Source organism: Rissa tridactyla, chromosome 8, assembly GCF_028500815.1.
Source record: "Rissa tridactyla isolate bRisTri1 chromosome 8, bRisTri1.patW.cur.20221130, whole genome shotgun sequence".
NCBI classification, from domain to species: Eukaryota; Metazoa; Chordata; class Aves; order Charadriiformes; family Laridae; genus Rissa; species Rissa tridactyla.
The window spans coordinates 32,901,528-32,973,616 of NC_071473.1; the positions used below are offsets into that span (position 1 = coordinate 32,901,528).

The 72,089-nt window shown below is 37.2% G+C and overlaps 1 long non-coding RNA gene across 1 annotated transcript; it reads left to right on the top strand.

The window, feature by feature from the left end:
- Positions 1 to 19,909: 19,909 nt before the first annotated feature.
- On the top strand, positions 19,910 to 47,116 carry LOC128914228 (uncharacterized). Its single transcript, XR_008468221.1, has 4 exons — positions 19,910 to 20,104; positions 20,765 to 20,909; positions 38,899 to 39,007; positions 46,025 to 47,116. It is a non-coding gene; the product is annotated as an uncharacterized LOC128914228 (long non-coding RNA).
- Positions 47,117 to 72,089: the final 24,973 nt, after the last annotated feature.

Below are 72,089 nucleotides of genomic sequence, written 5' to 3' on the forward strand. Positions count from 1 at the left end.
AATGCACCTTGAGATTTATTTCTCATCTCTAATGCAGTTTTGACAGAATAACAGTACAGAATGTACCTGCTCTTTTGCTTTTATCAGTTTCTTTGGAGCATAGCATGAGCACAGACTGAAACAAATACAAGTGGCAGAGCAGCCCTCAGAATTTTAATTCATTTTTCTTCCTGTATAAAGCAGGCCTTACCAGCCACACGTACTTTAGGAGAAGTATTTAGTGTAGAGAGGGATTCTTCAAAGGATCTCAGAAGAGTTGGAAGGCAAAGATCTGTGGTACCGCTTCAGAATAGGTGGCCTGGGTAAATGAAGGAGCTTTGTGATTTGATCCAGAACAGAGTGGGAGGGGTGAAACCCCTGCCTTTTTTCAGTCTTTTACTTCCTGGCCATGATTCAAAGAAGGCCATCGAAATACTAAGTGTGGGCTTTCTCAAACTCTCTCTCTTCCCATCCTGTCTCATTCAGTACACGGGATGAATGGCTGCGCCAATCATTAAGGGGTTGCTGATGGTCTCCACCTCTGTGTTTGTAAAGAAAAATTGTCATAGGCACACGCATCACAACGTTTGTGTGTTCCTAATGTCTGTTAGTCAGCCAAAAGGCTAAATGTCTGCTGAGAGAGAATCTTTGCACCAGCCTCAAGACGAATTGGGGAGAGAGTATCAATTTACTGTTGATTTTACAATCACGAGACACTCTTCCTTCTCTCTCTGCTCACTAAATATGAATAAAATATATTCTTTTTCAGATAGGCCTAATAGGCTTAGAAAGATTTCCTTATTTCAGAACAGTGTGTACACTCAATAAGTTGTTTCTTATGTTGTATCTATAACTTTTTTCCAGATGAAAGATAAAGTGCAAACGAGACAATATTTTTTCAGATGGAGAACCATACTGTTCACAAGATTTGCTTGCGTAGGCTGGAAGAGAAGCACAGGGATGGAGTTCTTTAACATTACAGAAGACCAATGAATTACCCCATGTTTTTGTGCTATGGAAAGCACACCGATTTTACAAAGGTGTTTGCGGAGAAGACAGGCTTCTAAGAACAAACTAAGGTTCTCTCTTAGTAAGAGAACCTCTAGTGAGGACAACAACTACATAGAGAGCCAAACTGAGTTCTGGGCTTGAGGTCTAGTGTAGCATACGGCACGTTTTCTTGAGCAGAGCCCTCCCTCAAAGTACACATATTGTGTTTGTGATATAGGTGGCAGGTTCACATGCAGTGCTATTCCTAGCTGCATGGGCTTTCTGGCAAAGATTTCTGTTGGCTTGGAAATCTTCACACTCCCCTTATTTCACTGTGTCTTGGAACTCCATGATGGTGAGGGAAGGTGGGCCTTCCCCAATGTTTTTAAAAATTCTGATGGAAACACTTATATTGTGGAGAGCTGCAAGGTCCGTATTCATCACAGAATCAAGAGACGGCAACTTAATAGTGACTGAAGATGTACATATATGCATATATGTGATAGCAGTTGAAGTAACGCTGCACTGGGTCTACATAAATATCTGTAGAGGGGAATGAGCTTTCAGGGGGAGGGGGGACACATTTAAAATGTTGTCCAATACTACATGCAGAAAAGCAGAGTGGAATGGGCTGGGAGAAAGAGAGCAATGAGCACTGAAAGCAAGTGAGGAGAAGGCTAAGAGTTAAATAAAGAAATAGTGGTAGGAAACAGGGATGGGAGAAGAGAAAATTTCTTTTTGGTATGTATTTTTCCCTGAATAAACAGGTGATGTATCCATTAAAAACACATTAATTTATACTCCAGGGATTACTGCTAAGTGATAATATCTACACACGATGTTGCTAATCTATCTCCAACATCTTCCTTTTTGTAGAGCAAGAACTGTAATTCATTGTTTTCACTGTATTTACTTGGCATTTTGGAATATATTGTAGATAATGAGTTGTGAACAAGGAGTGCTCAGTATGTTAAAAACTATGAAGTTTTAGGTCAGCCACTCATCAGAAAAGTTTTATTTTGCATTTGCCATGACTATTTCTTGCCATAGATAGATGCTAAAAGATGTCTCCAAATAGTCTTAAAATAATGAGGAACTGATAACCCTGAAAACATGCAGCCGATTCAAAAGGTTTGTGTCTGAACAGTGTGTTTTATGTTGTGTCATGGCAAGTTTTTCCCCCGAGGTCACTGTTTTGGACAGAATGATTGACCTTTACTGCAGAAGACAGGTTTCAAATGTAAATCAGCTACATATGCTGCTTTCTGCTTTCTAGGTGTAAAAGGTGGTTACTAGTTTTTCCTAACATGATATAAGATGATGGATATGAGGTGAACTGGAAGGAACTTTTAATGTCATCAAGCTTTGTCCCCTAATACTGCAAATTCTGTGTCATGTAATTCCTTTCATTAATGTAGGGACCTTTATGTTTAAAGCCACCAGGAAAATCATGAAAGACATAATTGATTTAATGGTTAGGATTTTTCTCATTTCTAGCCTAAATTTACTCACAGCGAGCTAATACCTGTTTTGTTTGTTTGCTTGTTTTCTTCTCAGCATTGTCCTTGAGCGACAAAGTAGTTCTTCAGAGCTGTGTATCCCTTGGCCTTACTTGTAAGAATTCTTTTGTTTAGATTTGAGACACACTCACCCACCTCCCACCCCCTAAAAAACCCCACCAAACAACCCACAACAAAACGCCATTGTTTGTCAGCTCTTTATTTTCCTGTTCAATCTGGGGGTCCTTTTCTGTACCAGTTCTAGCTTAAATAACTCTTTCTTGAAGAAAGTTCATGAGTGTGATATGCATGGATTCAGAGAATGTCTTGTGCAATTATATTATTTTTCTTGCTTGGTGTGTCTTAAGGTCATATTAGAGTCTCTTGCTGCTGTATCACATTGGTAGGTTGTAGCCTTTTTATGATCAGCTTTCCTTCCTTTAAGTGCTTTCCCTACATAAATTCTAAGTTAACCAAGTAAATTACTTTCTTTTTATACTGTTGCATTTTGCTGCTTCTCCTACCGTAGTCCTCAAGATTTCCATCTCTCTGATAACTTCATCTTCCTCTTTACTGAAGATAGTGTCACTTGCTCACTCCTATTTGCATCCACGCCATTGATGAGAGTATTAAATAAGATACTTCACAGGAATAATCCTTGAGGAACTAGAAATAACCTGTTTCTTACCAGGTGCATTCCCTTTCACTGCTTTCATTTTCCTTCTCCCTTAAACTCCTTAATTCCTTGCATGTTTTAAATTCTGCTGCTAATCCTCGCTTTCCAACTTCACTGCTAGCTCTAATGTGACACCATCTGTAATGCTTTCCTGAAATCCTGTTAGATAAGATTTTCTTTGTACCTCACTTATGTAGTATTGAAAATCTATTGAAGAAAAGCTGTCAGTTTAGCCTAGTGTGATCCATAGCTGGCAAAATTGCATTGTGTTAGATCTTGTTTTCCAGTTTCAACTAGGTTTTTAATTATTTTTTTCTTGCAAAATTTGTTGCAGACTTTTGCATGCTCTTGAAGACAGTCAATTGCAAAGTGAATCATTTTGGTGTGTGTCTATGTGTGGGTTTTATATCTCTCTTTGAGTGTGTACTTTCAAAGGGGCAATAGCGTTAATGAGAGTTAGCTCCAGGAATAAATGCATTGCAGACTGCAAGGCTCCTGAGTGTTAAAGTTAATTGGTATTGGAAATTAGTTTTTAGACTACTAATAACAATGCTAAGCCACTTAAGTATATCTAAATAAACCTGAGATTTACTCATATTAAATAATACTGGACCAGGATTTTTTCCTTTGTGTAGTACTAGTGACTCAAATGAATTGCAACAGATATAACTGAAATGGCAGAATTTTATCTGCTTATGTTTCATGTGAGCCATAGGACACTAGAGGGAGAGCAGTTCTGGAGAATTTAAAATTTCGCCACAGGCCAAGGAGCTTTTTTGCATCCCTAGAACACTTCCACTTGATCTAGTGAAAGTTGTCATAGTAACATCAAGAAAACCTAGAAGTCACACTTTCTGTTTTAAAACCCATGCAGTTAAAAAATAATGTTGGAATTATTACTGGAACTTTGCTTCTGCCCAGCTCTTCCCCCCTGCCCCATTTCAGTTTTCTTTACATGTTGCTTTTGATACCCAATGGAAATGTTTCTAGCTTAAATTAGAGCACACATTACCATGGGTATTTAATCGCAAAGTATTTTGATTCTGTGTAAACATTAATTTAGTAAGGCAAGGCAGCTGTGAATGATATTAAGTAATTTTCTGAGTAGGAATAATAGATAGAAAGTGGATTTTAATCGTATTTTTTAACTTTCTGGAAAAAAACTTCTCTCATGCAATGAACTGATGTCAGTCCCATGATTATGGGATACTCCAAAAAGGTTTGTGCTGAGTGCTTCATTAAACTATAAATTATATATTCTATGAGATGTAATTTGGGCAGGGAAACAATTGAGAGTGCATCTTTTGGGTGTCCTACAGTAGTTGATCAAATCATTCTCGTTGACCAGACACTCACTTCCATAGGGAATGCACAAATTGAATGAAAGAACAATGCAATCTGCTATAGGTCAAAAAATCAACAGGCTTCATTACAGCCCACTCTACTTAGTATTCTATTTAGCATCCCTTTCATGGACTTTTGAACAATTTTACAGACTTTTGACTGCTGTGAGGTTTTTAATTCATTTAGAGAGGCTTGAACTTAAACCGATTAATCTCTCCTTTTTTTTCAGCATTAGAAGTGGTGACATCATTAAAATGAGTTGTAGTTGCTGTCGTATAAGCATTTTTTCCAACTTTCATAGAGCTGATTTGCTTTTGATTTGGTATTCTAGTAGGTAGATTAGCAAAGAGCATTTCAATTTGTATTTCTTATGCTGTCATTGTTTTTATTGCAACTCATTCTACCACCTGATATACTGTGGATTTATCCCATTGAAAAGGTGAGATAGATACCTGCAAAATGAATTGGTATTATTCTAAGATTCTGTTAACTGAAACACTTATTTCCTGACCTAAATCCACATCTTGGGGTTTAATTAAAATAATGGTATCTGATGATTTTCCTTATTATCTTGAACAAAATCAAAGTTTAATGGATTTTTCTGGAGGAGAAACAGGCACTATTCACATAAAAATTAAAAAAAAACAACCAACAATGCAATATGATGTTATAAACATACGTCTGTTCTTATTTGAGGATGTGGATTTTTGGCATCATAAGAATGGTTGTCAGTGTTTATCTAATGAATAATAGAGACAACATTGATATGTAAATGTTGGAAAAAATTAAGTTTCCAATTCATCATTTATATAAATGAGTTTTAAATCCCTAGTCCTCAAATTTTTTGAAATGGAAGGGTTTGGATTTGTTTTTTGAATTAAATCCAAAAGCTTAATTCAGACATTTTAGAATATTTTTCTAAATTATGAGGAAAAAACAATGACTTAAAAGAAGCATGGCAATTGCTTCTGCTGTTGTATTTGATTACCTTGCTCTGCATCTTCCTTTGAGATTCTACATTTCTTCCTTTTACTATTCATAGAGATATATGTTAGGTTTTACAATAAATGGAAAGTTGACGTGATTTACAGTCTTATTCCTGTTGATTAATATCTTTGCATATTAATCTGTCTCAAAGTTTGGTTCTAATAGCTGGTATTCCCAAGAATGACATGAAAAGGTGATAATATTCCTTAGTGATAGAAACACTGTGATTATAAGAATAGCTCTTGTTACTACAGGCAATTGGTACTTCTGTGCTTAGAGGTAGTTTGTTAATTTTTAAGTGATGACATTATGTTGGTAATATGAGTAATTTAGTTACTAGTCTCCTTTAGAGAAAAATTGAGTCTGTTTTCAGCTGAAAGTAATTCATATCTAGTCATGCTTGTTGTCTGACACTGTTACTATTCTGATATGTCATATTTTGATACATCAGATCTGAATTTTACCTCAGTTAGCCATTAAGTCATTGATACGTTAAAATGAGTAATTTCACTTGAAATATATTATTTTTTAATGTATCATGAGAAAGAATCAAGTCATTTTGTTATGTTTGAAATAAAAAGGTCCATAAAAAGGTAATATTGTTGTATACTTTATTAGTAGGGGTCATTAAATATATGTCTTCAATGAGAATAATGATGGTAATGATGGTAAGTGTTGCTTCTGAGCCATGTGTATAAGAGACAGTGGCTGTAGGCCTGTACTGAACCCTGCGGCTTCTTTGATGTGTGCTTCCTTTTGTACAGAAGGTTCTGGGTAAGATAAGCTTTGCATGTGTGGTTTCAACTTTGTTTCTGAAAGGAGAGTGGGGGTTTACAATCGTGTGTTGCTGTGTGTAAGTATCTGTTAATTCCTTCCTAATAATTTCCGAACCTGTTCAACAGGTCCATTCAACTTGAAAGGAAGAACTGAAATCTTAGAGACATGAAATTGCTATGTATTTACAAAAAAAAAAAAAAAAGATGTTGGTTTTTCTTTTGGTTTTTTTTTTGTTTGTTTTTTTTTGCCTCTCCCACATCTAACAGGTGTATGGAGTATATAACTCTTATGGAGTGTATAACATTTACACTTGTTGGATTTTCAGTGGCTGTTGGAGAGCAACTGTCTAAAAAGGGTACCTTTTGTTATGATTTAATGTGTCAGTTTTGCTCTTTTCAGCTACACAGCCTCAGAATTGTGAAACTGGATAACAGAACGTGCAGTAGAAAACTTTGATTTTGAAAATTGCTCTCATGCTTCATCTTTTGATACCGTGTGAGTTTCCTTTACTGTTATTTGCTATGGTGTCTGGATGCTTTAAGAAATACAGAGCGATTTGAACATCAGCAGGTCAAAGTTCCCTCATGTTCTTTTCTGTAGTAAAAGGAAAAACTGTGTACTCCCTATCGATCGTACACACCAAAAATTTACATGAATGAATTTTATTGTAAGTGGATCTGCTTTGCATTGTGTACTACGCATCTTTGTGAGGCTATCTTGTGAAATAGTGTAGGTACCTCTCCAGGAATTAATGTGCCTATTGTAGAAGCATAAGGTGTGATAGCAATTCCTAATAAAGGTAGGCTATAAGGAACGCCTTTGTCTAATGGCAAGCATTAATACTGTAGACTTTCAAGGCTGACACTCCGGAGTACTAATTGTTATCCAGTGAATGGCAATGAAGGTTAAATAATGCAACGTCACAGCTGTGTTCGTTCTTTTTTGGGAAAGATGATTTCAAGAGGTCATTCTGTCCTGCTTTGTGTGACAAGATGGAAGACTTACATTTTGTAATGTCTGTGACATCTAACTTAGCCAAAAATACCAGGAGCTGTTGTAGAATATAAGTGTAACTTTGAACTCAATTCTGGTGATGGGCTTAAATAACTTGGTACTCGTTGAAAAGTTCAGTTTTAGTGTATTTTTGTGAAATGTTTATGTATGAGAATCTTTTCAAAACTTCTTGCTTCCCTCTATGTGTTCCGGTCCAATAGCATGTTGGTCAGGGTAAAGTAGGGACTTTTCTCAGATCCTGTGCATGGACCACTTTGACAGTTTAAAGGGAGATAAAGGAAAGACCTTTTCAGCTATGTCATTGAAATCCACATAACAGTTAACTGAAAACAAAATATGCAGTGCATATGGCTGCCAGATTCTTTTACAAAGAGTTGTTAGAAACTTGTAAAAGTTCTTATGATAAAGTCAAATTCCTGTATCAAATGTCCTGACCTTCATTCACATTGATTCAGAAACATAATAAAATGTAATTCCTTTTTTTATAGGCAAATACACTATTTTTCTGTAGTCTTGTTTTTCTCATAAATTTCAACTAAAAACATTGTTAAAATCAGTTTGGGGTAACATTTCTGTCTAAACAAATACACCTGAGCAAAATTAATAGCTAAGAATCTTTATAAATGAAGACTGTTGGCTATCTTGAATGTAGTAAATAACTTGTTAGAGTTCACATTTGCAGTGCTCATGAAAAAATTTGGAAAAAATATCATAATTAATATAAATGGGGTTGGAATGACAATCTTGTTTCTTCACCTTGGATTGCAATTCCAGATTCTTTACTTAGTGGAACTCAGTTTTCGCTCCTTATAAAAGCCCCTGTAAACGGAACTAAATCCCATGCCTTTCAGACTTTTATAGCTCCTTAATATGAATTCATTCTTTTCCTGCTGCGTAATGAGGATACATAATCAAAGGCTAGGGAAGCAGCCTAGATTCTTGCCCTAACTTTACCATACTTTTAAACGTTTGCCAGGATGTCCCTTTGCCATTTTCCCTCTTCGTCTTCCCAAAGAAAAACTGTCAAGTATTCCTAAAAAAAAACCCCATGACACCTCTTTCCCTAAAATAGCTTGTTAAATCTGTATCTGTGTGAAGTATATTTCTTTTTGACAATTTTCATTTCAGAAGTTCAGGATGCAGTAGAAAGGACATGATACTTGCAGAGCTACAGTCTTTACAGAAATGCTACAAGTGTGGCAGAAACGAAGAGTTGCGTAAGTGAGAAAACTCTCTCCCTTGGGGCGTTCAGGTGCTAGCTAAAAGTCAGTGGGTATATATCTACAGAACAATTAAAGAGAAAAAGACAAAAGATATTAACTAGAAAACCATATACTGCAATCACGCTGTGGACTTGTGTCCAAAGGAACCACTCGGAGTGAAGTTGCCAACAGTCACAGTCGTCTGCAGAGAAATGCCATTGCTTCTTGATATGCCTTTAATAGGTAAAATGTCTCACTTTCTGATGTAGACTTGTGTATATATATATTTTTATATATGACTCAATGGTATGTAGCGATGAGCAAAAAGTGGAATCTAGATTTGCATGAAGTTAAGGGCTTGTCTCTGACTTCAAGCAAGTGGCTTGGACCTGGGCTTTTTGTTTAGGAATTTAAGAACAAAAACTCTCTCTGTTTTTCCCCTATGCTGCTTTCAGCTGTGCCTTCCCAAAGTTAGATGATTTGACATTCCAGTTTTAGCTCATATCTGAATAACTGAAGCTATATTAGTTTCTTAATGACTATAAGTAGCTATGTTCAAACATGGCTATTGTTATGGAACTGGAATCATATGTAGGTTGAACATTGTCTGGTTTTTTTCTGATGTTTTTTGAGGCACAAAAATTTTGCAGGAACACAGCTAATATAAAAGGGCCTGGAAAAACCCCAAACACTAGAATTAAGAAAATAACATTCTGGGATCTCTATGTTTTCAGCCATTGTTTCCAAAATGGACATATTCATTTCTGGAGTCCTGGCAACTATAGAGCAAGCTTATACTGGACAAGTGCTACCTAGAGCGGGATAATAACCTAATGAAGTAGCCAGCCTGCTAGACAGACGTGGAGGCAGATGTTGAGTGGCTTGTTGTCATCTTCTTTATCCTGCTGTTTTGCTAATAGGGTAATATCTTACGTATGTGCTAGATGGGTTCCTGTTCCCTGCTGACTTCAGAAGTCAGCAAGGCTCAAACATTGTGCCAGGGGCTCCCAGGGAGTTGCAATTGGCACATTTAACCTCCAGCTGCAGTATTTCCCAAGTTTCTTGGTTGCCTCTGCATTAATTTTCATCATTCTTTTGAAAAGTCGTTTATTTAGTGTGGAGTTGCAGTGTTAAGATAAGAAGTCAGTTCACTAACTTCAGCTTCCCAGGTGAGGGACAAGAGCGAGAAAAAATAATCTAGCTCCTGTGAGAGTACACTTTTTCTAAGGAAGTGTACTTTTATTGTTTCAGTTTGGGAAAGAAGAAAGGGAAGACCCAAAGTTCAGATGTACCTGTGTTAATAGTTCTGCTTAAACACAGAAAGCAAAATCATCAAGAAAAAGCTGTTTTCTTGTCTCCCCCCTGTTCTCAACATTATCTATCCCAGGGTGTTTTCATCACAGATGAAGTTATGCAAACTTATTGTTGGAGATGACTGTTTCAGCATGAATTGATTTTCTCCCAGGCCTGTCTGAAATCAGGATTAGCACATCAGGATATCAAGAGAGTGAATGGTGCCACCTGTTACAAGGGCATTTATGCTTTATCCTGTGACCAGCGGGCTGGGGAGGCTTTGGAGGTAGGTACAACTCTATCACAGCTGGTTTTCTTGGAGTCACAGTGTTGCTAGATTGACCACATGTGTGAATAGATGTGCTAGCCAAAGCAGCGTGAAAATCTCATCGTGACAGTATTGGTTGAAACCAATATAAAAATCAAGCTGTTGATGGAAATCTGGTTTTCAGTCACATGGTTGAGGGGCTACTAGTGTTTTAAATTCACGTATGCAAGAGTTTGTGGCAGTAATTCGGAGAAGACTGATGCTAGGAACACAAACTTTGGCATGTGACTTCATCATGGGTAATAACAAAATTATGTTTTCCCATGCATTGCCAAAGTTCCTGTAAATGTTGACTATGTTCAATGCTCACGGTTTTGCCTTATGTGCATACATGTTGTATATACACATGCACACCTGTAGTATGTGTACACGCATATGCATGCATACTTTACGTGTAAATTCCAACTACCCATGGCAATTAAGTAACCATAACTATGAAGAATTTCTTGTCTATGAACCATTCACCCAACTCTAACAAGCAGAAAGCAGAGCTTAGCGAGCAGAGACTGGAACTGCACAAATGGGAATTGCAGTGAAACTTGCACAAAACCTGTGCAGATCAATCTGCCATGATTTGCATTGCTTGAGCTTGAGCCAGGGTATTCCAGGCCTCTTATGAATATAGCACAAACCTGGACTTCGGACTGTAAAGCTAGTAAGTCATTGTTGATGACTTTTATGATTTTTCTGCCACTTATTAAATGTTTCTAGTCTGGATGAGTACAAGGTAAAGTCTTTGTTGCTTTGTGCGTAGCAGAGTGTGTAGCTGGAGAGATGTAAACATGTCCAGCCCTGATGCTGACAATTTGGTGATAATGTTTGTGTCTGGACAATCTTTTGCCTTTGTTTTTCTCAGGCTTTGGAAGGATCATACTCACTGTCTTCTATGCTTACTGCAATGTGGGTCTAAACTTGAAAAGTAGATGGATGCGCATGAGGTTTAATCATTCCCTGTGTGCATGCACCTTATTGTTACAGCATGCCATGAGCATTTACCATCGGATTGGATTAACTAGTAATAAAAGATAGCCATCTCAACATCTACTGAGATTTGGTGCAAAATTTTCTTCTCTTTCAAATTTTATTTCCAAAATACGCAACTTGTATCCATGTTTTGGTCAGTCTTTTTAGAGGTTTTTATTTAACATATGAGAGATTAAACTGGGCAAAGGGGAACCCGTAAAGAAATTTTATAGTAGTTACCATCTGTATGCAGCTACAATTACAACTTGGTATTTCTCATGCGTTGATTTAGAATGAGGCAGTCTGTGGTCCTCTTTCCAATAATTTCCAATATTATTTCCAATATTATTTCCAATAATTTCCATCAATTTCCAATAAATTTTCTCTGATACCAAAATGACTCCTGAAGATGGTCAGGAAGTGTTTTCATAGCTATCTTTAGTACAGATGTTTTCAGATCTGATTATCTTTGCTGAGTGGAAAGTAAAGCTGAAAGAACCCTTTCAGTCTTAAAAAGGTTGCTCTCTAATAGTTTTATTATTTACATTTGTACACGTGCTGAGTATAGTTGACTTAGTGTGGTGGAGCTTTCAAAGAGGAGACGTGATTCATTCTTTTATTAGAATAACAGTGTAGCGTTTTGTTTCCTGCAAGGCGAAATGGTAAATGGGGACCGTAACCCTGTCGTATATAATCCGGCCACTGCAGTAACAGAGTCAGTAGTGGATGTACAGCTTGCAGAGACACAAAAGAATAAATATCTGGAAAGGAAATTATGAAACTGTGAATGTTCTCTATTCTTACGCACTCTAAATGAAAATAATAAAAATAAGCCTTTTTATCAATGCTCATTATATATAGTTCAAGTAGGAAAGCAAGGTTTAATGGGAAATTTGTAGTGGCTTGGGAGTATGCTCAGTTGGTACCTTTTTAAACCTGTCTACAATTTAAGAACTCTCTACAGAATCTACTGTAAAAGTTAAAGAAGCATCCTTTAGGAATACGAAAAATCATCCCTGAACATCCCAGGATAGTCAAAATCATTAAGTTTATCTCTAGTACATGGTTCACAATTTTCAGTTACATAAAAATAAATGAATATATCAGTATACTGTAGAAGATTTTATTAGTTCAAATTTCTGATTTATTTATATTTTTTGAGAAGATCGTATTGCAGGATGGGATGCAATTCAAACACTGAAACTTCAGACTTAGTATACTTTGCTTTTGATTACTCTGTGTTTAGTGAACAATAGCTTGATCTTTCCATTTGACCCTCTCTTGTAGAATTCTTCTCCCTGTCTGTTGTCTGTGACCTATTCCTGTCATTTAATTTCACTATCCTGTTCACTTTACCTTGGAGATACTGAGAAATATTTGCTGAGTATTTTCAACACACCACTCCACTCCTGTTTTACATCTTCATTCCTGAGGGCTGCAGTTATGTTCTGAACTCTTTTATGTTAAAATTTGATTTGTATCATTGCCTTTATACCACTGTTGCTGACTATTGCATTTATCTTAGGGATAAGGTTCTGGAAAAAATTCTAAACAAAAACCCCATACCTTTTCCTCAAATTTATGTTCGTGACTGATTTAATTTTGAAAATATAAAAAATAGCATGCTTTGGGGCACTCTTAGTCTGTATTGAAAGCTGTCACACAGTAAGGATGAAATTCAGATTGTCTTGATATTTTTAGTTGTTTTAGTGCTGACGTGACCAGGATTTCTCTTTAGAAATGTAATCATATTAGCTCTTCAAGTTATTCTGCTCTAAATTCTTTGACATCATTAGGATTTTATCATAGTGATTACCTATGTATTAACAATGAAAAATGTCTGAGGTTACAGCTATCCATGCATCTATTAAAAATGCAAAAAACTTTTTAGGAACAACTGTTATATATGCCAGGCTCTGACAGGAGAAGCATTATGAAAAGCAACACACTGTTCAATCTGATATTTGGCTAACATCTTGATCTGGGAGATTTTTGGAGTTTAAGCATGAGTAGCCTTGCTGATTTCTCATTGCTAGACTAATATGTATGTTTTGCATATATTTACTTGTTTGCTGAAGTAATTCTTGGTGGCACGTTTATATTGCAGTGCTAATGCCATGTTAGTTTAAAAGCACTAATTCAAAATTTAACATATCTGGTATTTCTAAACTTTCCAGTCATTATCTTTTCCTTTATTGCTCCAGAAATAAATACCTATGAAAATGATCTGAAGCAGTAAAATTTTGCAATTTTCTGTCTCATAGTTAGGTGTACTGAAATTAATTTCTCTTGCCAAGACAGTTGGAACAGTGGTTTGGTTTTGTTTTTTTTTTCATGCATTTCAGATGTTGAATAGGAAATAGTAAAAGTAAATAGATTGATAACAGATTAAATCCTGAGAATGCAGTTAGAGGATAAAATATGTCTTTCCGTCAGTAACTCTTACAATGATAGCTCACAAATTTCAATGAAAGGTACTAACACTCTGAAACTCCTTAAAAGCTCACTAGTGGGGAAAAAAAAAATCCATCATTTTCAACAGGACTAAACACACACTTCCACCCTCGCCTGCACCCCCCCAAAAAAAAGCAAACCACAAACAAAAAACAAACCTCAAAACCACTATTTCACTGTGATGCATTTAGAATGTCACAAGATTCAACTGAAAGAGATCACAGTAGTGGACGCTCTTGGGTTGATATTTCCTGGACTACAGCATGCTTGAGGGAAATCCTAGCTTGCATTTACCAAGTTTGTTTTTTCTCTGTAAACTTTGCTCAGTAGATTTGCATGGCTTTGCTGAACTTAAAAACTTCTCAGTTAGCATGGGAAGGAGGGAATCCCTGCTACTTTCTTCATGAAGTTTTAATAAAATCAGGTAGGACTGGCCATTCACTTTGTTTTGTTTTGCTTCGTTTTTCTTTCTCTGCTATTTGGGTCAGATAAATGATCAGTCTAGCCCACCCTGTGCCAGCAGCAACAGGGGATGCTATTTTGGGAAAGCATGCCAGCTGGGTCCCAACTACTTTCTACTCTGCTCCCCACCTCCCTCTAGCTGCGATGATCATATCAGAGATGTTGAGGACAGATACAGTGGAGACAAAACAGTAGAAATGACAGATGCTGCTGTCTAGCATGTGTTCAAAAATTTTCCTGCTTTGTAGTAGAAAAAAATTTATTTTTTTAAAACAAAGTTATGCAAAACAGTCTTTCAGTTCACCCTCTCAATCTCTATTAACTCTCATTTATACACTTTTCTTTTTTAGCTGAACATGTTGCTTTGACTATATGGCAATAAAATTAGCCCTTTTGATTAGTCCTTGCACAAAACATTCCTCTAAAACAACTTGGACAAAAGCAATGTAAGAAAAGTAGTACAACATTTAGGTAGTTCAGATTCCTGACAAAAAAAAAAAAAAAAAATTCTGTGCCAAACTTTTAAGGTTCCCAAGTTTGTGCCAGGAAAGTTCTGGAAAACTAGTTTTTTTGCCTTTGACCATGACCCAAATCCTCCTTGACATGCTGAGCTGAAGGACTTCTGAATTGCACTGGGACCCTGTCCAGATTCACTGATAGGGCTGAGAAGGTGACATAGCTTGGGAACCTGTCTTCTGCTTGTCAGAAGCCTGTCCACTCTGGATGAAGCACTACGACAGTCTTTGGCTAAGAGGGAGAGAGGAGGGCCCCGCGGCTACTTTATTAGAGTGCTTTATCTGCTTTAGTTTCAAAAGAAGTTTGGACATCACTTCACTACTGGAAATCAGTGGCAGGTTCCCAGGACTTCAGAGAGTTGTGCCCTAACTAGTGCCAATAAAAAACCAAAACAAACCAATCAAATAAAAAACCAAACAAAACAAACCCCACACAAACCTACCCCAAACAAAAAAAACCCTCAGTAGACTATTTAATTTCATTCTGGTAACATAGGATTCAATGTTATGTGCTATTTCTAATGCTTTAGTAACATTAAATAAGCATAACTCCATTGAGACACGGCTGAAGCCTGTCCAAATGCCATTACTAAGGTGTTACTGAAGTTAGGAGGTACTACTATCCATTGGCCAGCAAGTAGGGATAATTTCTTCAGAGGGAATGTGTATCAGAGAATGCATTTGGATCCTTATGCAGAAATAGGTATCAGCTATGGTCTAAACTGGGTATTACAGTTACTCTTGATGAAGTGATAACAAGTCTTTGCTAGCAGTTTTTTAATGCTTCAGTTACTCTGCTTCAATTACATTTTCTTTTCTAATGGTGATCATGTACCAAACAGGGATCCTGGATTTGTCCTCTCACTTTCTCAGTGCTAAATAGAAATCAATGGTATTCTTCTCTCAAGGACTGTAATGGGTTGATGGAAAAACTGGTAGTAGAATAGCGCCTCTTCATCCGATGCTTGTGTTTCTACATTTTTATAAAAGATTATTCTATCAAGTGTACAAAAAATTTAAGCCCATATTTCAAGTCTTGTCCACTTGGCCTTAAATATGTCTCTTAAGTCCCAGTAATGTGAGAGTGAATGGAGGAAACCATGTTCTTCTCTCCAGTGCTTATCTTGTACGTGCTTAGTAATACAATATTTAGTTGAGATCTGAAATTCATAGGCAGTATTCGTTTATCTGATTTGATAAGATTTTTAGCAAACTATGCTGTCTGGCAGATATTCCGTAGCAGCTTTTTGAAGGAAAAAAAACCAAAATGCAGCAGGTAGATTTCAACTTCAGGTCCTGCTCTATCATCTTCAACAGGTCTGTAAAAACAGAGTGATGGATAACGTCACAGGAACCTGGAAGGAGTTTTTCATCAATCTCAGCCAAAAGAGAAAAGGCTGTTATTTTAATGCTATAGAAACATTTTTAATGGGATGGGATTATATACATCAAAGTTTTATTTACCAGTAATATACTGATACATATTAGGGAATGATTTTGCTTAAAAATATTCAGAAAGACTCCAGTCTAGAACTTGTTTGTTTAAATATGTATCTTTTCAATGACTTTGAGCTTCTTCGTCCTCCAGGTTTTGTCTTAAACAGGACCTGTAACTGATAACTAGTTTTCTTCTCACACGAAGTTCAGACTGAACTAATTTTGTAGAAACAGAGTCTTGTGTCTTTGAACTTTGTTGGCAAATTTCCCAAGAGGTGATACATTATCTGACTTGCAAGCAAGGCAAAAATGGTGCGGCAATTTCAGAAAGTACTTATTATACAGAATAAAGAAACAAACAATTGTAGAAGTTAGAGCCCTTTTTCATTACTGTTGTCTATGTTCTTCTTCTGTTGGCTAAGAAATTATTTTTTTTTGTAAACTACTTCAACTAGGTTTTTTTGTGTACTGCATGGAAATAATAGGAAACATTTGTTGTAGTGGAAATCATCTGCCTGGCTTCTCAAGCAGTGCTATTTATCTGTGTCTTATGGCACGTCACCAGCAGAGGTTTGCACACTGGATGAGATGCTGAATAGCTTTATGCTGTCTTATGCAAGATAGTTGGATCTGTAGTTTCATGCATGTGCACTGTACCCTTATGGTGTCTGTGATTGTACTTAGCATATATTACTGAAAGTTTTCCAGAAGACTGTCTTATTTCTGAAAGCTCAAGTAGTAAGAGAAGAAAGATCATTTTCCTCCTAAAGTAAGCCAGTAAGCTTTCCTCTGCGTTGCCTTCCAAACTAAAGGGGAAATGTACCTCTTTTGTTAGCTGCTCTAAACCTGCATCTAATCACATGTAGATTCAGGCTCCGGCACTCTCAAGTGTACTGGTAGCACGGACTACAGGAAGCCTTCATATTATCTCTTTAGGTAGCTGGCATAAAGATCAGCTGTGCTGAAGGCCCATGGTATCAGAGAATTAACTATATATCCAGAATACATTACAGGATAAAAAAGGCAGAGAAGACAAATCTTCACTTTCTGAATGAAAGCACTGGTGTGCCTTTTTCAGTGTCTTTGCTTTGGAATCTGTCATCTTATATAGGCATGGGTGGAATTCTCCTTTGTTTGTTTGTTTGTTTTTAATTGAATGCTTTTAAAGCAACCTATCTCAGTTCTTGCGAGTGTTTAGTAATATGTAATCTTGCTTCTTGAAAAGTTGACTTGCAGGAGTGAATGTGTAGTATCTTCTTGGAATTTGAAGTTACTGTTTTGGAGATCATCCAAAGCTCTTTTTTTGTCTTCTGTAGCATGTATTCTGTGATGCCTGGCTAATAAAAATTTTAATCTTCTTGATGAACTGTTTTTTTTCAGACAAGATGGGGCTTTGAATCATGACTGAGCCTGTAGTCAGTGGCTGGAGATTTGTAAAGAGGCTTTATTCGTTTGTCTCTGTTATCTGGAATCCGCCTATTCTTGCAATCAAACAGATGAGTAAAATAGAGATGCATGGAATATAGACGATGAATAGCTATTTTTGTTCTGACCGATAATCTAATGGAAGACTGTCATGCATCATTTTGGTAAGCCTCCAGCTGACTCCATTTACAACTTCCTGCAATTGGGACAGAAATTGCTCAATTGATAAAAAATGAATTTTGAATTAATTATTCAGTGCTGTCTTGCAGAATTGAAATCTGTTTGTCCGATGGGTACCTGGAAGGTGTCCCCTACTTACACATATGATACTGTAAGAATCTTGTCACTGAATTCAGCATAGTTTTATCCAAGGAAGATGTGGTATATATCCGTTCTCCTCTAAAAAGTGTATTGTTGACAGCCTACTGTTCTCTGTATTCTTTCTGTGCACTGGACTGAGATTTTTTCATTTCATGCATCATCATTCACAGCTTGCTGGAGTAATTCCATAAAGTCAGTACATATCCTTAATACACACAAACAGAAGAGGGAACAATATATTTTTGCTGTTGTTTCTGAAAGCTGGACACATTTGCATAGATTTAATTTTCCCTTTCACCCCCTGGTGAAGTCTATTCGGGGTGGGGTGGGGGACACCCAATCCCTAGTTATTTTAGAATATTTGTACGCTTGGAGTCCATTACTAATTTGTTACAGTGCTTGGCTTTCTGGATGGTTTTTATCACTCAGTTAATATGGAAAACAACCCCAATTATAAGGAGAGGTATTGCGTAGTCTAGCTGAAATCACCTTGGTAGTGCTTCACCTGTTAGAGTTAAGGCATTTAAATAATTACTTGTGACATAAATGTCCTGTTGGCTTTGATCTAGATATACAGATGGACTTACAGGTTCATATTCTGCTATGTAGCCTTGTCTATTAATGCATGACTAGGGGCGAGAAACTGGTTCATTGCTCTAAGGGTTTTCTGGTGCGTGTGAGTCCTCAGCCAGTGAGGATGGACTAAACTGAGTGTCAGGGATGTAGGGTGGGAAACTGCTGTTCTGTGAGCTTGACCTTGGTAGGCCTTTTTAGTTTAAAACATTGAAATTACCCTAAACTATATGAGCCAATACCAAGTTGGCTTTTTAAACCTTTGTGGTGGGAAGTATAATGTCTTGTCTTGTAGTCAAGGTATGCTGTATGCTGCTCATGCTCCAGGCTGTAGCTGGAAACCTTTGGCAGCGATGTCAAACTGAGGATCTCCCATTGCTGATTTTCCTTTCTGTCCTTTCCCTGGTCTCTGGCTGCTTGTTTCTGTCTTTGTGATAAACCATCGGTTGTGGAGCCATACTGAGAACAGGGCGTGAATGAAGAAATAGTATGCCGTGGCAGGGATGGCAAACAGAAAAAATGACTCCTTGAACTGCCTGTATTGCTACATTTTTCTGAGACCTCAGTACCACTGACTGGAAGATTTGGAAATATAATGAGCAGTGTATAGTCAGCAGTAAAGAGGGGCGTCTTGGTCCTTTTCTTTTGTTATAGGTATGCATCCACTTCTGTAAAAGATAGCTGAATACTGTCACGAGTTTTGTCCAGCATAGAAAGAGTCAGGGCTGAACTGAGGCTGAACTTCGTGATCTGGAGACGGATAAAATGAACACGTGACTCAGGTGCTGATTAAAAATGCACGTGTTTATGAGGGAAAACAACAGGAAGTTCTGAAAGGCAGATAGAGAGAGTAATGGGGAATTAACAGCATCAGTGTCATGTTTCAAAACAAGATGGGAAAGAAGGTGGCTGGTTTGGGGCTCATTGCTGACTGTAAGAGGCACAGTATTAAGAAAACACCTGCTGTTTTGACTTTTCCTTTGTCTAAGGAGAAATGACCTGATACATTCTTTATGAATAAAGACAGCTACATCAAAATTACATCATGAGATTGGTCTTTCTGATTGGTCATGTGAAAAAAAAGTTTTGTTTGGATTTTTGTTCTGTTTTCTCATCTGTTTCCAAAAGTTGGATGTTTTTTTTTTTTAGAAGCAATATTTCATACATTCAGCTTTTCAGGTTAAACCTGATTGCTCACTTAGGATAGGCATGATTACTTGTGGCAACAGAGCACTGGTTTCTGTAAGTCATATTTTTTTCAGTAGATTTTTTTTTTTAAAGAAAATTACAGCTCTGTGGCTTTGAGACTGCATCCAAAAACATAAAATATGATCTACAGTAAGCTATGTTATTTCACATTTATATTTCCATAGATTTCTAGGGAATGATTAATAAGTATATATGTTTGCAGCACCTATACTATCTCCACGTTCAAGCAAACATTTTCTGCATGCGCATCAAGCAAATGCTCCAAGGATGCATTCATCCCTGGATGGTAAAGTTTGTTAAAGGTCACATGGCAGCTTATGGTGTTACAGACTTTTGATAGAAGGAGTTGCTTACCCAAGACTGAATTCTGCATTGGACATGTGGCAAGTACAGGCAGTGCTAGAATAGAAATGACTATTTGTGAGTAAGTCTCAGAGCATCTGTGCTGTGTAATGTCCAAGGTGATGTGGGGGTGATGACTGGTCACCACAGTACCTGTGCAGGTGTGACTTGCATGACCTTTGTCTGCCACATCACATGAAAAGTGATCGTTCTAAGTCAAGGCACCTTCTGTGTCCTTCAGGCTTTTGGAAATAATATATACTTGGCTCTATCGGCATCCTGACCAAAAAGAGAATTTCCACGTTTTAAACTGGGTAAGTTTAATCTCAGCCTTTTTTCTAAGCTCAGCTTAAGTGTAAAGGGAAATGTGAGTACATATTGTTGTTGCCATTTCTGGCTGTATCTATACTGTGTATTAATATTCTGAGCTGTCCACAAATATTTTTCTAAGTGAGGAAATTAAATAATTTTTTTCCAGTTCCAACAATATTGCTTGATTAATGTACCATGTACAGATTGGACTCTGCTAACTTCAGCAATACAGCACTGCAAGAAATGATCATGTACTTGTTTTGGATACTTTTGAAGAAGCTCAGTGTTTCATAATGTAGAATAAACTGAGAAAGTATTAAAGAAAACCAAGAGCAGGGACCAGAAATATACCAGGAATTGCAGGCATAGCCTTTCCTCAGCACGAGCTATTCCCTCACTAGCTCCCCAGCCAAAAAGAAACTCACGCTATTTGTCAGGCTGTGGCAGGTGATGGGCCCAGAGCAAGGTGCTCTATGCTGAGGCAATGTTGTAGGAAAAGACAGTAGCATGTGGCGATTGAAAGTGCCATTGAGAAAGATAGAGCTTGAAGATGCTGTATCTCATAATTTCTTTGCATCTGCTAGTTTGCATATGTGTCCAATACTGATCGAGAAGTTTAATCTTAAGTATCAGTTCTTCCTTTCTTTTTTTCTCTTTTGTAGAGTTTGAGACTGAGTGAAAATGTGGAACCTGGTATCTTGCTAGGGAAACGGAGTTGCAGTGCTGCCACTGTGTGCCCGTGAACAGCCTCACAGACCATCACTTTCCAAACTTGGGATCAGGATCCTGATTTCTGAGGCATACTCAGTAGGTATAATTGAAACCAACTAAAGATCTTCCTGGGAAGTAATGACGAATACAATTCCTAAAGGTTGCAAATGGGTAGAAGTATTGCTTATACTGTTTTTATTTTTATTTAAGCCATCATATTTTAGGTCAGGAATACCTGACAGAGACTTGCAACATTGTGAAATGAAATATGCCTTGCCTCTGCTTCCTCAGAAGATGAGCTACTTCCATAAAAATCCCAGCCCGTGGCTGGAAACTGTATTCGAGCTTAAACTATAGCAGAAAGTGATTTCTTAGTGATAGTAGAAAGCTTATAAAATTACACTAATAAAATGTGATTTTAAAAACTAGGTATTATATTTCACAAGTTCAAACTCTAACATGCCAAAATTAGTTCTATAACACTAAATCTTAGGTAGCTAGAACTTTATTTTGTTATCTAAGATTCAGTTCACTTAACGGTCATGACACAATTTGATTTTTAGTTTCCAAGGGAAAAAAATATAGAAGTGAAATATTTGTGCAACATTTTTCAACATTGAAAAGATCTCATTAGTTCTACTTTCAAGGATGATCAGTTTGTGTTAGTAGGCATGGGATCAGGCTCAAGGAAATGAAACCAAGTACCACAGTTAAATTACAGTGAGAAATTACCCTTCTCTAAATGTTCCTTCTCTTTTTTTGGACATACAGTTTTTCTCAAGTGTGAGGATGAATAAAATATAAAATCATCATTTAATACTTTCAGAGGAATGCAACATAGTAAAAATCTGTAACTAAACTCCAAGCATTTTAATCAGTACTGTATAGTAGAAATAATTTAATAACACTTTATGCTCAGGTATAATGAGACATGCACACAAAACAAGGTAGATTAAACCTCAAAGTCCAAATTGTGATCTTAATTAACACCAGCATAAATCTACAGTAAATTCACTGAACACAATATTACACCTGGATCACTGAAAATAGACTGGGTTGTCAGTGTACCACAAAATATTGTGCTCTTCTTGCTCACTGAATACAGTTCCATTTGTATCATAATGTACAGCTAATTGTCCAACCCTAAGTTAACACATTATGTTGGTCTGTATCTCTTAATTAACAGAACAGGGCTTTTGAGTCTTTTGGAAGTACACTGTATTTTAAGTTCACAAGGAATTTAGGATGTATTAAATGAAAGATAACATTACACATTAGTCATTAGAGTGACAATTCCATAGTCCTAAATACTTGGCTTAGCAGCACAGTTCACCATTGCCAACTGCATAAACAGCTCTCGAGCATCAAGTGATAGCTACAGCCCTTCTCCCACTTGGCTGCACGGGCAGCTCCTTCAGGAAGTACCTGGAGGGTGGCTGGGCAGTTGCCAGCTGAACCACTCGATTAAAATACATAAAATAAACTCCTCTGTCCTACCTCCCCCAAAGGTAACTGGCGCTCCCAGATTAAAATTTGACAAATCATTAGAGTGTCAAAACAAGCAGCATAAATTTAGAATAATTGTGTTACATTTGTAAAATTCAATTGCTGCATTTTATGGGTAAGAGCAATTTACGATCAACTGTCTTTGCAGAGTCATAACAGTGCAGCTGTCAAAAGCTCAGTAAGACAGTATTATTTGGATGAAAATTCCTTGTAGTAAATCTTTTCTACAGTGTTACCAGAGTTTTTCAACACTCAATGGTAATAAGGCACCTCGTTATGATAATGGCACAATGACACAAATGCTATTGTGTTCAGAATATGTGATAAATATGATGGTCTCATCTTATGAAAAAGTAGACATTTGTATCATTTTAACGTATTGTTAGGATACCATGCATACCATAATTCTTATTCTGTTATGGTAAGCTAAAACCAACCTAGAGATACAGAAATTGCTATGTCAGGTGTGTCTTAGCATATGATCTAGTGATGAGAAGACATTAGGTCCACGTGGCACGCCTTGTGTTGAAAGGCTGCACTCCTGTCGGAAAGTCAGGATGAAACCAGTTCTGACCAATCCTCTTGCAATTTTGAACAGCATCTCTTTCAAGCCAGTATAGTGTTTTGTTACAGAAGCTTTCAAAAAACTCCTTGGAAGTTTGAAGTTGCCCTTGTTGATAGGAAGATGATGGCATGTTCCAACAATGATGTCTCTGGGTAACTAAGGCCATTTAAGAGTCTCAGTTTTCCTCTCCAGTAACTTTTCAATGGAAACCAAGTTGAAGTGCAAAGGCATATTGTAGATCTTCCCCTCACTCCTCCTTATACTTCGTGTTCTTTGAATAGAAAATAGAGCCTGAATACAGACCAGACATTTAAACTGAAACTCACTTATTTTCCTTCTTTCTTTTCCCAAGAGACATGGGGAAATCAAAACAAAAATTTCCTAACCTGCTTTCATTTGTTTCCCAATACAAGAATCTACATCTCCAAAGTGATGCATTCTGTTAAAAATGCATAATGTTCATTGGGGAGGGTGGAGGTCCCCTTCAGTCTTGGCTATGGGTGTTTATGCATTTTCTTAACACTCACTGCTTTCCCAGTGGATCCCAGCCACAGCCGGGCAGCTGCCCGTGTGCTTGCCCCAGCCTCAGCTGACACCAGGCTGTGGGTCATCACCCACTGACCCCCAGCTACCAGCCCTTTCCCAGCTCTGGCACTCGCAGAGCTGAAGCTGCAGCCAATGAGGCCACAGCACAGGACACTGGGCACAGGACAATAAGCCTTAACCAGTTCTGGCCAACACAAGCCCAGGCAGCTCCTGGGGCCAGGCTCGCCAGGACAATGCAAACCTATGGCCTTCTACTGGTAATGACGAATTCATATTTACAGGGCTACACTGGTCACACTTATGCTGGATTTGAGGGAATGTTGACATTAACATTAGCAAGGACACATTGAAAATGACCAAGAAATTGTCCTGTCTAGCAGCCTAAGTGTGAGAACCTGGCTTGTGTGAGCCAGTGAAAAACCAAAACTAGCTGCCTTCAATAGGTATTTTTTTCACGCTTGCTGTGGCAGAGCCTCTGTGGAAAAAGCATAAATGTATTTTCTCCTTCTCCTATTTTTCTATAATCACCCAAGCAAAACTAGAAGAACAAACTAACCCTGTGAATGAACGCATTTCAGTATATGAATACAATTTTACATTGACTTGTCATCTGTTTTTTAGATGCAGCAGAAAAAATTAATCCCCCTCACCCAAGCTATGCTAGGTGACATGAAAATACTTGGTTTTGTATCTTCTTAGAAAAGCAGAGGAAACGATTCCTGGTGTTCCTATTTCCTGTATGGGTGTTCTAACTATTAGACCTGTCACCTGAAAAAGGTAAATGGTTCTTCCTTCAGTCTTTTAAAAGAGGAGGCGGGAATAGGCACCTGGGTTTAGAGTAAACGTAGGTGGGCAGATCTAAGTTAGAGAGAGATACTACCTCACACTTCAGAGGTGGGACACTTGGCATCATTCTGTTATTGAACAAAATACAATGTTTAGGCAGCTCAGCATCTGCAGTGCAGTTGAAAGTGAATCATGCCATTCTTACATTGCTCTCCAGTGAATGCCTCAGCACCACATTCAGGGTTCTGGATTTTGTTTACATACCTGAATTTCATCCCTTGTTTTATAGACATTTTTTATTAGATCTAGTAATCTAGACCTTTGTCCTACTCTAAAGTCAAGGGAAAAAAAGAATGCATTCGTGCTATAGAGGACATATGTATCAGATGTCGTAAACCATTCAGGTAATTTGATTAAAAAAATAGTTACAGAGGAAGATGGATATTTTTTAGAAATAATAATCTGACACTAATCTTCTGGCAGCACAGTTAGAACTAATGATATTGATTTTGAAAAGGTGTGTTGGTGTTCAGTATGAAGTCCAATTCAGACTGAGGAAGACAAGAAAATTATGCTGGCAAATGTGGTGTATATGGAGAGGCATGGTGTTTTCTGATTGAAATAATCCTGAAGGAACTTAATCTTTCAGGGCTAGTAGTATTGGCATTTGGGATGCTACAGCTGTAATAGCATGCCCAGAAAATTTAGTGTAAATTCAGTGTGACAGTTCTTAGGGTGGCATTAAATAGAAATTAGCAATTTGTAAAAGCTCTTTCCATAGTTTTATCAAAGGAGTAGAAGATGCACAGGACAATAAGTCAAGTTTCAGGAAGTGTGTTCCAATTAGACTTTTGGATATGTGATTGTTTTGATTCATGTGGGAATTGCAAATAAGAGCTACTGGAGCAAGCTTCTTGCTAACAATCTGAAACCCCAAAGTATTGTTTTTCTCTCCAAGTATTCAGCACACTAAATTTACTTTTATAGTAGAACCATATTGTAACTTCAGAAATTAATTTTTAAAAATGGTGGTCTCTTACCCTTACATGAAAATACCATTTCTGTTTCATTAAGTATTATTAAAGATCTGTACAAAAAAGTGCCAGTTAAGAGTACTTTTTTTCTGTAGTGCATTATTACCTCATCTGGTGTCACCTCAAATAGATGTTTATTTAGCATATAGCCTTCCATAAAGAGGTGAATTACTCAAAATACATTACATTTCTGGCCATTGTTCTTCAGGAAACACATTAACAACTATTTTGTTTTCAACAGAAAAAAAAAGTTGTTAAAAAGTACAAAATCTTTGGTGTGCTTGGAATTAAAACTCAAATTTTCCTTTGAATTTAGTCCACTCTTGAATTTTAGGTTTGAAGATGTTTCTCCACTTTTAAATTCTAAATGCTAATTGAAAACCTGAAATAATAGAAGCAACAGTGAAAATGGACTTATGTATGTGATTTAAAGCGTAGTAATAACAATATTATGAACGTTCTACTTCAGAAATTCAGTTGCATTTTTCATAGACACATATTGTAGATTTTTCACAAACTTTGGGTAGAATTAAAATCAAGCTTAGGATCCAATGGGCAGATTCCAACTAAGCCAAATTACATTGTAAAGAAAGAGCTAACAGTTTTGCCTACACTTTTCAGTAATACCATCAGTAAAATATGGTCTTCATGTTATGCTTGAAAGTCAACGTACTGACACATTTTGATTAACTGGAAAACAGAGTTGTGTGTTGGATGATGTGTGACCTTCTTGACCTTCTGCAGGTCTAAAACTCATTCATAAAAGAATGCTAGGGTCTTGAATTAATAAGAGGGAATTTGGCAGAAATATGAAGCAGCATTCTTTTTTTTTTTTTTATGTCATCCCTTCAAATTGTGTCCATATACTAATTTAACTGTGCTTATGAAATCTTGGTTCAGTAATCCATATGACATGAGATAGACAATCGTCTGGAATATTAAAACTCTGTGTCAAGGTACCAGAGAAGTTTTGGGGTCTTTTTTGCTTGCTTGTTTTTGTAATTTCTCTTATTAATTCTTAGCCATCCTGCAGTCTTGATCTAATCAGCATAACAAAATTTCTGTATAGGGAAATTGTTAGCCTCTGCTCTTGACTTGGAAAAAAAAACCCAGCTGAGTTTCAAGTCAGAACCCAAGTGTGAGCTGGAGATGGTGGTGTTAAGGTATTTGTCTGCTCAGTTTCACCAGTACTTGTAGCTTATCAATTTAATGAATATAAAAATGCCAAAAAAAAAAAAGCTACAGGTTTTTCTTTTTTTTAGGAATTACTAGTAAGGCTCATGAACTTCCTGTCCTGTCTGGTACGTTTGATATATTATTGCTTACATTATATGTGAGAAAAGGTGACTTGGGATCTGCATATTTAAGGTAGAATTCATGAAGCAAAATTCCAGCTGTTCAATGACCACAAATAATAACAAAAGGGGTAAATCTAACCCTTTAATTTAAATTTTGGAGGCTTTTCATTATTTTCAGTCACACGCTTTTGGAAGTTATTTTTGTCAGTACAAGAGCTGGTTCTGCTCTATTGAATTGCCATCCTAATTTGAGAGAAGAAAACCTATCTAGAAAATGATTTCACATCCCTACTTCAGTAACATAGAAATTCTTTTCTAGATCTACTATGAAAAGAGCTTTTAATGGTGCTTTGGTATAACCCTGGCAGTCTATGGATGTGTAGGCATGACAAGAATTGTTGACTAAGGCAATATCTTTTATTAGCTACTGGTATAGTTGGAAAAATTCACAGTTTTGGGCATGCAAACCCTTCATGGCCCTTCTTCAGAGACATACTGTGTTTCCCAGAGAACAAAGATATTAAAGGGCTTGGCAAGATATTTTGAAGGATTCTGAAGCTTTTCAGTATCACCTCAAAGACGAGGTTTTGCTCTCTTTTCCTTTGCTGCAGAAGTGCAAAGATGAAAATCATTCAGTTTGCCCTTCTGGATCATGTTAGACACTCATGGGCAGGGTGTTTGTTTAAAGAAACCCCTCTGTTGTTGAATGTTTTGCATAGGCTAGCACACTTAGTACTTTACAAAAGTCCCTCCTGGAGACCTCCTTGCAGCAGCTACTCAAATCATTTTTTCTTGAGGGCAGCTAGGAGTTCAGTCTTGTCTCCAGCTGGTCTATTCTCACCAGTGTAGATGACTAGCTGGGGAGTTTCTGGAGCATCCAGGGGATTAAGTGCCATGGGTGTGCATGCAGGCACAGCTCTGACATCCAGTTACGCAACTATAACAGGACAAGAATTTCCTCCTCTATCTCACTTACAACTTAAATTCCATAGCTCTTGCCCCAATGGGAAAAATGTTCTCATCTGCCACAGTTAAAAACCAAGCATGGGTGCAAAATCAGTTGCTTACTTAAGTACATGAATATGCTTTTGCAGTAAAAGAAGATGGATAAGTGAGAAGAGATTGTTTTCCCATTATTTTAAAGCGAGGTTTTAATCTAAGTTATGAAGGTTCTTCAGATTTAAAGGTTGTATCGGCTCATTGTGATTTGCTTGCACTTTAAAAAGATGCACATTGGTAAGGGAATTTGCTGGTCAAGTACTTTCAGTTCTTAACTTCTACCATCTGTGATCAAGATGACCTTGGTTCTTACCCTTTCCAAATAAAACGTGCAGTTCTTTTACCGAAATTTCTCTCAGTAAAAAGTGTGACCGTAACGTAGTTCAGCATTTTTGCTGAATGATAATCTCCTTGAAAACGGCAGGGAGCTGAGCGAAAAAATAGTCCTCAAGTGTTATACCTATGTGTAAGAAGTGAGTATTCAAAGCTGAATTTCTGCTTTCTGTGTTTTGGCGTTACACTTACAACAACCCTCAAATGAACTACTTCGTGTTTTATAAATAGGAGTAATTACTGTACTTATAAGTAAACTTGTGATTTGTCACTATTTACTTAAGCTCTAACATCTTTAATTACTTTAAATTACACTAAATTAATTACATTAAATTACATGTAAATTAATTACATTACTATATTTAATGTAACTTTCTGATTTGGGGCATCTCAAGCGACTGCAAAAACAACTAATTCATTTTCATAATTTTTTAAAATGTTTTTAATATCCCTTTTCTATTTAGAATTTAACTTTAAAAATTGAAAAAAACAATTGCCTAAAAATACTTCATAGAGTAATTGGAAAAATCTGAAATTTTACTTCCTCCCCAAGACCTAGTAGTCCTATCCCACTCTCAGCTCTTGATTACTTGCTGTAATATGATTTTTTTGTTACAATTTGGGGAACTAGAGTAGATAAAGACAGGTTTTTCTAATGCATGATGGCTTGTCTGCAATGGTTTGGGTTATTACATAGAAGGCTCCAGCCATAATAGATCGTATTAAAGCAATTCTCATTGAATTCCGTAGAAAATTCCCTTCCAACCTAAACCATTCTATGATTCTATGAAAAATCCAGAGAACTAGCAAATTAAAGCTGATGGATTTTGATGACGTTGCATGTTAGTACTTTTCACATACAAAGGATAGTGAATAGCAGAGTGGTTAGTGAACATTTGGAAGCTGAGCTTTTTCTCTTAGCAGACTGATTCTGTCCATGAGTATGTAGAATAACCAGCTATGGATCTCAGTGGATTTTTGTGATTGCAATTGGGATCTGTCACTTACTAGTAATAAAGATTAGACGGACTCTGACTTTGCATAGTGTTAATCTCATCACTTAGTAGCATGACATTATTTTATCTTGTGCCATGTTGATTCATATATTTGATCATGTTTGAGGTTTGTGCTGTCTTTTAATTCTCCTTATGCAATGGCTTAAATACATGCCAAATTTTGAAGTGTACAATTTATTTGGAAATTAATTTTTGCTGCATCTTAATTCTTTTCTGCAAGCTGGCGTGTTCATTCTGACACATTTTCCTTGTGTCTGTTAGTAATAGTTCAGTGTGGTACGAGGAGTAGGGACTTGGGAGTCTTTGAGTTTCTCTCCACAAAATATTCAGATGAAAGACATACTTTTACTGCATGGTTTAATATATGGTTCTTCTAGGACCTTGCAAGGATCTGGCTGTCGTTACAAACACTGGGGTTTCAAAGCTCTACTGATTTCAACCGAACTCTTTCTATCTTTCACCTGCCCCTGACAGTGAAAACAAGGTCTTTTGAAGGATTATGGTAACGAAACTCAGATAAACAGATAATAGATCATACATATTGTGCTGCAGATAACTCCTCTTCCAAACCACCAATATTCTCAATATGCTTTTTATAGGAACTTCTGAATTATACTCAACCAGGACTGAAAGCTACTGGCAACGTTAATCAGTCTTTCATTATCAAAGTGACTTTAAGAATAAGAGTACATTGGAGACAATGGTAGGGGTGTTTCATCCTAAATGTCAGTGTTTCTGTTATAGTGCTTGGTGTCTCCTTCTTGCAACAGCTCACCTATCACTGTATTCCTACCTAGCTCCGCTATGTTTTTAATTCTTAGGTACAAGGAGAAAGATACCGTAAAAAATGCAACTTAGAGATGGTAATAAAATTACTTTATTCATTGCTTTAGGCAGTTAGTGAAACTTCTTGAAAATTCTTCAAAAGTAATTCAATAAGATAATAATAATTTTTAAAATACCTTATATCTCTTAATATTAAGGCATTTGCTATAATAACAGGCATCTAGTGGTATAAATGATAGGTACAGCCCCTAATGGCCAGATCCAGAAGAAAATGATCCTATATCTGGATTCAGATAATTTTATTGTGGAGCTTAAGAAAAGTTGCAATCTGCTTTCTGTGCTGGGTTTTGTAAAACTGAAGTAATTCTATTAAAGGCATTGTCGCCTGTGTGACTGCTTAATAACTCAATTACTTCTTTACGCTATGATAATACATGGGGTTTGTATCTTCAGACAGTAGAACTGATTCATCCATGTTAGCAAATACACTTTCTCTACTTGTAAGGGAATTAAGAGATAACTCAAACTATACCAAAGGGAGAATAAGTGAAAATTATTTTAGGGTAAAAGCTAGCTTTGTAATACTTGCTAGAATGCGTATTTAGAATGTCTTAAATTGTTTACATCGGAAGGTCAAACTTTTTCAAAAGAAATTTTATAGCACGTTACATTTTAGAGGAGAGTCTTCAAAGACATATGGGTTCTTTGTGCTGACTTTTAGGAATGCTGTCTTGGATACTTGAGGACTGCCACAGTATTGCATGAGAGAAGAGGAGCTCTCAACGTGAACTGGAATGATCTATTTCAGGTTTCTAACGTAGTCCAACAGTTTAAAGCATGGGAAATAAATTTGTAAAACAAAACGCATGCCAGTACAGTTTAGGTATAGTTTGGTCCCAGCAGCAGCACTTCTTATAGACGGGTTGCTGCACTCTGATCCTCCTCCCTGGCCTTGGAGTAGCTCAAAGAGAATGTAGCTTTTAGAGCACCTTTTAAAGTGGCAGCGATGCTGTCACTGTTCTGAAATCTGCCAGTATTGTCAATCCAGACCTCTCCGCATGGCATGGATAAGAAACATGTTCAGGAGACAATTTCCAGCTTGACCTAAAACTTCATTTAGAGTAAGATGAAATGCAGCTGACAGGAAGCTAAACTATGGCTCCCAGACAGGTTTTTATTCAACATGTTAATAATTTTTAAAATATAATTTATCTTGATAGTTAATTTTTTTTTTTAATAAGAAAAATAGCAAACATATTCTGAACACAACTGAAAATCTTTGTCTTAATATAGACCTAGAATTAGCTCTGGTTGATTAACTTTTAATAGATTACCATATAAAAATTAACTGCTCAAAAACTTGTCTGAGAAGAAGTACATTTCTTTTTATTTTTCCTTATGCTTATTTAGTCATTTTCCTTCAGGATTTTTGTAAATTCATAAAAATTCGATATTTTTGTAGGTATTCTATTCCAGCTTTGCAGGGGGAAGAGGGGAACGCTTGAGCCCATTCTGTTCCAAAGTTACATTTATAGGGGTGAAGTAGCAAGTCTCCCTGCTGAGCCATGATTTACAAGGTAAATAGCAAATGCCAAAGATTAAGTAGGGATTTTCCCTTCTTTGCTGCGTAATAGAAGAAATAGGGTTACTTCTCTGTTTAACTTGGGCCAAGTAATACCATTCTTACAGTGTATCCTGTGCAAGTGTTTCAGTTCTCCAATATGGGCGTCTTAGGAACTAAGCATGTCAGAAATTAGTGTTTTAAGCATGTTGCCCTTTTTAGCCAGGGGAAATATTTTTTTTTCTTGTCCTTTTTTGACTTCAGACTGCAGGTTTTAAAATTCCTCATCAGAAAGATAACTTGGGCAGGTTGAGGAGGGGGTTCCTACTGAAAACCTTTCTAGCCTGGCTGACCATATAAAGTGCAATTTAAATGTTATATGCTTGATTGCTGCAATATCAAAAGCAAATAATAACATGAAGATAATAATACTGAATTTTATCTGTAAGTGAATTATGCAGACACTAAACGTATAAGAAATCCCGAAGTAAATTCCTTAAACACAATAAATTGTCAAGTTTATTCTGTGAAGAAAGCTACTGACATGGAAATAAGAAAATCAGAATAAGTCTGGAGGCACTGCATGCGCAGACAAAAAACCAATATGCTGAGTAAGCCAGGACTGCATGTTTTTGTTGCTGTCCTTTGGATAACAGCAAGCACTGCTTCACCAGCTTGGAGCAACATACAGAGAGGATTATTACTTTGGGAACACTTCACTTGCATATGCCATGGGAATTCAGGAGCAACAAGAGAAAAATTGAGCAATGAGGGGGCTGGAGATCAATGCCCGCAGATGAAGTGGGGTTTAAAAAGGAAGCAGGCACAGGACTGCATGCAGTCAGGGTTATGATATCACTGGAATTACAGAACTGAAATAGCCTGCATAACCGAGCACTCTGTTGGACAACTTCAGGGCACTTTAAGAAAGACAGGAGCGATGAGAAAGGGGGTTGTGCTCTAATGTATGGAGGTAGCAGGTGATAACTTGTTGAGAGCTTATGAGTCAGGGTGAGATTTGTAACAAAATACTTCTTCAAATTATAGCACAATTAGGCATTTCCAGGTAATGATGTCCTTCGTATTGACTTGCTTGTGAATAAAATGGAGCCTGTTGCCTTACTTGTTGAGACTTATTGACTCTTATGACTTGCATGTGTGTGTTACCATCTAGTGGGAATAGAATCTCCAGGTGCCGTACCATCTGTTTGGGAAATACTGCTCTGTATCTGACTTTTAATTTTGCAAATTAAGAGTAATACTTAGTATTTGGGGATTATTTAGAAAAGCAAACATGTTTGTAAATACCTGTGAATATCTCTCCTCTCGAGGAAGGAGGCTTTTTTATTTTGCTTAAATAAAAAATTTGTTTGGAAGGTCAAAGATTTTCAGTTCTCTTTTCCTACTGTAGATAAAGAGGAGCCTAAATGTTTCCTGTACACGTTAAGTCCAGGAAATTATAATCATGAGGGCTTTAGTAAAATTAGTTTGGACATAACATTTTACAAGTAATAAAATATTTCTTCAAATTATAGTACAATTGGGTATTTTCAGGTAACGGTATCCTTGTTTTTGTTAACAAATGCATTTTGTTGTGCAAACTACTTAATGTAATCATCAATATATGCTAGTTCCAAACTCTATAAATAGTCTGTACTTGGGCTGAGCAGTAGAGTTGATTAGAAATGGTAGTATTTTGTTTATGCAGGGCGGCTAGGAATTGCTGGTGTAGGTTTTTATCTTGTTTCTTCTGTACTTTAGCATTTCGTTCCTCTGAACCCTTTATTTTTATATCTATTACAGGAGTACATGTAGTCTCTCAATAGAGATTGGACTTTGTTGTATTGAGTACCGCATGTGCATACAGTAATAGATTATCCTACTCCCATCTCTGAATGGGCAAGACAGACAAGTCTGGTATTCAGGTAATGGTTCTGTCCCCATTTGAGTTAGGGACAGAGTTGCTCTTTTCTGCGTTTTCCTCTATAGAAGCCTTTTACTTAAGGCTCAGGTGGAGTTACACAAGGGGTGAGGTAACATTTTAATGGGACAGTGACAAAATTATTTGGACCTTAATCAATTGTTTTAGAATTGCAGTGGAGGTTTGTGGCCAAGCTCAGCACTGAATCCTACCTGACTCCAGTTTTGTCTAGGAATTTGAATTCCAAGGTCATCTCTCCTTTGTACTTGAGTCTGTGGTACTGCATTGTTCTTGAAGGTTTCTCTCAACGTACTTGTGGTTCTGTTCTATAGATAACTAAAAGTGGGGGACCCCAGAGATTTAACGACTGAGTGGGGGCTTTTCTTCAGCTAGTATTTTCTACAGTCATCTCTGGAAGTAGCTGGAGAAGTTGAAGTAGACTAGGTAACATACTGCTGGTAGTTCTTATAAACATATGTTACTTAACTCATTTTGATGCTATGATGGCTCCCCATATAATACAGACTGAGCTATGTGATACAGATAGTGAGTTATTTATATGTACTATTTATATATATCTATCTTCCATTTTAATATGCTTTTTCATGCCGAAGCTGATAAAAGGCTAAAGGCATAAGGCAACGTTCTTTAGCTGTTCAGCTATTAATAGCCCTCAAAGTAAATTGAGTCAGTTCTAATGCAACTAGTTAACTAGTTTCAGAAATGCTAATACCAAAGAACAGCTTACTGTGATCACGTTGCCGTCAAGCACTTTTCTGGTCCAAGACTTTTAGAAATACTTAAAAGGCAGTACAGTACACATAAGTGTGAAAACATCTTTATGGAAGCTCATTAAACCCATGCATTTCTGTAGCATTTAGTCATCACTACCATTCATAAAGCTTGATCTCTCATTAATAAATATGCTTTCCCCAACGGTTTATCTGAATTGTTTACTTTTTTTACGATCTGAGAGGGAGCATATACTAGACTAATTTGAATTTCTTAGTAACGCATATTTCACTAATGCTAATTGAAGTTTTGTCAAAATTAAACCTGAGTAAAAGTCTCAAGTCCTATTTTATACAGAACAGATAAGCCAAGAACCAGGCCAAATGATGAACATATGCTTCACAATGTGTTTAGATTTAGCTAAATGTGGTTTTGGTCTTGGCCTTCTTGATGCATTTGCAAATTAAATTGCATTTAGAACTCCAGTGGAACCAGAATATAGCTGGGCAAACAACAGTTTGTTGTTGCTGACTGTTTTTAGAAGATCTTTTTAATTGTGTCAACAGTCCAATGACAATGGCAGGTTATTAGTTGTACAAAATATGTTCTGTCCTTACAGTACTTTTTATTTGTTGCCACCAAGAACAGGGATAGTGATTTTTCTCTGTTATAGAAACATAATGTATGGACCTTATTATAAACAAATGCAATCTAGTGAACACTGAGCTTGCTTATAAATGCATTTTTAGAACAGTGTTAAAGCTCTATCTAAATTTTAAAAACTGACAGAGATTCAAGCAAAGAAAAGATTTGCAAAGTCTCTGTGTGAACACCTAAATGTTTTCTTTCTAAAAGCATAGCCTTTATTTCTAGTTTGTTAGATTTATACTGCGCAAGAGCACTGGAACTATTAATGCCAGATGTGATTGGTTTCCAGCTTTTTCCACTTAGAAGTATGATGACATGTTTTATTTTCTTTAATTATGGCACAATTATTTGCCACTCACACTATTTCTATTATAAACTGAGTTACCCTCTTGGCCTTTTCTGTTATTAATCTGTCTTTTGCCTCTCAAAGTGTGCTTTCCAAAGTCTTAAATACCTAGAATTTATCCGCACTATTATCTTTGCAAATCTGTGAAGTGAAATATGACATGGGAATACCATCAGCAATATTAGACATTTAGCCAAACGCTTTTAACCAATATAGGCTTATGATAAAATGTTGAGATAAGTGCTATATTTCATTACACAACACAAATTGAATAGATCAGTGCAGTAGAACATTTACAGCATTGTGCAGAGATATTTTTAGATACTGCGGCTGTGCTCATCCAAATATGTCTGTCGTCTTCTTCCTCTTCTTATTTGAATCCCTTCAGTGGCCTATGCATTGCAGTGGTACCATAAACTTTCGAACCCCTTAGATCTGCAGTTATATATGCTGTTTTAATATAATGATTCAGATAAGACTGTAGCTAGTAGAGAGGTTTTATTGTAAATACAAATACAGCTCTAAACTTCTGGCTTGCCAGGCAGGAGCACTTGGAGTTTCACCTTTCAAAGTACTTTTGTCTTGTTTTATGTTCCCATTGCAGGCAAAAGTGTAATGGACTAATTAATAATTCACAAAATACTTGGCACAATAAAGGTATTTGCTTCCATGTCAGGTTGTTTTAAATAATATAAAGAATGCTGGTTCTCTTTTTTGAGACAGTGCAAAAGCTACAGTATCAGATCATTTTTACATGTCCTTGGAGGGATTGTGAAAGAGTATACTGCACCAGAAAGGCTTTTAATGAGATGTGTCCCTGAAGGGAACAAGTATATAAGCAAGATGATTTCACTTTTTGTCACAGAATGCAGTGATGTGAGCACAACATTAAGAAAAATACCCATTTTGAATCAAATGGGAAGACAGTTGAACATCATTTTGGGTTAAATGGTGTATACATGACCAAGGTTTTATTTTGTCACGGGTGTAATAACTGGTGAGCTAAGAGGGGAGAATAAAAGGATGTGATCTAATATCCAAGGTGCAGAGCTTTCCTGAAATGGTGTAGGCTTTCTGCTTATTCATGATTTGTAGTAGTCCTCTGAGAACATTAGTAACAGCCTTTCAGAACTACTGATTACAGAGGGAGATGCTGTGCATATTAACAGCTGGTCTTTACCCAAGAGAATCTACAACCAGATTGACAAAAGCAAAAAATGAAGCGAGCCAAGGGAAAAAAGCAAGGCAACTGGGTTTGTGTAGAGTGATAAAGATGCACTTGAACTAAACCAAGTTAAGTAGATGACATTGCAATGGAAGAAGAGAACAAGAAGAGAGTCATTTAAAGCACCGCTTACTTAAAAGATTAATAGGCTTGGAAGTGGGAAAAGTGGGAAGCTAGTAGCTTATGTTGTGTAGGAATCTGCACAGTAAAAGAGATCTGAATTTTATCTCCTCATTTTAAGGAACATATAAGAGCTTTGTCCTCTCCTTGCTTCCTTTAGTCTAGTACAGTTTCTTTCAAGTGAATGGACTTACATTGTATTTACACCACTAAAACAAAAAATAGAGTCAAGACACTCACCAACCTAGACTGCTTCAATTAAAAGTTAGACTACTTTTCTTATTTGGAAATTGATGCAGAAATTTCTATAGTTCTGATTTTAACTTCCCCCCCCCCCCCCCCCCCCAATGGAAAGGTAGCCAGTAAAGTGCATTTTTAAAGGCCCATAAATTTATTGTCTAACTTAAGGGAATAAGATTGTGTTACAGTGTCTGAACTGATTTGGCATGAAATAAAGTCTAGGCTTTCCTAATAAAAACATTTTATCTTTATCATCACAACAAAAATTATTAAGAATCTTTGGTTTTAAAACAGTGTTTGAAAACTATGGCACTAAATTGCAGTGATGGAACTATTTAAATTGGGCCTTTAGTTACCCATCCATTTAGTTTGTAAATCTTGTTTGCTAGAAGATTTTGAATATTAATCAATATGAGCAGAGTTAAGCAATAACAAATCTAAAATATATTATAGGGCGAGATAAAATGCCATTGCAATGATGTTTAAGATGCTTGAGAGAATATAATCTATTTTAATTACAGGTTTGCCCTTGTTTTTTACTGTATTGGCTTTAGTCTTACTTCTTAAGAAACATTTGTGACCCAGATCCTGCCTCTGTGTGTCACTGCCCTTTCTCTGGATGCTGATCTCCAGGCATCTTAATTCTGAAATTTAGCCAGGGTAAGCGACCTCATTTTCCCAGCCCTGGAATGGGACCAGCAGGAGCTGGTAGTCTTTCACTTCACTGGGGGACAAGCACAGTGTCCTCCTTTGTGTGGGCCCAAGGAGCGCAGCCTTCAGGAGCTATATGGAGGAGGAGGACTGAGTCCCCAGAGAGGGTTGCTGTCTGTCTGTGATCCTGTCAACACTCTCCATCTGAGAGGTTTTAAAAGACATAATATGTGAAGACAATACATTCAGTGCAAACAGCTCTCTTTTGGTTTTGCATAAGTAAGTGGGCATCACATGCCTTTGAGGAGTTGTTCAAGAACCCATTGTCTTTTTCCTTCCTCGGATCGAAGCTGAACGTAGTGGAATTCCTCATAAAGGCATAGGAAAGATGACCAGTACCGTGGGAGTGGTATCTCCAAATCCTTTCAGCTAGACCTTGCATCAGCCCCATGTGTGCAGAGGGGACAACTGTGACATATTTGTTATTCAGAAAAAAACCAAAAATCTCTGTCAATAGGTCACGCATCTTTCCTGTGCGGTGGGAAAAGAAAGGAAAAATAAGACGCTGCATATATTTCTCATTCCTATACCTTTCAGTTCTATACATCTTTGCTTTTAACCTCAAAACATATTTTATTTACATACCTGGCAGAGAATTATGGCAGTAGCTTTTCGTGGTGGTAGAAGTCCTTTCTCTTTATTTCTGCAGATTGTTAGCCTTTCTGAATTGCAGCTGAGAGCATTTCCTTCAGCATAGTTCTGCTTGTTACTGTTTCACATCTTGTCAGTGCTGCCTTAAATAATTATTAACTTGTAGAAAGCAGACAGGGCAGTTGTTTAAATTTTTGAATGATCAGTTCCAGGTCATATTAATAATTCTGAAAAGCATTTAACAGCTTAATAAGACAAGGGTTTGACCATAAATGTCATTTTCATTTGTATTTGTTATTTGAGGCTGTTCTAACTGTCTGCTTAATGGTCTGTGTCATGCAGGTGTATTATTACCTCTCATTGGCATATTTTACTCAGTTGTCATTAATGGCACAGAATGGCTTTCCCATCATTTTCTCTTGGAATCCCAGATACAGAGTAAGATCAGTGACAGTTTTATCAGCGAGTTACATTGAGCTGCTCTTTGCCACTCATGAATCAATGTATTTCAATGTATTTTCATCTCAGACTGGTCCCTGCTCTACATATGTCACTGCCACTCCACTGTCTCGTTTGCCAAATGAATAACAGAGTTCTCATTAAATTAATGCTGTGATTTTTTGCACTGGATTACCTGTGATACGTTCAGTTTGCTCTTTTGATTTTTACTGAAAAATGGCTCTCAAATACCAAAGAATAAACAATCACAGTTAAATAAGAACTAAAGAAAATAAAATGGTATTTGAGTTATAAAATCAGTCATGGTTCTTGACTGAAAATTCAGCAGTAATTGGGGAGGTTAGAGGCAGTGAAGCATATTATTTCAGCTTCCAGACCTAAAGTGTGGTCACTTGTCTTTTTATTTGTGCTAAGTAATACAGTAGGGAGAAGGGAAGAGAGCAACAGCTTCTTAGTCACTCTCCTTTTGGGTAAGTTTGCACCTGACGGGTTTATAATAAGAAAAATCAAGGTATATCTTATGTATCTACTAGCTTTAAAGGAATGAATTTTCATCTGCTGACTAAAGAAAGCCAAAATAGCTAAGTATTTAACCCATAGAGAAACAACAATCCTGCTTCAATTACTAGAAAATGAAGATGTGTGCTCTTCTTTCATCTTAGATGTAGAGGAGGGCAAGTAGAAGGAGCAGCAACCAGTTTGCAATATTCCAGTCATGGAAACTGTCCAGAAAAGCAGGAAATCCAACCACGCAGCCATTCCTCTAGCGTGGTAAGCCCTTTCTGATTTGAAAACCGTCAGTGTGAATGTTTATTGACCCTTGGCCAAATGTGAAAGAGTTACTGACAAAGGATTGTGCTAAAGGCCATTGCAAATAAGTGTAAAATACAGTAAAAAGCATATTAAAATGTCAAAGAAGAGATAGAGAAAAAGAACGAGAATGTTCAGGCAGGTTTTGGCAGTCAATTAGCATTACCAATCAACACCAAAGCTGTTAGAAGATAAGTAAAGGAAGGTGAGCTTGTAAAAAGCATATGGTATGACATGTAGGTGAGAGTTGGAAGGCTAAGTGTGAGCGATGGCTCTGAAAAGAGCAAAGACTTTTGAAATCAGGTGTTTTCCTGAATCACAAATGAATTTAGATGAAAAAGAGCAATAGGAGCCATAAGAATGCAAACCCAGGTTTATAGAGTTACTGTGGATTTGTTTAAATCAGGCATGTTACCATGCACCATCGATCATGCTGCCACAACTGAAGACTGATGACCTGAGCATCCCTTCAGGTTTTAACTGTCGTGTTGTCTCATTCTAACACAACAGAAAAACAGTTCTCTGCATACAGGGCTGCCATGGCTGGTATTATTAGACAAGGCATCACTGGTGCTGGAATTCTTTAAAAACCTCACAAAACAAATTAATAGTACAAACGTGTCCAGTTGTAGAGGCTATCTGTTGTCTGGGGAAGCTGGTGCCTTGCAACATTTGATGGCATTAAGGATATCATCTGGAATTGCTAAAAGGAGCAGGATACAGGAGCATACACTCTGTGTGATTTCAGCGTTTCTTATGACTTATTCGGAAGTATTTGTGACTAGTTATCAGGCTAGATGCTTTGTTGTTCTGATCAAGATTGGCATTTCTTTACCTTGTTGTACACATTGTAGTTCATTGAAGAACCTGCCATTTCAAAACTAAAATTAACAGCAAATGAGGCAACTCCTAAAGAAAACTTGGAAATAAGTGATAGCTTTTGGACAACTCGAAATAAGAGTTTTAGATATTTTCTCACTTTCAGAAAACGAAGGACCCTACTTCAAATGCCTTCCTGTTATTTTAAGGGCTACTAATCTTTTTTTTATGCCAGGGTCTCCTAAGGGAAGGAGATGAGGCCATTTTCTTATACTTCTCTGTAGCAACCAGGAAATATGTACATCTGCTTCCTCTTAAAGATGCTTTACTCTGCAGGAGATGGGACCTGCTGTGCTTCCCAACGTAATATGTCAGCTTCCTGATTTCTGCACTGCCCCTTTTGTGGGGACTTGTAACACAGTCCCATCTCTTCAGTGCCTTTATGTTTTCTGAATTGAGCAGGAGAATGCACTAAGGGAAAGCAGGTTCCAAGACAACCTGGATTATAAAGACTGATTTGGCATACTGGGTATGTGGTTACTTATAGAGGCAACGTTTCAAGTTGTGTGCTGAGCATATTCTTGTGAGCAATATCTCGTAATAGACTTGTACAAGTTACTGGATCACCATCGAAGAAGTTGTTTGTATTATCCTGCTAAACTTTGGTTATCAGAGACATTTTCAATCAGATAAAGGTAGGAGACTTTTTTAATCTTTGCAAATAGTCAGCTGTCTATTTTCTGTGTTTCTTTCCAGTGTCTGTCCAACCATTAAATTAACTGAATTCCATGCACCATAATATCTGACATTTGCAACAAGTAAATGGCATAGTAAAGATCAACATAGGACACGGCAATAACAGCATGTTGAAATTAAGTTAATAAACTCAGGTTTTCTGATGTGTATTTTATATTTAAGTTTTTCACACTTATCTATGGTGTCGTGATCGCTTTTATCAGCATCTTTTTCATTTTCTTTGTTCAGTAGTGCTAGAAAATTGTAAAATATGTAGTTATAAATAAAGGAATATAATTGGAAATTAGAATTCTTCTTTAAAGTATGAGGCAAGATACTAATTAGCTCATTCACTGGAACAGGTTGCCCAGAGAGAACGTGGAATCTCCATCTTTGAAGATTTAAAAAACTTGCCTGAGCAAGGCCTTGAGCAACCTGATCACACTTTGAAGCTGTTTTGAGCAGGCCTTCAGATGTGCCTTCCAACTTAAACTTTTCCATTTATTTGAAGCATAAAATTTGGCTTAAAATTTTGAACAGTACTTCCTTTCTGTGTTGTTCATTTGCTGAAGTCTTTGTAGAAGCATCTGAGAAATGGGGTTGTCATGTTTAAGCTGTCATTGCACAGGTCTCAGTCAAACAGATGGATGACAAGTAATATGATCAAAGGAACTCTTGTTTTTGTGTATATTAATGGGGTCTATAAAACAGTGTGGAAAAAGTTTATGATAAGCCTGTAATATACATATAACAATACTAATTTGTTTTTCTGCAAGACATATATTAGCATGATTTACATGTATAAAGAAGCAATATAAACTTACATATTATTTGATTTCTATCATAAAATATGTCTTATTTTTGTTTCCTAAGAGACATCTTGCTGTTCGCAGTTTGTTGCAGAATGCTCTAAACTGCGAGGGTAAATTTTTTTCCTTTTTTAATTCAAAAAGCAGTAACCTTCCTAGAAAGGAATATAGAAAAGCAATAAATTTGTTTTGCCGGGAAGATGGAGATTTGTTCCTCATTTTATTCAATACTAATTGGCTTCCAATTGTAACTAATAATATAAATGATATGAAAAATGATTTTTAAACATGTTGTCATATGAGATGTTAGCTGTGGCATGTCAAGAACGCTGATAGTTGGGTCAATTTTTTAAACATTTTTCTGGAGACTTCATATCATTCATTTTGTAATTCTGTAACTGTATTCTGTCACATCAGCTTTCTTGTTGGAAATAATATTCTCTTGCTTAATAGAACAAGAAATTACCCTTGAGATATTTATTTTGCTATAAATTTTCTTGGTCAGTAATAGTATGCTGACATTTCTGCTGAGAGAACTTGATGAAATCTTGTGGTTTTGACCTATTCTTGAGAATCACTCCTGGGAAAAGCACACACCACAGCAGAAAATATTGGAGCTCTGGTGTGATGATGTCATGTTAAATTCATTAGAAGTACCCAGAAATTGAAATTTTGTTAGCCTTAGAAGAGGATGAAGTACGAACTTCTGTACTAGAGAGGAAAGAGATGAGTGGAAGGGAAAGAGAAAAATGGCTTTGTCTTGCCTGTTTTCTGCCCTTCTTGGACTTCTGTCAATACAGATAGAGAAGACCAGTGAGTCTTCTTTCTTTCTTTCTGTCCCCCATTTTCAATCAATCTGAATCTTCTTTCACCTCAGTTTCTATCAAGTGTTTTATTATGGTTTAACTTTATGGTGTTTGTTGTTGGTTTGTCACCTGATTTTCAATTTTAATAATCCAAACAATTATGAGAGCTACAGAATTCCTAGAAAAACAGTTTCTTTTCGTGAACTGTTAGAGAATGATCAGCACAGATAATAGCTCTCAGAAGTTAGGTGAGATTGTTCCTTCTCCTGCCCTTTGCAGATAGGGAGCTAAGGTAACGCTCATACGAAGAACTCATCTGGATAAGCAGAAACTTGAACCTAACTTAAGCAAAAGTGTTTTTTAAATGTTGGGTTGAGATCAAAACTAGACCCCAAGAAACAACAAAATGGTTCACAGGTTCAGACTCAGTTATGACAGCCCTGAGCCCTTGTAGAGCTCCATTCCTGGCATCCTTTTTTGAATAGTGCTGTCATACAAGCTCTGCCTCCGGGTCCCAGCCACCAAACTGTTTTTCATTGTAGAATGTTCTAGCATTAAACCTAACAATTTCTAAAGTGCTGATCACATTTCAGGTGTTCTTTTTAAAGGGGAAATAACTTTTGAAAGCAGAATCAAAGATGGACACATGTGACACGGCTGCATCTAGAGCCTTTGTTGAGACTTGCTAGAGAAAGACTTGAAAGTTGAGAAAGGCAAGACCTCATCACCTGGCAGATGCATCCTAAAATGTACAGATTATACTCTCAGTTGTAAGTCCTATGTGGAAAAGATTGCTATTGCTTTATTATTTTTTTTTTTTTTAAAGAATTTTTATTACCAACAATAAAGAAATACCATTTCAGAGTACACTGTGGAAACAAGACTGAAAACTGGATTAATTACTAGTTACTAAATTACTTGATGTTCTTTGATTATTTTTTTCCAGGGCTTATTTATTCCTTTTTAATGTAATTAGCACAACTTGTGAGGAAGGGCAGATACCATGCACCAGTTCTTTAGCAAATAGTTTAAACTCCTCGTCATGCTGGTATTGATAATAAATACATTGATGAGTATTGCTTACATAAAGTAGTATTTTTTCCTTCAGACTTGTGGTTGGAAGTAGATTTACTTTTGCTTGAGGCAGTGTCATTGCATTTTAAATCAAAAAATACTATTTTTTTTTGAAATGCCTTATTCTGTGATTCAAAAAAACTCATCTTTATTAAGATTATATTTCATTAGGACTGACTGCAAATGAAAGACATGTCAGTATCCAGGTTTGGGACTTTTTTCTTCTTTGTACAATGTGACGGAGCACATTTTGTCTGATGGCAGCTGGCCTTTGCTTTCAGTGTGACCAGTGGGCTCTGTTTGGCTTTGCAACAAGCATGTTTTTGTTTATATCCCGGGTAGGTAACTGAAATTGTTTAAATACAATGAAGTGCTAAAATGTATTATTAACCAGTAAACAGTGTGTTTTCACCATGCAGACTCCAAAGTCTATTGCAACTATACATCTATAATGCAAGTATTTTGATCTCTAATATAGTCACTTGGTGATGAAATTAGTTTGGAATATTTTACTCAAAACAGTCAGCCTTTTGGAATTATACTAGAAGACTCAGTTTGTTGGGAAATAACAGTTTTTTTAAAATAAGCTGACAAGAAATATAAATTAGCTTTCCCACGTTAAATAATTTGTTTTTCTGGAGTCTGGTGTGTTCCCCCCTCCCCCTCCCCCCCACTTTTTTGGTTTACTTTCTTTTTCAATGTTACATTACATTTTCTACTAGTCTATTTTAAATGAAAGGCAGAAAAGAGGGAAAGGCAAAAAGAAGGGTAGCTCAAACAGTGTTTCTTTGCAGCGGGTAGTGGGGTAAAATTAAAGGAATAATTAAGACTAAGTCGTCCCACCCAACTGTGTTTATCAGTCCTTATAAAAATCAGCATGTTAATCTTCAGAAAATCTGTCTAATCTTGACATCTACCTACCTAATGCTCCCTCATTGGAGGAGTCAGGAGTTTCATGAGCATTTAATCAAACTAAGCTAAAAATAAGAAAAGAGAGATGAGCTGGCTGAACTGTGATTTCTTTTCTTCTATGCAGCTACTTGGGTTCAAGTAGCATACAAACAAAATACTTCATTATTGTATGTCAGAGGCATAGGCTCAGATATTAGAATGCTTCTTCCAGTAACCTTGTAGTAGAAGCTGTGAACTGAAATGAAAGAAAGGTTAAACGCATTTCTTTGTATTTTTTTAAAATATATTTCTTTGTATCTTTTTTAACTGGGCACACAGCAAAATCAGAAATTTCAACAAAAGTTCGAGATGCTATTATAGAAAAGATGGTGAGGGTTTAATTGTTTTTTATTCATGATGAAAAACTTAGGACAAGGTTTGAAATGATTAAAAAAAAAAAAGTCATTGTTGAGTTTTGAAGCCTGCAATAATGTGTTAGTTGCCCTTTCTGAGACCTGGTCTATTGTGCCTTGGCTATCTCCAAGGAGATGTAGACACGGTTCTGTGTTTCTTCGTTTTCCTCTGTAAAGTGATGTATTTAATAGCTCTCAAGTGTAAATGAGTAACAATGGCCTGTCTTTTTCTAAGATTTGGAATGCTTAACTTCTTTTTCAAATATAAGTCAGAAAAAGTATCTAGTGAGACAGGCAAGATTGCTGAAATCTTTTAAGAAATTAAACAATTCTACCATTGAGAGTAGAGCTTTTTAAAAATACAACTATGAAACTGTTTGCTACAATACATTTCATGCTGTATTACTGAGAGGCCTCCCTTGTCATACCATTTATTAGTTCAGAAATAAGCAGTATCTGAAATTAATTTCATGACTACTCTTTGCCAACAATGTATTTAATTCCCTGTGATTGCTACAATTCGTTTGTAGGGTATTTTAATTTATATGTTATTGAAACTTGCTCTTGACGTTAAAATACTTGAGATTCTCAATTCTGTTCAGTGCATGATAGTAATTCTCAGTGTCTCTATTCCAGTTAGAAAAACACTTTCTATTCTAGGCAGAAGAATACTAAATGATAAAGAGAGGAAAGCGTCTTCTGTAGAAAAAAACCCTCTTTTTGATACTGAAACAAACATTTCAGTGAGTTTCCTGCTGTGACACAGGCAGCACAGAATTTTGGTGCCAAGAGATTGAGTACCTCTTGTATGAAAATACTAAAGAATTACAGTCAAAGTATTTCTTCAAACAATAAACAGGAAACTTTATTGCAATTAAAAAAACAGTCTTGTGCCAAAACTTTACACATTGACTGCTTTCTTCTGCTATTTTCAGGGTTCATACCATCTTACCTCCTGGAAAACTGTAAAGATAGAATACTCCGTCTCCTCCCTCAGAAACTGCAGTTTGAGGAGAATGAACTCGTTTTACTTCAGTGTCTTGTGCTGATATTTGTATGTGCTTTAGAGAATAAAATAGTTCCGTTCAGATTAATAAGGGTCCTTAATATCCTGTCAATATTCAGCATCCAAAAGTGGTCCAATTGAACTTCAACTGGTCCTGGGCCCCAGGTGCCACAGTTACGTGAAGACGTGTTGCCAGTTCTTCTCTTACTGGGGGCACTGCATTGTATGCTCAGTTCTCAGTAGATACTACCCCCTTTGCTTTGCATCAGAGCAGAAGAAATAAGGTAATGAAGGTGGTGCTTGGACTGAAGGAAGAGCATTTTCAGAAAATTTAAAAAATGTCTCCAAGTGAATTAGCAGTCTGTTCCTGTAAATGAATCCAATATGAAGATATACACATTCTTTCTTTTTTCTTTTTCCCCCAGACTTTATCACTGAACAGATTGACTCAAGCATCCCATCCACTAACAAAATGTGAGTGTTACAATGGAAGAAAATTGTCTCCTTGGGAAGGAGTTGACTCTCGACTGTCTATGAGACAGAGCGTTACAGAGGTCAGAAGGGTTGTATGTTAGGAGTATTTCAGGTGGCCTTGCATAAATATGAAGCAACATAAACACTGTGTATTCAAAAATGGAATTCTGAATGTGCACCCTGTCTTGGGGAGAACAGGCTATAATTAAACTTTGTATTACAATACAATGAATTTGTAAAATGAAACAAAACCATCTCTATTCTGATTGTAGTGTACTTAAAATAGAAGGAAAGTATTTGTGAAAAATGTTTGCTTGGGCTTTTTAACAGGAAGCCAAATGACTCATTTTTTTCTCTTCAGTTCTGATTCAGATTCAACTATCCTAGAAATTATTTAGGTTCGGTGCCAGCCCAGAGCAGTTCCAGTTTTATCTGGACACTTTCAAGTTGCTGTAATCAGTCTGCATTAGAAAATGTAACATCTGAGATGGAGAAAGCTGTGAAGCCACAGATTTAGTTGCCACTTCCAAATTTATTACTGGAGTGTAGTCACCACTGTCAGTTCATCCCCTTCTCTAAACTGATCTGGTAAGATCATGGATTTGGAGACAAGTTGCAAAATCATACTTTACCTGAAACAAATGATAGTGTACAATGGGAAAAGACATATGATACCTTTTTGGGGTGACAGGAAAGAAATGGGATGTTTTGTATACTTCTCCACCATTAACCGCTGCATATATGCAAATGTGTAGAAACATGTGTATATACATACACAACAAGCAAATGTCCAGACAATGAAGTATACAAATGAGATAAAGGAATGAGAGGGCACAAAAAGGCAGTACTTACTGGCTGCAGGATCCAGTAAAGTTGGCTGTTACTTGGGCTTAGCGAAACAGCCACAGCCCCACTTGCTAGGAATCTGTGAAGTGAGTGAGCAGAATAGTGCCTGCAGTGGTGAAAGGCCGCCTTTGCTGGCAGCATTGCTCACACCGGTGAGAGCCGGGGCTCACCTGGCTTCACATCCTCAAATCCAGGTATTCGAGAATCTCCCCTGACCTGCTTTTGCCCTTTCATGGAAGGAGCAGAAAGATCCAAGCTGGAACACAGGCTCTTTCAGGATTTGATTCAGGTTAGAGACATAATGAATTGATTTAGCTTTATTGCACTTAGGCCTGTTTTGATTCCTTAATTTTCATGTGCTTATTCACGCGGTATCTTAAAATATTGACCCTGCATTTATGGCACATTTCATGGGCATCCCACTAGCAAGAAAAAAGGCATTATGAAGAAACATCTCCCTTTAAGTGTGAGTATTCCTAATTGGATGTACCAGTCTCCTGAACTGTGGGCTGTTGACCACTGCTGTTTTGCTAGCTAGGATGTTGACCCGATAAGTTAGCTACATAAGTGCATTTCTGTGTAAATCCAAATGTTAGCCCCATGAATATCAATCTGTATGTGAAAGTATATACGCAGATAATATTTTGTCCTGTGGCAGGCTTGGAAGTTCTAGTTTAGTTCCATGCTTGCAAGAGGACATATTCATGAATGCGATCAAATATGTTGGGAACTGGGAAATTCACTGAGCCAAGTCAGACAGATATAGCTATCTGCCACCATTAATCACAGCCAACTTTCAGCAGTACTTCTGACAGTTTGTTGTACACAAAGCTTCTGGTTATGCAGCTCCTATCTCCTTTTAAGCCGTCTAGAACATTCCCAGACAATAATAATTTCTTCCTTGATGTTATACTTCTTGGATATGGCCAAACCTTTTGGCATTGAGGATAACTAGAATTATGCTTTGATGGTGAACTTCCTTCTTGTCTGAGAACATCTACGGAGCAATTTACCAAGAAGTTTGCTGGGATTAGGAAGTACAGGAAAAAGAGAGAAATGCAATTTTACCTTTAGGAAATGTTTCTTCAAAGAGAATTCCTTCCATCTCATCTCATATCTGTGTTTTTCCTGTCCTTCATGGTGTGACACAGTGCTGGGGGGATTTCAGTCTTTTTCAGGTAGGTTTTTTTTGAGACCTGAATTTGATATGTAGTTTTGTTTAGAGAAGGTGCTGTGAGATGACATTTGACATAATTATGCATGTTGATATATTTTTAATGAAGAAAGATAAATACTTCTTATCTGGATAAATATTTTACTTAAACACAGAATGTGTATTATCCTTTCATAGCACAGGCATACTATGATAATTTTGAAGGATTTAAAGGTTTGGAATTAAGTACTGTGACGGGACATAAGTATATGCGCCCATACTGCATCCATAACTCCTCAGACTTTTGGCCTACAGATTTCTTTGCTTAGTCTTTTTCAGAGCTGAGATTTTTACTTTTGAGAGAGTGAGAAAATTCTTTAATCTTTTTTAATGATGTTGGAAAATAAGGATTTCCTGATTTAATGCAGCTGCATGTTTCAGACAGCAAAAAAAAAATCTGAAGTGGAACAAACTTTAAGACTAAAGTCTTAGTCTGAGTAAAATTGGTGAAGATTTAAATAAGGCATGATTCTTAAAAGTACATATAAATAAGCACAGGCTAAAAGCTGCAGTTCAGAAACCCGTTGGGCTGATTTTAAGATGATTAGTCTCTACTGCAGTGTCCCATAAATGATATTAAAAGTCATTCTGTTTCTAGGTGTAGAAATAGAAGTCTTTGCTTCATCTTCTTTGTTTCAGGAAGTTTTCAGAGACCAGGTCTTTTGTGGGGTCTTTTGTCTGTTGGTGGGATAATGTTACATGTAAACAATCCAGACTGGAAAAGAAGCCAGCGCTCACTGGGCTTCACAAACTAAAGGTTTTCGTTCTAATTTCTTTAGTTGTTAGGTAATGTTATCATATGCTAACATTTTATGTGAATATCCCATGTAATCTAGACAGGACCAAAGAATACAGGGCAGTGTGTTTACGGCCCTGCTCCTCATGACAACTCGTCGGCAAGTTGTGCTTTCCCACAACCTGCAGCAGTCCAGAACTGTGCAAAACATGTCTCCATTTCACGCAGCGGTGGGGTGGTACAGTAAGGAAAAGGGGCACAAGTAACGTAACCCCAGCTGCTCCCAGGAGAAAACTGTTACTGCGGTTTGCAGCTGCCATTTTTCTGTGTCTTTTTCTGTTCCTGGCTTCGATCGAGCTCATGCTGAGTGAGCAGCACAGGATCCCTGCAACACAAATGCACGACTGCAGTTGCAACCATCTTCTAAGTACCCTATTTCCCCTGCCCGGTCAGCAGGATGGAGTGGGGTTTAGCATGTAATATAGCCCAGGGAAGTTAGGTATGGGCAGGGGAGACATTTAGAGGAAGTGTGGGTGAAAAGTGTAATCATGGCCCATATTTGTGATATTGCACATTCTTGTGAGAGAAACTAGGTAAGAGAAAGAAATCAGTAAGTACTACCTTACTAATGACACCTCATCATGCACTGTGTCATTACTACAGGACTGCACCCCTCTCTGTTATCACCAAAAAGAGTTCAAATGCTCTCTAGTCCTTTTCTCTCTCCTGTATTTTCTGCTGGAGAAATAATAGTACCAATCAAGTCGTGTTTCCTTAACGGTTGTTGTCATTATATCTGATAACTATCACAAAGAGAAGAAATGATTTGTTTTGCATATTATAGGCTGTTAACATGCTTTGCTTGTCAAATTCTAGAATGCTACAGACAGGGCTGTCACTCTGTATTATTAATTTGCCCCTCAGCAAAACAAAGGTACACGCTGTACTAAATGTAAAGCTAAAGTGACAGAATCCTTTATGCAACTAAAATAAATACACCCCTGTCACTTTGAAATCAGCAGTGTTCTCTGGCATTATTTTACAGGTACTAGTGGAGGTTAAAGGAGGAGGAGAGAGAGAGGGTGCATTCACTGACTTTCCTTGCATATATATTTATCTAGACTGATTTTAACCTTGCCCATAAAAGGTCAAGCATAAAATTATTTCCTCGGAGCAGCTGTCTTCAGAGGTTTGAATTAACATAGATGGAGAGTGCCATGGAAAAAAGTTCATTTTACCCTAATTGGATTAAGATAAGTCTCACGCATACTGCAAGGGTGAGGTTTCACTAGGGTACAAAGTGCTGGGTTGACAGAAAAGGATTAATTTACGTGCCTCTTGTCAGGTTGTTGACTAATAACGTATTGATCGTATCTGTAAGATATGCAGAGTGTCCGTCAGAAAGGAAGACACTCTGGAATTGAAAATTGCTAGCATATCTGACATGATCAAAGCTAGATTAATACTATTAAGCAGCAATAAGTAGGCTGCAGCGTATATCAGATGCAGAGTTTTATGTCACATGTCTTGGAGCAGGCATCATAACCAGGCATCGTACCCAGCCTCAGCAATAAGTGACTGATTTGTGTAGCTCCTGAATTTTTTTTTCTGCTTTTCTTTTATGTCTTCCTGCAGACATATTGAACTACCACAGTTTAATCCCAGAGGAGCCTGCAGGTGGTATTGTCCTTGCATTGAGGAGTTATTAAATTCTTAAGGTCACCATAAAAAAGGTTCCATTAAATTGAGTTAATAAAAACATTGGGCAAAGGTTTGCTAAGAGTGCAGGTGTCAAAGCCTTGGGAATTTGGACTGTCTCTTATAACATCAAGCTAAAAGAATATTTTAAACACATCACAATATGAAGATGTTACAAATGCTGCTTCTGTGAAGTTTTGGCTTGGGTTGGATAGAGACACTTGTGCTTTGCTGAAGGAAATGTCCTATTTAATATTCATGTATTTTCAGAAGGGGTGGGCTCTGGCAATTTTCACTGAAAGCTTTAAACTTTCTACAAAGAAATACTAACTCTTCCTTCTGTTGTAGTCTTCACATATATATGTATGGAAGGACACAAAGATAAATAGGTGTACATAAAAATGTAGATTAGATATATAGATCCATGGGTGATCTGTTGTTAACCCCTGTTTTGTACTTAACAAGGACAACTGAACCTGCTGTTTTTCCAATACTAATAAGATATGCTGAATGTTTTTCACTCCGTGAAGCTTCTGAAGAAGAGCAGGATTTAAAATCATTTAAAGCTGATTTCTTTAGCAGACACTGGGATGAGGCCTCTGATGAGAAAAATAATCATAAATTGGATTTCTTCTTTTTAATATGTTATGATTGATGGCTGCTTTTTTTTAAAACTGGTAGCATGAGATTCCAGCTCCACCGAGATAAATAGCAAACCCTCCATTTATTTCAGTACAATCCAGATTTCATCCCCTGACTATAGGGACAAGAAATTGCATGTAGTTTTGCTGAAATATTTCATTGTGGATTTAAAATGAACACCTGATGCTATTTTCAACTTCAAAATATTAAGATATGATGAATTAAAAACTTTGTTTGCTGCATTTATTGGGCAGCAAATGAAGTAAAAGGAAATTGCTGTATTAGCAATTAATTTAGAACCAGTCTTTCTAAGGCTTAGGTTTCGGATGACAGGACATGCAATAAATTACATATTTAATTATATAAAACAATAAATTTCTTTCATGTGCTGGATATGAGTTGTAGACGCTTGAGACATTTTAAATGTCAGGTATAAAACTGATAGAAATTCTGCTCACAAATAGAAGCATCAGATTTCATGCATTCATATGTAGCTTGTTGCAACATGCAAATGTCCAGCATAGCAAACTGTTTAATGAGTGAATTCTATGGGACTTCTTGCACAGCATGTTAATAATGAAATGGATATAAATAAAATAGTGATAAAGAAAACGCACCTCAGAAATATGTTACGGGTGGAATTCAACCCAATCAGACAGACTTGATCTGGCAATCCCCATGACTGCTAAACTCAGAAGAGTTTCCCTTTTTTTTCGTATACATTTTTAAAAGGATGATTTTTCATCTGGTGTCTGCTTTTTCATGGAAATGTGTCAATTTAGCCCTCGTCCTTAGGTATAACCTGATATTAACTCAGACTGCTTAAGACTGAAATAACATTTTGACATTCTTTCCACATTTCCAGTCACAAGTGCATATATCTCAGAAGCTTCTACAAGTTAATAAACTCTCTTACCGTATTCAGAAAGCAAAAGTAGCAATTATTAAAGAGAACATATGGCAGGTGCCTTAAAACTCCAGGGTGACACTAAAACATATGACTTCAGCTCATTATAAGTATTTTCTAGGTTCTTCTTAATTGCTCTAGTAATTAAAATTCACCCAAAATTGTGAAAATGCCAAACAATTAAATAATACATTCTTAATGCGTGTATTACAATATTGCATGTAATAAAAGATACGTATTTTTAAAATTTTGGATTAAGTTAGTAATCTGTGTGGTTACAGGGATTTATGTATTTTCATTTTATTTTGTTAGCTTTTAAAATTTATTTTTCAATTAAGACAGTATATGTTTGAGCATTCAGGTAAAACGTAAATAAAACTACATTGACTAAGGCTGTCACTGGAACCAAGAGTAACATGCAATAAATGACAGAACATATCTGTGGAAGCGATGTGAATAGTTAACAGTAACGAGAATTCCATCTGTGGTCAATGAAGAGCCTGAAAAAGTTTTGTTGAAATAGTTTAAGAATAGTCTTCAAAGACTTTGGGAGGTCTTATTCAATCTGATATTTCATCAAAGCCACTGATGCTTAAAAATAACTTCAGGATCAGAGGGTGAGGAGTATACGTTAGAGGCAGAGTTTGAACAGTTTTGACTGAAATATGAAGGCTGGGTTTGTAATAAACAGAGTTCTTTTTGTATATTAAATTGGATTCTTAAATGCAAACCTTTAAATGTTTAGCCGTATTAGAGGTTAGGTAACACCCTTGAGGAAACAGTTATTTTAAAAATATAATCTGAAATGCATGGCAGCATAGCCATTGCAAATTGCCTTTCAAGAGAAGGTTTAGTTATTATGTGTTTAATCAATCCTAGCTGTAAGGAAATTAGGGGAATAATGTAAACAGAAGAAAACACACTTCTTTCTTAAAGGCGAAAAGGGAGAATTACAAATAGCTGAGCTTTTAAGAGGTTTACAAAAAAACTTCCTTTGGGGGAGTTGAAAGGGAAGGAAGGGGAAGTGATTACCTATGAGCAATATTTTATTACAGTCAAAAAGACCTCTAGCCCTTCAGTTGAACAGAAAAATTAAAAATTACATTATGAAGCTAACCACTCCATCTAGAATGACTATACATGTAGCTCAGGTACTGTTTGCTGGGCATGCAGAAAATGAGACTGTAATTAGTAATTAGCAGGGGGAAAATGGTGTAAGTATCATCTCTGCTTTGTAAATTATGTAACTGTTTTCCAGGCTACTACTGAGGTGCTGCAAGCCTCAGACTATAATTTCACTTTCTCATTTACCGTGTAATTTTTGAAGTTGTGAATGCATTTTTACCTGCACCTTATCTTTACCCTGTTTAGGAACTTTACCCCTCAACAGAGGAAAAAAAAAAAAATCCTCTTGAGGGAGGAACCTAATGAGGAGGGATGGAAACAGATTTTTAGGCCCTTCTGCAAAGCAGTGGGTGTTCTCCTGGCCTCCTCCTTTACTGTCTTTTGGATTTCTTACTTCCGTGACATTGCTCCCATCCCTGTATATATGTTGTTGTCTCCCTACAGTCATTTGGACTTTGATTTTATGCTTCTTGCCATAAACCTGTAGTAGCAGACCTTTAACTGATCTTCCACCGCGTTCTGTAATAAAGAGAGGCTTGTAATATCTTCTGTACAAAATTAGCCTCCTGTAAGATATGACCCGAGTCACTGTGAAATACACACCATGTCTGTGGAAAATAAGGTATGGAATTGTGTAATTTAGAGATTGTCTTGGAAAGCGTGTATGGTCAGAGGCAAGGGAAGGCTCCTGGGGCAGCCATCGTTGTGGCATTTCCTAAAGTGTGCGTGCTTAATTTTGTAAGCTTATGGCTCCTTCAGCCATTGCCACCTTGGACCAGCAGCGGGTTTCAGACCCGTGGATACATGGATCAGGGTTGCATTGTTCAGCTAGGGAAAAAGATTAGTATTAAGACTATAATAAAAACCATCAGAATCACGCATAGTTTTTCCTGGTTTGCAGATAATGTTACTGCAATTCCACCTTTCATAAATTCCTGTGGGTTTTTTTTTCCCCAGATTTTTCTTTTTTTTTTAGAAATGGCGATTATTCAGAGCAGAATGCTAACACGAAACATGTTAAATCTTCAATTATGCTTTAAAACTTCTTTACTAGATCATTCAGTCAGACTTATCCGCAATAAAACACTTGTTTTCTACTTCGTTTAGCAGCTGGGCTAATCTATCATACATACAGCTGCCTATGTATGGAATTGCTGTCAAACAAGTCCGGAGCTGTTTGTTCACAGCTGTTGGAGGAAAGCAGGTTGTCCATATGCAAGGTTACACCCATCCGCTTGGTTTTTTCGTGACATGCAAGGGTCTTAGCCAAGGTGTCTGTTTCCTTCGTTTGCATCCTCTCCCCCCTTACCTCGCATGGTACATTCCCCACTCCTGCTACCACTGCAAGGAGGAACGCCTCTAGCTGTAGGTGACATTTCTTAATGAGTTCTTGAAAGAACAATACTATGGATCTGTGAGGAGTACAAGTAGAAATTGAGACATCTGAGAGACATAGGAGGTGTTTTGTGCTAGATTCACATAAAAGTGACACTGAGGAAGTAAGTATAGCTTGTATATGCCAGAAATTCAGGACACGTTAAGGAAAATGTTAATGGCACAGTAAAAACTCTCCTGTACTATACTATTTTAGCTAAAAAAGAACAAAAAAAGAACCTGTAGGATACTTCAATTCCAGTCTCATTTCCATAAGAGTTTTGTTGGAAGATATTTCAGCAAAATGGAGAATTGCAATTGATTAATGTATTTTTGCTTCACAAGGAATAGAGTAATATTCAGAAAAATGCCTCAGCTCAGTGAGCAAAGTGCAGGATTTTTGCAATGACGTTTAGGTTTAGATGTGAATTTGGGTTTGGCCACTGTTCTCCGCTACCTCAAATCCACTTCAGGATTAGAAGATTGCATTGAAATATTGTCAGGAAAGACTGTGGGTCTGATCTTGAGTGGTAGTGAGCACTTATGTTACCTAAAAACTATAGGTTTTCCCTTACAGATGTTTGCTTTGTGAATGTCTGAGCTTAAAGTAACGAGGGATTTGCAAAGTTATAAAAACCAGAAATAAGGCTAGAGAAGTAGAGAGATACAATTCAGGGTCTTGGGAGACTACCACTTTATTTAAGTCCGAGTCCACATCTTCACTGGCGGTCAGTGGGCACAGGCAGCTGCTTAGCTAAGCAAGGTTACCATTTATACTTTGAAGAAATGAGTAACACCTTTGGTCATCACTGAGACCTGCATTTTTGTGATAAGTAAAAGTAAACTGACTTGTGAGAGAGTACATACTGGGTTGAAAAAAGGAGTTCTTCACTGCCTAAGTTACAAAGAAGTAAATTTTAGTTAGTATTTACTCTTGACTTTACCGCTGGCAAAAAATGTGAAAGAACCCTGGCTAATATAACAGAAAATGAGTAGCAATGAGTAAGACAGTAAAAACAAAAGTATTTGTGTGCCAGGAGAGTAGTGAGGAAGCAGGAGGTGGTAAAATAATGAATGGAAAATATAGCTTAAAATAAGATTATAATGGATTTATAACTAAGACTGAAATGATAAAAAAGTGAACGACAATCAAAGGACAGATCTATGTGTTTGGAGTATTCTTTCAGTCTTTAGCAGCTAACCTGTGATCCATTTAAAGTCTTCTAAAGTCATCATCCTTCAGATGGTGAAGAACCTAGATATGAGATCTCCTCCTTCTCAGATATCCCTTCTGATCCACGATGAAGAACAAATTAGGAACTGTTAGGACAGAACATTTAACAATTACGTGCATATTCATTCAGTGATTTGATTCAATGACTGACTTCAAAAACATTTGCTACAGAATCTGCTGGGTGTCACTGGGTAAGCAGACCATGAATAACTACTGAAAGCTGAGGCAAGTGTTCTGCTTGGAGCATAGCAGAATGCATCTATGTTTCAACAAAAAAAAGAGTGGTTTCAGAAGCAATTTAATCCACACCTAGTTAATCATAAACTAACATAAAAACAGGGATTAGTATTGTACACTGTGGGGAAGAGCATTGTGAAATTTGAATACCTGAGGATTACATGGAAGCTTGAACTTCCACTGGTAAATAGTAAGTAATATTGCTTTTCTGCAGGCAACTTTAATTTAGATTACAATTTTGTCTAGAGGGGAAATAGCAGATGAGAAACCTCTGCCCATCAGTAGACATTCTGAGGAAAACTCAGTAGCAATAAAACAGTGCGAGAACATCAATATAAGGAATATCAATATAACATAGCCAGTGAACATTCGGTGTTGAGTTGGCACTTCTGAAAAGACCCAAAATAAAAGCAGAACCTAGTTCTGTTGCCTCTGGAAGCGTAGCTTAGACCTATAGGAGACACGGGAGATTCTGCTGTTTTGAGGCATACGCTGGGAGGATGAAACCATGACTTCAACTGTTGCTGCTGCCAACCTGTTCCCTGTGTGTGTGCTTACTTGGGAGTGAGAAGGTGACACGGCACAGTAGTTGTGGCTCTTGTCTACGAATAGGTTTAAAAAAAAAAAGCACAAGTAATTGAGATCCTCCTCAGTTCTCTGTGCAGAAGTGTACTGCAAAATGTTCTGTGTTCATATCCCCTTCACTGCCAATCACCTACAGCTACATGCTGTTGTATTCGACTCTTTAGGACATGTTTTGACTTTTCGTTCTCTGTGGCTCCTCTGCTGCATCCCAGTTATAGCTGGGTTGGTGGTCATTGCAAATGGCAAAGTCACGATTTGCATGGATTGGGTTTTTAATTAAATTAAAGCTTAATGGCTGTGGTTACAAATAATTTTAAATGGATGGGTTAATGTAGAAAATTGAAGTTTAGAGAAGAGGAATTAATCTTGTCAGAAAATAGTGTATTTATAGTTTTTCAATCAGAAGATTTATTTTATTTAATTTTTACCGCATTTGAGTTGTAGATATTCATTCAAGGCCCTTATGAATGTGCCGAAGTTGAAGCCAATGAGAAGTCAAAGGTCTAATGGTTATACTTTTTTTCTTTAATTTAAAATAAAGATATGTAAACTACTGCCAGGTAACTCAAATGTTTATGCAAGGGATTTTTAATGTCTTCCAAAGCAGCAGTAAATCATTACTCTTTCATGCATACCTCACGGTTATCCCAAATCCATATGCAATAATATTTGTACTGTTCTTAAGTAGTCGAGAAACTCATGTGCACTTTTAACAACATATTTTGTAATATTACAGTTTTATCACATAAATTGTAATTTTACAGTTTTATCACATGAACTGTGTCTTAAAACTGTGGTACCTTTCTTAGCTGGTAAGCTTAACATTCATGCATTTTTTTTCTGACAAGGTACTGCTTTCTGTATCACCATTAATCCCATATATTTGAAAAATCCATTCCTTAGAACATTCATTCTTATTTCAAATCTGTGTACACCTTTCAAAAAGGAGAGCAACGAACTTCCTAGCAGTGTTTCTCGGGCAATCACTGAATTCCCCAAAGAATTAATATGTATCAAAGTTATAAAAAAAATTTCAGAGTGTTATTAACTTTTGAACAGCATATGACATCATGTGCTTGCCGCCACAGACGTATAAAAGTCTTCAGTCTGGATACTAGCTTTTGCTGACTTTTTGCAGGCCAGAATTGAAACCCTCCATGTGGCATACTGGTTTCCCTTTTCGGGGGAGGATTTGTAGAATGTCATAGAGCAGAATTTAGTAGTAACCAAAAATTTCAGTATGGTCTATTACTGGTAACACAGTTTTGAGCACATTTCCACTTAGAAATCATGAACCAGGGTGTTGACCTGGTTTGAGGTAAAACAGAACCAGCTTTCTGTTCAGTAATTTCACTTCCTAGCTAGGCCTCTTCTAACTCTCTGAAATTAACAGCATATTGTGCTGAAAACAGTTCGTTCTCAGAGCGATAAGACCAATGTTTACAGTTTGTGCCAAGGAATGGTACATGCAGAGAGGCTCTTGCTTATACTTACTGCTTTAACAACCAAGGTCAGATAATTTCATTATTTGCCCCGTTGGAGGGTTGGAAACAGAAAAGCGTAGAGAGGTCCCACCTGCAGGGAAGAGGGGACAGGACAGGTGACCTAAAATTGACCAACAGGGGTATTCCATCCCATCTGCCCCATGCTCAGTATAAAAGCTGAGGGATCAAAGGGTCAGCCTCTTGTCTTCAATGGCTGACATCTGAGGAGGACCCTGTCTGTTCATCTGCCTTGATCCCAATCCTTGTGTTCCTGACTCCAGCTGTGGAATCCAGTTCCCACCCATCACTGAGTCCAGTCTGGGACTTCTCCGGTGCCTGCCGGTGACGTCATCCTGGGAGCTTAATGCGGTTTTGTATATACTGTATATATATTATTATTTCCTTTTTATTTTATCATTAATATATTAATTCAAGTAGTTTAGTTTCTTCTAAACTTGTAAGTCTCTTTACCTCTCCTCCTCCTCTCCATGTGCGAGAGGTGGGGGGAGAGCATCTGTTGCCACCCATTGGCCAATTCGGCCAAAACCACAACAGGGGTGTGGTTTCTTACTACCCATCTACTTTTCTCTACCAAACATTAAAGGAGACATTTTTTGTCTTCTAAGTAGAGAAAGGCAATCTAAAATAGGGGGAATGTATTGATAGTAATACACTTACTTTTCCTAAACCACGGAGAAACAATTCAGCTGATACAGAAGGACATTTGTTAGAGAAGTTGTCCTCGGTTCTCATTCTCTTCAGTTTTCTCTGGTCTTTATTCGAACAACCTCTGAATTTCATTTCACTCTGTTTTTTTTGTTTTCTGGTGGTTTTTTGGGGTTTTTTTGTTTGTTTTGTTTTGTTTGTTTTGTTTTTTTTTTTTGTTAATGCTGTCCTCTTATAAATACAAGTAGTGTTAACTTATTTTCTTTAATTGGTTATATTTGTGTATATATGTTACAGAGAAAGAACTGGACAAAGTGAGGTTTTTTAGTAATCTTTGAGTATGCCATGGGAGAACCTTGCTCACTTGATCTAAGTGGGATGGGTCTCATTACTTTCTTCAACTTTTCTACAACTTCCAAATCTTTGGTAGGTGGCACACCAGTATTGACTGTGTGTTGTACCAGCATATCTTTCATGAGCTCAGATTCTCTAGCAGCCTTTTGGTGGTGTGCTTATTACTTATCTGAGTAATGGCATCATTTCTTTTTCTCTTGCCAGTTCCTTGCTTTTATATAATACTGAAGGCTTTGTTACCAGAACAAGAGATAACGCTGCTTTAAAAAAATCCTTTTTAGTAGAACTTTATTTGGCAAATATGGAAATGTGAAAGGCAGACCTTGCCACAGATATCTTCCAATAAAGGCGTAGGATTAACTGCATAGTGGAAGAAATAAATGAAGCATGGAACCGTGAACATTAACCTTCTGTAATTGCTGGAAAATTCAGTTATAATCACATTCTTTGCTATGGTCCATGTTTGGCCTATACGTATTACGAGGACAATGAGGAAAAATCAAATAAAGCCCCCTGAATTATGGTGTCAGATAATCAGGGGGTTGGGGGAGTGGAAAGTGTGGTTAAATGTAGAAAATTCTTCAGACTCCCCCTGTGTGTCTTCAAGGTTCTTTCAGAATAAGATTTTCTGTTTATTCTAATGGTCCCCTGAGAGCTGATAGTCTTGCAGAAAGCAGTAAATGCCAGAGGTGTCATCAGCAGCCAACAAATCTGTCACATATACTTTACTCATGTCCCGACCTGTAAAATGTCTAATCTGACACATCCCTTGGCAGTTTTGGATGTCCGGCCTTTTCCTCCATGTAATGCTGCTTGCTAGGATTGCTGTATGTGGTATTAACACATGCAGCAAAAATGGAATGGCTTTTTATTGCAGTGATAAAGGCAGTTGCCTGTGATAACATGGGAATGGACTTGATGATCCAGCAGATCAACTTTTCATGTCCTGTTTTCCTCTTAGTAGGTGGGGTTTTGGCTTCAGTTTAGCATATTTTGAATAGCAATCTAACAACTTCTTAGAAGGTGAAGTACAGACTGGCTCCAACTGAGTTGTTAAATTAGAGCCTGTGCAAGGATTAGCCATTTCAGATGGCCAAGAGCCAAATCCTTCCTTCCGATCCTACATTACTCCTCCCTGCGTGAGGCCAGTCACTGCACCCATATCTACCTCTCCTCAGTGTTTTCTTTCTCCTTCCACCCCCTAGCTTGCCTTATTCCTTGACCCTGATCATGCAAACAGCAACCGTTTTTAGAACTTCAGTTCTTTCATTCTCGCAGTCCTACAAACCAGTAGCAGAACTGGCTAGGGGACAAGGCAGCCCTTGAAGCTGGATACCATTCACCACTGCTCTCTAGAGAGTCCCTCCCTTCTCAGTATTTGAAGAGTGTGAGTGACTCAAATCAATAACATTTCTGATTCTCCACAGGAGGGACCAGACCCATCCTCCCTATGGGTGGGGTCACATCTTGCACATTTGAAATTATTTCCTTTTTTCTTTTTTTTTTTCTGCTTTGAAACTTTCTGTCTTGTATGTAAGAATTTGTCCTAATCTGTGGTGTGGATGTGTACAGAGTCACAGAACAGGAAGGAAGCTTTGGAACTGCAATGCAGTTGCAAGTGAGCCTCCTTACTCAGAGAAAATTCATTGAAAGGCACGTGCTCAGGCCACAGTCTGTCAGTCATGTTAATCAAAGTATTTCCTTTGCTCTCTTTAGACAGGGATGCATAAAAAAACACAGACAAAAGAGATGAGAATGCTGCTGGCCCTCTATCTGCTCTTCATCTGCTTTAGAGCTGCTGTTTTTATCTTTCTGTAACTTCTTTTTGAGCTTTTGCAAATTGTACTCTTGTTCCTTTTGTCTTTGTGCAATGTCCTCCTGCACTTGCCGTAGGCTCATCTTAGATGCTGCTCCATATGGCCAACCAGTTCATAATGTATTTTGCCAAGACAGTGCTCTCTTTTCTTTTAGGTTTCTCTTCAAAATACTCCTATTCCAGAAAGCGTATAGAAAAGTGCTTCATTGCACTGAGATGGCAATCACTTGGACAACTGCAAGGTAAAACCACAAAAGCTCTCTGGTGGGATGACCCTGACCAGCAGCTTAACACCCCTCCAGTTTGCTCACTTACCCCCCCATGCTTCCCCCACACCCTGGCAGGGTGGGGGAGGGAATCAAGAAGGGCAAAAAATTTGCGGGTCAAGATAAAGACATGTTAATAAGAAAAAAAAAAAAAAAAACCAAAACAGAAAAAACCCAAGTGATGCCAAGGCAATCACTCACCACCTTGTACCAGGAGGCTTAATGACACACCACATAATAAATAAACACAAAAATTAAAAAAGTGGCATTCCCAGTCTAGGTTCACTGGTGTCTTTTGCTTGTGCATTGTCCCTGAATTTATAGAATACCTCTTTCACTTTGGCAAAGTAGGGGGAAAAAAGTACTGGTTTTTTATGGTTTTTAACAGCTAACGTTTTATGAAGCTTTCTGTATTATGCTAATGCTGATATTTCTGTCAGCCACTGTTCACAGAAAATGTATCTTTGCCATTATTCCTATCTATGTAATGCGTGGTAATGGGGCAGGCAGTGGTTGAACATTAAAGGAAGCTTGTTTAAATATATATTTTATGATTGCGTCTAGGCTGACTAGGAGTCAATGGTGAATTTGGGTGTAATTCTACTTATCCCTGAAGTTACTACTTTCTATTAGACTTTGTATTACAAGACTCCCAAAGGTCTTCAGCACTGCTTGCTGCTAAATTTCATCCATAGGACTTATGTTCAGAAGGTAACAATTTATTTGCATTTTAAGGAATATATAAGAATACACTGAAAACATAAGACATTTTAATCCTTTATCTTCTAATTAATTATTTAAAATAGTAAATTCGATAGCCTTTAAAAAATTTCTTCTGAAATCAAGCTTGTGTTAGGTGGCTAACTTTGGGCAATAATATTTGAATAATTTGGCCTAATGAATCGGTCACAGTTAAACATTGTCCACACATAGATTAAATTTGGGGTCTCTGACTAGATCCTTCTGCGCATGAGAGCTTGCTGTGTTGTCTTTATTTTGTTGTAATTCCAATAAAGCTCTAGTAGGCAGCAAGTCTAGTTTCGGCAAGTATGAATGTCTATGCACCTTATTTTGCTTTGAGGTATTGTGCAGAACACTACAGTTTTCAATTAATATAGATTGCCATGGTAGCTTGGAGATCTTTGGAGAATACCGATTTTCTTTCCTCTTCAAAAATAATAATAAAAAATCTTTTAGCTCTGCAATTCTTGGGTTACTTTTGTGAAAAGGGAAATGGCATATCTGATAACCAATAATATTGGCTTCCTAGGGCAGGTGATTAATTAATGCTGGGGTTTTATTTCAAATTTAATAATAATTTTTATTTTGCTTCTCAACACCATTGTAAAATCCCAGAAGACCTTTACTGAAACAGGAATGAAACAAGTTAGCAGGTGTTATTAAGAGAACGTGTCTGTTGCTTTTGCAAAATGCCAGAAGTTGATTGCAGACCAACTGGGGAAGACCTATGAGATCCTTCTAGTGTACACAAAAGGAATGAACCTATAATTAAATTACAGTTAAACACAGATGGTTATTTTACAGCAGGTGCTCAACTTTGAAAGTGTATCTCTGGACTATTTTTGTTCCAACATGGTGTTCGGTCCCTGTTGGGTTTCTGGCATCATTTTATGGTTAGATAAAAATATTCCTTTGTATACTTTTTTTTTTTCTTTTGCCAGGATACAAGGCTATCGAGTGCTGCTATGTTTTAAAGGAAAGCTATAAGAAAAACATGAAGCAGAGATTAAGCACAGCACGAGGAAAAATAAATATTAGATTATAAAAAGGATATCTGCATACCATTTATGAGATCTAGAGGACTAACCTGTACAATTAAACCTAGACCTCAAAACTCGTAGTTATCCAAGGTGAAATAATCATTATGCAAATATTATAACTAAATATAGCTTTTATTTGAATGCTGAAAAAAGATTATACTAGAATGTTATATCATTCCAAGGTTAGTGTTATATTTATATGATTTATTTAAGTATAATAGAAGCATTTCAAGGACTACATAGTCTTCGTATGTGATCTAAGTCAGCAAGATGTGAAAAATGTTTCTTTAGACGTACCTCAGCACATATTAGAACCATTCTTTTAAGTACCACATGCTGAGGTAAACAGAATTTTCATTAAAGTCAAATTTGATTCTATATCTGATTTTAAATTTAACAAAAATCTGTCTCACAGATAACGAATTACATGTTGTACAATCATGGGAAAATATAAAAGCTAGTACTGCAGTAACTTTGCCTTTTCATATGTTCAAATTGAGGATGTAGGGTGATATTGAGTAAAGTTTTAACGAAATTTGTGAATCTAAATAATACTATAACATTGTATTTTGTATTAGACTGTAGAAGTTTTGTTTGTCAAGATATTGCCCAAATAGCTCAGGTTCAACTTGGACATATTGATGAACGTCCAGAGGGCATTTGACTTGCTGTAACCAATCGGGTCAGCCCATATAAATAGACCGTTAATAGAGATATGGGAGTTACGGAATAGTTTTATGAGCAGTTTAGGTAAGCTTTCCAGTTGTCTTATTGTTCAGCTCATGGTTTTAATGTGCACCACTGCACCACTACCTCCAAGTAGAGGCTTAGTTTCTGCAGCCCTGAAGCTGGAGAAATCTCATCAGGTGTCCAAAGAGTGAGAGGAATTTTGATGCCTTTACCAGCTCCAGTGCTGCTGAAGAAAAGGAGCCCATGTTTACTTGGACAGTAAAGTGTCTCCTTTCCATAGCCGATGAGCTTACTTTTTCTGGATCTCTAAATATCTCTTTTGCAGGAGGTGTCTGTTTAAATATCTTATTTCCTAAGCTATGGAAATTCACTGAAGGCTGTTTTCTGGTAATATCCCCTCTGACTTATTTGCTTAGCTAAGTAATGAAGATATTAGTATATGAAAAAGCAATTTGTTTACAGTGGACAGATCATAATTTATAAATGGCCCACCTGTCTCTTCTTTCAAGAAAAAAAGCAGGAATTTTTACTATGATCAATTGTGCACGAATGAAGAAAAGCATTCTACTCTAAATGAATGTAATAATTGCCTGACTGTTTCCCATGCATCTCCTCTGGAACTGCTCTTCCTCTTTACCTTAGTGATATCAGTCCTATCTTTGCCTAGTACTCTCTCTTTTTCCTCTCTCCCTTCCTTCAACTCTGATATAGCAGCAGCAGTGCAGACCGCGCTGCTCCCTAGTGGTGCAGACATATCCTTTCATTTGTACTGACGTATCCATTCATCCCATTCTTCATTCGCAAATGTATTTATTTTTTGTCTGAGCTCCACCATTCTTGTTCTTATTCTTGCCCTCTCTTCTGCAATGTTTTTCAACATTGACCTTCCTACCATATCTGAAATGTGCTGACTTAATTCCTGGAATATTATTCATAGACTTGGATACTTTGCAGTTGTGTTGCCTTCCTTTTTCTGCTGCTGCTTTTGAAATAATATTTGTTGTATCCTGGCATACAGTCATTGGTCTAAACAAGTCAATACTAGATGGGTACTGTACACACATGGTAAGAAGCAGTCCTCATCCTGGAGAATCTGACATATAAAATATTTATAGCTAAGAAAGCCTGTTCGCTGCTGTCTCACTTTTCTCTTTTCCTCTTTTTCCTTCTCTCCATCTGCTCCCAGTTAGAAGGGAGGAGTGAAGTACACAGGCACTTTCTTTCTCGTTTCCCCGTAATGCCCATGGTCTTCCCAGAGTGGTCCATCAGGTGGCCTCCTCTGCCCCTACACCACTGTGCTGTGCTTTCTGCCCCACAAGAGCTGAAACAGCTCTTGTGAAACATTCCTCAGACAACTCAAGTGTTGGACTGTTGCTCCTGTGGGACACTCTTTAGAGACCCACGGTAGCACTGGCCCTGGCTTTGCTCACTGTCCTAGCTCAAACCACAGACTGAGTTTTAGGCAAGACATGCCTGCTCTTCCCAAGACCAAATATTGCTCAGAGGAGAACATCTTTGGCCCCATTTGGTCCCCAAATTAACTGCAAGTCTGGGCTTTTGACCCTAACCCTCTACAATAGACCTTTAAAACTCTGAAAATACGGAAGTTGTCTACATTCTCTTACACAAACATGCAGTGTTTAGAAAAATCTTATTTTGCAGATAGAGCAAGTGCTGAAAAACTTTTTAAATATTTGTCATTGCATTTTTCCCTTTAACCAGTTTCTGCGGTGACTAGTGCTGTTATTTTGGTTATAACCTGGACTGTTTTCTTTTATCCCGTGCTGTCACAAGATGACATTTCTAATAAAACCCAGTATGTTTACAATTTAAATTGGTAACTTCAATGCTTAGAAGGGACGTCTTAGAATTTTGAAAAATATACAAACCCAGAGAAATATCAACTGTGTTTTTATGCATTCTCTGTGTTAGGGGAGGTTGGTTTGTTTGTTGTTTTTTTATTCTGTATCAACACTTCCTAGTGGCTATTTTCAGCACAGATCCTTATTTTTTTTTTAACTGATCTTCAATATTGAGACAATGGGATTGGAGATTTTCATGTTACACTTGAAATATGACGATTTTGCTTGAACATCAATCACATGAAATTCAGTGCTTATTTTTGAGATTTAGGATGGGTTGCAGGATTTATTCTGTTAGAGTTATGTGAAAAGACTACAGTGTTTTGAATTAGTATTATACAATGTTGGCTAACTATGCATTGTTTCTACTTGAGATTCACCTTTATGGATTTTAAATTAAAATTTGCTTAACCTTATTGAGGCAAACATTATAGTTTTATCATAGGTCAATACAATAAAATGGAAAATGTAATGGTAGCATGGCAGAAAAAATAATTATAGCATAATAAAATACAAAGCTTATTTTTTTTCTCTTTAAGGATCAATTCACATTCTTTGCTAATATTTAATCAGTCATACTGACACAGTGATTTACTTGGCATTACCTCTGATGCATTCCACCGAGGCTCTGATTCTTAAATTATTTGTCTTTGAACTCACCGTGACCTATATTCAGTCTTCTGTGGCTGATGAAAATTACTCCTCTACCTTTCACTGCTGATGACTAAACCACCAAGAAAAGAAATATGCATTGACACTCTTAATAGCCACATTAAGTTAGTCTTAAAGTATTAATATATGAGAACTTTTTCATCTTGTATACATAGAGTTGCTGTAGTGAAGAGCTGCAATCCAGGTCACACAGGTATGCGAGATTTCTGAGTGCTGTTGTAAGTGCAGCCCACCACATGCGTTTTGGCTGTGGTAGCAAGGAAAATAGAGATGCTGGAGTTTGGAAAAGCGATCTCCATCTAACAGTGGTCTCTGTGGGAAACTGTCAGGAACAAAGAGAACAAACCAAGTGTGTCACAACAGCAGTATGATAGACAAAATCCAATTACTGTAATATTATGCAAGATAAATTGAACTGTTAACACTAATTTGGATTCTTGAACTTTCTAGTCTCTTATTTCCCTTTTGTCATCTTGTTTTTTTCCATTTAGCTAATGGACATTCTTTCTATTACATGGGAGGACTTTTTTCCTCTCTCTCCTTGCTTTTGCTGCCAACTGCTGCATCTCATAGCTGGGAAAGAACAGGTGTGTGAAAAATACGGGGTTTGGCAAATATTCATTTTAATCATACATATTTGTATAATTTTGAATTAATTACCATCTTTGCTCGAATCGCAGGCAGACATTTTCCACAGATTAAAAAAATTAAACAAACAGAAATTAAAGCACAATTTGTATCCTGAAGCTGCTTTCCTCTGATGCTGTTATCACCATGATCAATGGCACAGTGGTAGAGCTGAAGGTGAGGTCTGATGAGCTTTTTGGTGTGGTAGTGTGTCTTATACAAAGAAGGTGTAACAGCCTATAGTGAGAAATAAAAGGCAAGGAAATACGGGCCCTCTGTTTATATTTGTACTATTTACGGTGTAAAACGTCACTCTTGTGGAAATGCTAGTTCTTGAAACAGATCTTCTCTCTCCAAGTTTTAGGCCTGAAAATCCCATGCACGTGTGCCTCCAAGTCCACTGTATTGGGTTTAGCCATGCTGTATGGGTTTGTGATGCACCTGCTTCTGCAAATCTTTGCGTTCCCCACCCAAAGAACTTTGTGAAGTCCTGTGTCCTATTGGCCGCCTACCCTGCAGTGCCACATGGTTCAGCAATGACAGTTAGTGTGTTAGAGAGCCCTTTCACAAAGGCACCTGGTAAACAGCGTAGGGTGTGACAAGCCTCCAGCAGCCCAGGGAACTGGTTCTTAGTCACAGAGGGTGGAGGGCACCCACTCTGAGTCCTCCCCACCTGGCAGGAAGAGCTAGAAAAAACTATGTCGTGAGATTATCCAAAATGAAAGGAGACTCTAAATGTCTTCCCTCTGAAAGGAAAAAGTGGGGAGGATTTTCTGTGGGGTTCGTTTCTGTCTTCAAGCCTGGCAGACTGATATGAAGATTGGGCTCAAAGATCGCAAGAGGTGATCAGGAGACAGAAGAGGAATAACTGAAAATCAAACAACTCTTTAAAGAGAGATAAGTTTATTGTGATAGAGTTCTCAAGACATTGAAAGAAGCTGTTTGAAGGCTCTGTACCTGCATGGAGATTGATGCAGAAAGGGTAACTGCATGGGAAGTGAACGCTTACCTTTGCCTGCTTACCTTTGAGAATGCCCATGGTACAGCAGACAGATGTTGTCGAAAGATTTCTCATACAGTTAGATTCTGATCATCTCACTAATGCTTATAGACCAAAACGATATATCTCATGCTCTTCTTAGGTGTAAAGACATTATATTTGTCTTCTTTCCCTCTAAACCCATATAGACAGTATGAAACCATAAAGAAACCCACCATGGCCTACAGGTGAGACCTTCAACATTTCAGCGTGAACCTCTGGGACTGCTTCTCTAGAGTAATTTGTAAAATGTAAAATGGTTTTGGTGCTTTATTGATGAGATGCTCGACAATCTCTGCCTTTGTATCTGACTCTCAGGAAATGTTAAACTCACTTTATTATTATATTTTCTCCATTGTTGCCTTTAATTAAATTGTAAAGCTGTCGTCTTCGTGTACTTGGCTCCCAAAGGGGGAATTATAGCTAGACAAACTATTACTGACAATATTGTCGGAAGAGAGATGTGGAGATGTTATGTTCATGGTAATAATAGAAAAGGAATTCCCAAAGCTGACTCTTAATGTGTATGCCATTCCCATTCACACTGCAGGGCCCATAGCTCAATTCTTCTTTTGGATAAAGACAATGACAGTACAAGTTAATTTGGTCTGATTTCTTAGCAGCACCAAACCTTCTCGAAATCAGCCCTGTGGAAAACACAGGTGGTCTGCAGCCTTCAGTCTGAGGCCATGGGGGGCCGATACGGTGTGCTGGGCAGGAATACCCACCACCACTTTTGGTAACTGCTTAGTACTAGAAATAATGCACATTTTTCATGAGGGAAGAAAGCAAAAGTTATGTTTAAAGACATGAGCTTTTCCATAAAAAGCAAAGCAAAACTTTGGAAGTCTTAATTCCTTGGTCATATCCCTAGATTTGGTAAAACTAGACCTAGCTTTGCTATAGTTTTCTTGCCTACTGGAGATAGGGGTGGTATTTTGAGAGGCATCGGGGAACTGATTAACCACTGCCTGGTTAGGATGCCTGTAGGAAACAGTTTCTCTGGCTATAACGAGCACTCTGAGGAAGCAGTGATTTCCAAATGGATTCTGGGAGCATATGGAGTTATTTGTATGCAGCATATTGAAATTTAGTTCATGAAAACAGAACAGGACAAATATCCTCTCCACATCTATGTATTCCTGGGCTCAAAGTCTTGTTTTGGGCAAAAGGCGTAATGCATCAGGTACAGGATGCCAAGAAATTATTGTTAGTTTAATTAAGAGTATGATCAAAATACAGCAGTGATTACTAGTTCATTTACAAATACACTACTAGACACAGCATTATGTTAATTAGATCATTTAGTTACATTTAAAAGTGAGAAGAAAAAAAATGAAATGAATTATCTAACCTTTTTGCTCTTTGGTGTTATGCTCAACCTTCTGCTGCTCTTCCAGGCCGAGAGGCCACCTGGGGATCGCAGCGCGTTGTCAGCAGCCTGCAGGGGCCCTGCGGGGAATGACACGTTACTGATGGAGGTTTCTCCCTGCTCTTTGCTGGCAGAATCATGCTGATGCTTACTCTCCTCTCCAAAGGTTTGGTCAGTTCTGTGTTTTTCATAACAAATTATACCTCGCTCTTCAGTGGGCTGCAGCTCCACGTTCTACCTGGTTTTACTACATGTATGATCCATCTTGGATATGCTCAGTAGTTGTTCCGTGTCCTTTCTCTTACCCCTAAAACTGGTTTTGTCCAGCTCCGAAGCAGGCATTGTTACCAGTAAGTGACCACTGCTGGGTTGTTCACAGCTGCAGATCTCGTCCTTTGACGACTGCATCTCTGAGGCCTCTGCCTCCACCACAGGCCTGAGCTTCTTAATGCTGCAGCGTTATTTTAGTCTCTGAGATAATTCACTGGACAGACAACAACTCATTATTCTTCTCTGTATCAAAATTATTAACAGTGTGTCCATTACTATACGCAATGACACAAAGCTAAGTAAACTGAAATGAATTAGGCAATAGCAACCTGCTCGTTAGAAGCTTGTCGTTACGGGTAAGGAAGCTAAAACAAAGCGCTCAGCAAGCGAAGCCCAGGCAAAACAAGCCTGGCAATTCTTCAGGCCTCTGTTGTCAGCTAATCACAAAGCCTGTGGCAATGGCATACGGTATGAGGCTGCAATATAGGTACAAATTATGATAAAGGCTTGAGTAATTTTCATGCATCGTTGTTAATAGTCCTGGGCCCATAGATGAGATTCGAGAGCAAGGTAGGATTGTCCTGCCTGGGGAGAGCTGTGAGCCGCACGCTGACCGTGGGGGGCTTTCTTCACTACCACGCCGCACACAGCGCTCTGCAGAGGTGCATGCCATCAGTTGAGAAACAGATAGCTTTTTTAAACATAAATAAAGATTTGAGCAAGAGCCAATATATTTTTTTAGTACAATACTTGATATCCCATCAAATAAGAAATTTGTGAATTATCCACATGTAATTCAGTTAGTGGCTTGTGCAGAGAAAGAAGTACTATATAAGTTAAAAGCTTATTTCTTCTGCAAAATCTGCAATTGTTTGTTTGAGCGTCTATAGGGTATTAATGTTTTCATTAATGTGGAAATAGTAATTCCCAGCAAAGTTGGGGTTAGTGCTGTAACCGTATTTAGAAATTGATTCCAGAAGAATGGTCAGGCAAAATAACAGAGAGTTCAGGTTGTGTTATCATGGGTAGGCGTCCTATGCTTTTAACCAGCGCATATTTGTGCGAGTGGGTAGTTTGATGAATAGAAAGAATACATATTACTCTTTTACTTCTTTTGAGATAAATTCTGAAAGACATTCACTAGCAGATGATGCGTTTTTAAATTAATGTCTGCTGCATTTTATTCAAGTAACATTTTGGGGGTATGAAAATAAAATTTCGTTTAATTGAGATTTTTCATATGTAAAGAAAAATAATGCACAGATAAGAGCCAACATACTGTATTTCCAAATAATTTCTTCTAAATCTAAATGAAGCACCTAAATTAATGCATGAATCATTATTTAGAAGCCAGTTGCTAGCTGTATTTCATCACTTTATTGTACTGCCTAATAAGCATAGGTTATGGAAAGTGTGATTTTGTACAATATAATATATCAATTTCAATTTGCTTTAATTCAGTGTTGTAAATCACTCCTCTTCTGTAGCTTAAGTAACAAACTTAATATTAGAGACTTTTAAAATACATTTACAACAATAGTGGTATTTTAGCAATATTATAACTTGAAGCAGCTTTTAATTATTGTGCTTGGGGATGTATTCGCCTGAATAAAATAGATCCCTGTAATATCCATAGTAAGTGTTTAATACTTGGACTGTTCGTTGAATCACTGATGAGGGGCATAGCATGTTCTCTAAGGTAATTGGTTGATGAATCTGCAGTCTAAATTTATACAATTTGATTAGTTCCACTGGCAGATAATTGGTAATTAGATGGTACACAAAATGTCATTTTCTTCCATGCTTCATCTTTCAATCTTATTTCCCAAATAGCATTTGTTGGAATATGAAATCATAGGCTAACATGAAAACAGCTTTATGTCCTAGATAATGCCATGGAGTAGAGAATTTGGATTGATTGATACAATTTTTTATTCTGATGGTAAAAATTAATTTATTCCTTTTAAAGAAAATGTGATTTAGGTTTATTTTTTACCATAACATTTTAAAGACAGATCATCTAAAATGCAAACCTTTTATCTTGCAGGAATAAAGCATGCAGTGATACTGCCTGTGTTGTTTGTCATGTTCAATTTTCGTTTTTTTATTAAAAACTCTTCTCTCTCTGAGGTTTTCACAATGGATTATTTTGACATATATGAAAATCTTACTGAAATTTTGAATTATCCATTACTGGTTAGTTATAAGACAAATGACTGTAAAAGTTGCCTATTAGCACAGCAGAGCAGTGGTGCATGTCCCATTATTTCAACAGGATAAGGCATCAGTTTCATTAATTTGGAGACCAATAGTCACTAGACAAGCCAAAAGTTGTCTTTAGGCTGTTTAGCTTCTTGATTTCTTACCGAAAGCTATTCTAAGCTGTGGCTTCTATTCAAGGATGAAAACCAAGGAAAGGAAACATTGCTTAGTAGGGGAGACCATAAAACCCTAGATTCTGAGCCTGCCTTCAGAAGCATGTTTGCGACTAATTCATTCCTGAGAAAAAAAAGCAGAATT